This window comes from Eulemur rufifrons, chromosome 28 (assembly GCF_041146395.1).
Source record: "Eulemur rufifrons isolate Redbay chromosome 28, OSU_ERuf_1, whole genome shotgun sequence".
NCBI classification, from domain to species: domain Eukaryota; kingdom Metazoa; phylum Chordata; class Mammalia; order Primates; family Lemuridae; genus Eulemur; species Eulemur rufifrons.
Window position 1 is genome coordinate 2,385,825 of NC_091010.1, and position 72,089 is coordinate 2,457,913.

General features: G+C 39.8%; 1 protein-coding gene and 1 pseudogene across 2 annotated transcripts; both read left to right on the forward strand.

The window, feature by feature from the left end:
* The first annotated feature begins 20,187 nt into the window (after positions 1–20,187).
* Positions 20,188–49,350, forward strand: LOC138376519 (zinc finger protein 248). 2 transcript variants are annotated; one of them, XM_069460909.1, is made up of 6 exons: positions 20,188–20,307; positions 21,219–21,260; positions 35,971–36,097; positions 36,382–36,477; positions 45,154–45,242; positions 48,317–49,350. In XM_069460909.1, exons 2-6 carry the CDS (start codon positions 21,246–21,248, stop codon positions 48,383–48,385), a joined length of 396 nt encoding a protein of 131 aa, XP_069317010.1. In that variant the 5' UTR covers positions 20,188–20,307; positions 21,219–21,245; the 3' UTR covers positions 48,386–49,350. The 2 variants fall into 2 exon arrangements, with proteins under 2 accessions (XP_069317010.1, XP_069317009.1); XM_069460908.1 differs by lacking the exon at positions 48,317–49,350 and having other exon boundaries at positions 45,154–46,656.
* Positions 49,351–49,969: 619 nt separating this feature from the next.
* Positions 49,970–50,088, forward strand: LOC138376689 (5S ribosomal RNA; annotated as a pseudogene).
* Positions 50,089–72,089: the final 22,001 nt, after the last annotated feature.

A 72,089-nucleotide genomic window follows, 5' to 3' on the forward strand; every position in this document is an offset into this window, starting at 1 on the left:
AGAATACAGAACAAAAATCAACAGAAGTATGTAAACAAACATTTCACAGATGAAAACTGAAAGGCCCAACCTTAAAATCAGAGAAATAAAAACAATGAGATTTTATTTACCCATCAGATTGGCCATAATTTCAAAACATGCCAATATCAATTGCTAGTAAGGAGGTAAAGAAAGTTGTACTATCATGTAACAGGTGTTGAGAGTGGTATGGCCACTTAGTAGACAATTTGGCAGGACCAAGTAACTCTAGAAATCCTTCCTCTAGATGATCTAGCAATACTAATCATGTGTACATGCTAAAGAAATACTTGGTCTTTTTGCAGCAACAATGCAAAGGACATTTACTCAAGTATTCTACATAATAATGAAAAATGGAAATGACCTAAAGACTGGTACCTTTTGGAGGCTCTGCAGGGAGAATCCATCTCCCTGCTTTCTTCAGTATACTGGCCTTTCAATGCAGAAATGGATAACCAAAATGTGCAATGGTCTTACAATAGAATATTATATGGCATTAAAAAGAATAAACCAAAAATCAAGCAACTGGGATAGATCTTCAGTGCAATATTAAAATTTTTTAAAAGCTGAAATATATATACCAAATGAGACAGCCTACACAATTCTAAAAAGCACATTAACAAAAATATATACACTTCCATGATACATACATACATTTCTGTATATACTTATACAAATAAAATAAGAAGTCAATGCATGTATACAAATAGAACAGTGAGTCAAGGATGAAAACCCAGGGTAATGGGCTGAACAATGGCCCCAAAGATATCCATGCCCTAATCCCTGGAACCTGTGACTATTACCATATATGGCAAGAAGGACTTTGGAAACATGATTAAGAATCTTAAAAGGGGAGATTATCCCAGATTATCCAGGTGGGCCCTAAACACTGGCACACATGTCCTTATAAGGAGGAGGCACAAGGAGAGCTCACTACAGATAAGAAAGTATTGGAAAGACGGAGGCAGAGATTGAGGTTGTACACTCAGAAAATGGAGGAAGGAGCCACAATAAGCTGAAGACAGCAAAGAGACAAATTCTCCCTGCAGAACCTCCAGAAGGTACCAGTCTGGCCACCACCTTGATTCTAGCCCCATATAACTAATTTCAGACTTCTGATTTCCAGAACTCTAAGATGATAAATTTGTGATGGTTTAAACTGCCATGTTTGTAATAACCCGTTACATTCAGTAATAGGAAACTAATACACAGGGGCTGTGTTATTTGCTAAGAGATTGAAAAGATTCCATGAGTGAGACGTGATTAGCAGGTAAGGAGAGGGGAGTGTGCTGTCACAGGAAACACCAGCAGAGGATCCCCCAAATTCCCCCCGCAGGCTGTACAAGTCTGCTGGGGCTATCGTAATAAAGTACCACAGACTGGGCAGCTTAAACTGCAGAAATGTATTTTCTCACAGTCTGGAGGCTGGAAGTCCAAAATCATGTTGTCAGCAGGACTGGTCCCTTCTGAGGGCTGGGAGGGAAGAGTCTGTTCTAGGCCTCTCTCTTGGCTTGTAGATGGCCACCTTCCCCCATGTCTTCATATCTTCTTCCCTCTGTATGTATCTCTGTGTCCAAATTTCCCTTTTTAAAGGGCACCAGTCATTACTAGATGAGGTCCCTCCCTAATGACCTCTCTTTAACTTGACTTCCTCTGTAAATACCCTGTCTCCATATAAGACCACATTCTGAGGTACTGTGGGTTAGGACTGCAACAAGTGATTCAACCCATGACACCGACTCAGTGGAGTCTTGAAGATGGAATCCCACATTCCTGGTGCAGGTTTCTGGTGCTGGAGCAAGCAGTATGGAGCTGGTTCTCAAACAATGGGGGTTATCTGTTCTGACCTGTCCGGTGGTGGCCCAAAGACTAACTCAGAGCACTTAGAATGCTCTTAACACAGAGAAATGACTATGTTGAGACATCTACTGAAAACATTTAAAGGCAAATAAACCAGCTGCTGCCACCGGGGGTAAAGGATATCAGTTGGGGAAAACCACAGATACATAAAAATAAGCCTGGGAGGAAAAGCTGGGGAGTGAGATGCTGTATGGTTTTGGAAAAGCTTCCATATATTCCTGGGAATCTAGATGATGCCACATACATCTAGGACAAGGCCCATGATCAGAAAAGACCTAAGAAGGCCCCAATCTCTCACCTCTCTCAAGTGGTAAAACTATTTCTATTTGTAGATGACATGATCGTATAAACAGAAAATCGAAAGAATCCACAAAAAAATTATTAGAGCTAATAAACAAACTCAATAAAGTTGTAAGATACAAGATTAACACACAACATCAGCTTTCTATATAACTAGTAACAATCCAAGAAGTAAATTAAGAAAATAATTTTATCTACAATAGCATCAAAAAGAATAAAATATTTAGGAACTGATTCAACCAAGGAAGTCTAAGACTTGTACACTGAAAACTACAAAATTTGCTGAGAAATATTAAAAACCTAAATAAATAGATATTTCTTGTTCCTGAATACTTAATATAGTTAGGAAGGTAAAACTGCCCAAAATGTTCTACAGATCCAATACAATCCTTATGAAAATACAATAGCCTTTTTTGCAGAAATGGACAACATGACCTTCCAATTCATATAGAACTGCAGAGGACCCTGAATAGCCAAAACAACCTTGACAAAGAAGAACAAATTAGAGGACTCACACTTCCTGGCTTCAAAACTTGCTACAAAGGTACAGTAAACAAACAAACAAAAAAAAACTATATGGAACTGACATAAAGATAGACATGTAGATTAACTGAACAGAATTGAGAGTCCAGAAACAAACCCACAGATCTATGGTCAACTGACTCTCAACAAAGGTGCCAAGACTATTCAATGGATAAAGAAAAGTCTCTTGAAAACTGGTGTTGGGACAACTGGATCTCCACATGCAAATGAATGAAGTTGGCTTGCTTCCTTATACTATACAAAAATTAACTCAAAATAGATCCAACACCAAGAGCTAAAGTATAACACTCTTAGGAAAAAACAGGAGTAAACCTTCATAATCTTATATTTGGCAATGGATTCTTAGATATGACATCAAAACCACATGCAACAAAAGAAAATACAAATAAACTAGACTTCATCAAAATTAAAAAACCTTTTGTGAATCAAAGGATACTATCAAGAGAAAGAAAAGATAATTCACAGAATGGGAGGAAATATTTGAAAATTATATATCTGATAAGGGTCTAGTACACACAAAGTACTCTTTAAATAAACTCAATTAAAAAATGGACAAAGGAATTGAATAAACATTTCTACAAAAGAGATCTACAAATGACTAAAGAGCAAATGAAAAGGTGCTCAACATCATTTGGGAAACATTGGCCTAGGCAAAGAATTTATGAAGAAGACCCCTAAGGCAATCACAGCAGCAACAAAAATAAATAAATGGGACATGATTAAATTAAAAAGCTTCTGCACAGCCAAAGAAACAGTCACGAGAATAAACAGACCACCTACAGAATGGGAAAAAATTTTTGCATACTACACATCAGATAAAGGACTGATAACAAGAATCTATTTAGAACTCAGGAAAATCAGCAAGAAAAAATCAAACAACCCTATCAAAAAGTGGGCAAATGACATGAATAGAAATTTCTCAAAAGAAGATATAAGAATGGCTAACAAACATATGAAAAAATGCTCAACATCCCTAATCATCAGAGAAATGCAAATCAAAACCACAGTGAGATATCACTTAACCCCAGTGAGAATGGCCTTTATCAAAAAAACCCAAAACAACACATGTTGGCATGGATGTGGAGAGACAGGAACACTCATACACTGCTGGTGGGACTGCAAACTAGTGCAACCCCTGTGGAAAGCATTATGGAGGTATCTTAAACAGATTCAAGTAGACCTGCCATTCGATCCAGCAATCCCATTATTGGGCATATAACCAAAGGAAAAAAGGTCATTCTATAACAAAGACACATGTACCTGAATGTTTATAGCAGCAAAATTCACAATAGCAAAGATGTGGAAACAACCCAAATGCCCATCAATACGTGATTGGATTAGTAAGCTGTGGTATATGTATACCATGGAGTATTACTCAGCTATAAGGAATAATGAAGATACGACATCTCTATGGTTCTCCTGGAGAGAGTTGGAGCCCATTATATTAAGTGAAGTATCCCAAGAATGGAAAAACAAGCATCACATGTACTCACCAGAAAATTGGTTTCCCTGAACATCACCTAAATACACATCTGGGAACGACACCAATCGGATATCAGACTGAGGTGCGGGGTGGGGGGAAGGGATGGGTGTATGCCTACATAATGAGTGCATTGTGCACCGTTTGGGGAATGGTCACGCTTGAAGGTGCTGACTCGGGAAGGGGGGGTGGGGAGGGGAGGGATATATACCTACATGATGGGTGCAACGCGCACTGTCTGGGGAACGGACACGCCTGGAGCTTTGACTTGGGGGGAAAGGCGGTACATGGGCAATGTATGTAACCTGAAATTCTGTATCCCCCATAATAATAAGATGAAATGAAATAAACAAACAAACAAACAAACAACCACACTGAGACACTATTTCACATACATTAGAATGGCAATAATTTAAAAAATAAACAATAACAAGTGCTATTGAGGACGCAGAGAAACTGGGACCCTCAAACATTGCTGGCAGAAATGCAAAATTGTGCAGCACTGTGAAAAGGTTTGGCAGTTCCTCAATAAGTTAGAGTTACCGTATGATCCGGCAATTCCACTTTTAGGTATATACCCAGAAGAATTGAAAACAGGTGTTCAAACAAAAACTTACATACAAATATTCATAGAAGCACTATTCACAATAGGCATAAGGTGTAAACAACCCAAACATCCATCAAGGGATGAATGAATAAACAAAATGAGGTACATCCATATAATGGAATATTATTCAGCCATAAAAGGGAATAAAGTCTGATATATGCTGAAACATAGATTAACTTTGAAAACATTACATTAAGTGAAAGCAGACACACACAAAAAAACCCATATTGTATATTATGATTGCATTTACATTAAACATCCAGAATAGGTAAGTCCACAGAGACAGAAAGAAGATTTGTGACTGCCAGGGACTAGGGCCAGGGGCGAATGAAAGTGACTTTAGGCCGGGCGTGGTGGCTCACGCCTGTAATCCTAGCACTCTGGGAGGCCGAGGTGGGCGGATCGTTTGAGCTCAGGAGTTCGAGACCAGCCTGAGCAAGAGCGAGACCTCATCTCTACTAAAAAATAGAAAGAAATTATATGGACAGCTAAAAATATATATAGAAAAAAAAAAATTAGCCGGGCATGGTGGTGCATGCCTGTAGTCCCAGCTACTCGGGAGGCTGAGACAGGAGGATCCCTTGAGCTCAGGAGTTTGAGGTTGCTGTGAGCTAGGCTGACGCCACAACACTCACTCTAGCCTGGGCAACAGAGTGAGACTCTGTCTCAAAAAAAAAAAAAAAAAAGAAAGTGACTTTAAAGGGTATGGGTTTCCTTCTGGGATGCTGAAAATGCCCTGGAACTTGACAGTGATGATGACTGTACAATACTGTCAATATACTAAATGCCACTGAATCGTGCAGTTTAAATTGTTAACTTTATGTTATGTGTTTTCTATCACAATAAACAAACACTATTGGTGACTTTTACAGACCAAATTCCAGCAAATGGTGGGGAAGAATCCATTCTGCATGATGCACAGTTGAAATATGATTAAGTGCTAAAACATTTAGCAGAAAATAATCTCTTAACTGAATATTCTACAGACTGAACAAGACAAAGTTCTGGGAAGTTGTTTTAACAATATACAGTCAATTTATTCTCTATATGTTCTAGGTTTTACCCAGAAAAAACAAGACCATCAGAAAGCCACTAAGATGGGCTCTGGTAATACGGTCCCCTGAAAAACTTCATTAACTGAGTGTGGTACCGTACCTTTTGCTTCCACTGAAGAATAATTACAGGCAGTTATTTCATGGCTGTCACTAGAAGACTGTCCATCATTAATATAAAAAGCAACAAAAGATTTTTTTCAGCTTTCAGAATCAGGTCTTTATGCACCAAAAGTAATCAGGTAGTTGTGATCAATGAAAGTCATGTAACAGATAATCTTTTTTTGCCATGGCTACCAGAAAGGTCAGAAATATTTGTAACTCAAGTTTGATAACTAACTTCATATGATCTGTGTGTGTGTGTGTGTATTTCCTGGCCAACTGTGCCCTATTAATTTGCTATTCCAACATTACTGGCCTGTAGACCTCAACACCAGCATCACCTGAAATCTTGTTAAAAATGTAAATTTTCAGGCCCTATTCTATGTTTTAACAAACTTTCCAGATGATTTTTATGTACACTAAAGTAGTTTGAGAACCACTGTGTCACTGCGTTTCAAGTTCACTATATCTATTTCTACTTTTCCATTTTAAATATAAGAGTCATTAAGCTCATAAAATTCATTGTAAAACAAAGTATAGAATGACTTCAACAACTCACATAGGGGCCGGGCGCGGTGGCTCACACCTGTAATCCTAGCACTCTGGGAGGCCGAGGCGGGTGGATCGTTAGAGCTCAGGAGTTCGAGACCAGCCTGAGCAAGAGCCAGATCCCATCTCTACTAAAAAAAAAAAAAAAGAAAGAAAGAAATTAGCTGGACAACTAAAAATATATAGAAAAAATTAGCCGGGCATGGTGCTGCATGCCTGTAGTCCCAGCTACTCGGGAGGCTGAGGCAGGAGGATTTCTTGAGCCCAGGAGTTTGAGGTTGCTGTGAGCTAGGCTGACACCATGGCACTCTAGCCCGGGCAACAGAGCGAGACTCTATCTCAAAAAAAAAAAAAACCAAACAAACAAAACACCACACTCACATAGGATTTCGTCATTTTCTTCCGATCTTGGGAAAATGTAGAAATCTCTGAAGGTATAGCTGGGATAGAAAAAAGGAATGAGGTCACTATAATACAAAATGCCTTCCTAGATTTGCCTACTTAAAAAGCTGCAAACGTCACGTGGGTAAAATGTCTCTCTGTGGGAGAACATCCTTTTCACCCTGGAGAAGAGGCAGGAAAGGACACAGGAAGAAGCACCTACATGTCCATTTGTGACTGTGATATGATCATACAGAGCTTGGAGGTACAATTCTTTACCGAGTGAATATAACCGTTTTCTATCAATTTTTTAGAACAATGTAGGTACCACTTTGTGTTCTCAAATAAAAAAAATTATGAGAAAAACAGTTAAACAAATCAGAACACACTAAATGAAGAAACACTGAGTCTTCATCAAAAGTTGTGTAAGAGTTTTTCCTTGTATACTCGTTGAGTTAGAGAAATCACTCAAAGCTATGAAAAAAAGGATGGAGGCACTTTAAGATAAGGTCACTTTTAAACTGTTTTTCCACAGTGTATGTTTCTCAAAAGATTACCTTTTAGCAAATCTGTTTTAACAGTGATCAGCACTAGCCTGAGTGTCAGAAGACTCAATGTCTATTCTTGGCTCTGTCACTAACCCAAAGCCAGGGAAATACACTCATACTCTTGGGGCCAATTTTTCCCAATACTGAACAAGAAAAACAGAAAATCTTTCCTGTACTGCTGTCCTATAATGTCATAATAAAGCAATTCATCAGCATATTTCCAGATACCAGATTCATGGGGTGAGAAGAGGTCAGAATCTGGAGTGAGTGAGTGAAAAATAGTGTGGGGTTGTATTGGGATTGGTGGAGATGAAACTTATTCAAATCTAGCTGTAAAACCATGTTCCCCACAGCAAAACCCCTCCAGTGAATATATTTCCAGCGTGGCCTAACATTCCTTCATTACTCACAGCCCAGTTCCGCTCTCCTCAAGTCTGGTCCAGACCTTCCTCCCTGGCATGGCTTCTGGATGTGGCAACATCATCCAAATCTGCCTCATTCTGAACAGGCTGCGCAAACCTAGGATCTGCTCCTTTCTGGGAATTTGCCTTGGCTCAGAAACTCACATGTGGAGTGGTTCTTTTCCGTGGGATTCTGTTCCTGGAGATGTCTCCTTCTTAATTCACAAGAGGTGTTTTGCTCCAAGGAAGATGAGAAATGCACCTAAGGGACAAATTTATTTTAACTGGAACCTTCACCCAGGGCCACGACTTAATTCTGAATATTCCCTGTTCCATAGAATGTCAGGGAATCAACTCAAATCAAGGCTGCTGAGAACATAGACAAATTGCGAGTATTCAAACCTAACTAAGAAACAATTATGCCGTCTGACCCAAAGGCTGCAAAGCCACATCTAGAAATCTAAGAAACAGAACTGCTACATGGTAAGACTCAACCCTTCGAGTTATTTTTTTCACACTTAAAATTATTTCTGCTAAGTGCTACGAAGCATGCAATGCTGGCTTTTACAACCAGGATGGTAAATTAGAAAGACCATGACATTTGGAGAAACGTCCGAGTTTGTCTTCTAGAATGTTTATCTGTCAGTGTTGTATATAACTTTCCTCTCAGTCCCCTCTCCCTGTTTGTCAGTGTGGGGGCAGTTGCTGTCCTAACGGCGAGACGGTGAGCATGAATTACTTCAGAAGAGCGTTTCCAGGAACCGCAGCAGCTACTGTTCACTACCAGGCACGGTGCGACTACATACATGATTGACCCCTACCGGCAACCTCACGAGGCAGGTATTACTAATATCCCTATTGTACACGTAAGGAAATCCAGTCTCACCTACGTTATCTTTCAAGGAATAATTCCTTTGCACCCAGTGCTCCCCGGCACCAAAGCGCCCCCTCGACCCGCCACGCGCGGACTCCGCGGCCCGCGCCCCGCGTTCCCATGCCGGACCCCAGCCTGCCCCGCCGAGACACGCCCGGCCCGTCAGGCACCCCCGTCGCAAGCTGCGCTACACCCCCGGCCCTCCCGACGCGCCCGCGGTTCCCAATCCGGACCGGCCCCGAGCGGCGAGCGGACCACGGAGTCCCGAGACAGCCTCCCTCGCCTGCCCAGGACGCTGCCCAGGGAAACTGCACATGCCCAGAAGGCGCCGCTGCGGCCCCGCCCCCAGACCGTGCGTCCCGAGCCCGCGGACTTCCGGACTCCGCCTCCCAGAAGCCTGCAGGCGCGCGGCCTTAGGGAACGTCGGAAAGTTCCTGCGGCTTTAGCGGCTTAGAGGTTGTGCCCCAGGGACAGCACTTCTACCATAGGCCGCCCTGGATTTTTTCGGTACCGCGGGTAGATGGTACCTGCCTGTAGTCAGTGTGCTCTTGGAACACCAAGCTACCGAAGGAACCACAGAGGTGAATCAATGTGAATTATGAATACAAATGAGAAAGTTAATTTAGATACTAAGAAATTAAATTAAAATACTACTAATAAAATAAAAATAGCAGTGTTTAAAAGTAAAGAGTAAAAGAAAAATAATAGCATTTCTCTCAGTGAAAACGGTAGGCAAGCCGGCTCTTCAAATTTCAAATAAAAATAAATCCAGAAGAAACTATTCAAAAAGTCTTGCAGTAGGAAATATGTTCCAACTTCAGGATTTGCAAGCATCTCAAAGTCAAAAGAAAAGGGATGTTCTTTTATAAGGAGGAGTTAGCAAAGGGGGGGAGGAAACTGCATGATGAGAACAGTCTGACAGGAAATGTTTGTCCCTGAACAGCCATTCCTGGGCTGAGCTATTAAGGGGGCGTGGTCTGCATTTGAGTGTTTGCTCACTTTTGGGGACATGCCAAAGTTCAGTGCCCTGTGGGGAGGACAGGAGCCTGACTAAAGTTTGGTCAAGCTACATCAGTGGCTTAGTCATGAGCACTGTGAACACTTGCCCAAAAATCACAAAAGTAATATGTGCAGATTTTAGACAAATCAGAAATACAAATGAAACGAGTACAAGCACCTCACACACTCTCACCTCCTGTGTTCAACCAAGATTAAATGTTAGCTGCAGTCCTTCTGACACTTTTAATACAAAAATAGGATCATGGCCGGGCGTGGTGGCTCACGCCTGTAATCCTAGCACTCTGGGAGGCCGAGGTGGGCGGATTCTTTGAGCTCAGGAGTTCGAGACCAGCCTGAGCAAGAGCGAGACCCCATCTCTACTAAAAATAGAAAGAAATTATATGGACAGCTAAAAATATATATAGAAAAAATTAGCCGGGCATGGTGGCGCATGCCTGTAGTCCCAGCTACTCGGGAGGCTGAGACAGGAGGATCACTTGAGCTCAGGAGTTTGAGGTTGCTGTGAGGTAGGCTGATGCCATGGCACTCACTCTAGCCTGGGCAACAGAGTGAGACTCTGTCTCAAAAAAAAAAAAAAAAAAAAAAAAATAGGATCATTACAACCAAAAATAGGATCATAATAATGTATAACGACTTGTACCAAACAAGGCATACTGAACATTTTTCTTAGTATCATGTTATAAAATCAACTTTCTCACATGCCAATGATATTACTATAGAAAATAGAATCCCATTTACAACAGCAACAAAAACATGTAAAATATTAATGTCAGATTACGTAAGAAATTAGGAAAATCTGTGTGAAGAAAATTATACGGCTTTATATTTGCCATTAAAAGGACTTGAATACCAGTTCATCAGAATTGGTGGGGAGTGATATTAAAAACAAATGGTGGACTAGTGAGCTTCAAAAATTCATCCCTCTACTAAACCAATCATTAAGATGGCAAAAACTGACAGTATCAACTTTTTTGGAACTCTGGAATCAAGTAAGACAATACAGCAAGCAAGGGCATGCTTAATGAAGAAAAAGGCAGTTAAATTTTAGTACATATTGTGGCGTTTTTCTTTACCCACCTACCATTGCCCCAATCCCCACCTTTTTAGTGACTATGGGGACAGTAGCCTGCACTCCTGCTGCAGCTTGCTGGTACTGGGATGGGGAAGACTTTGCTCTTAAAAAATTGTGGTTCTGTGTTTTGACCTGTCTGAAAGTTCTCCAAGGGTCCAGCATAGAGGCCTGCTTTTGTTTTGACCCCCTTGGCTACAGTGATTTCCCAGGTTGAGCCTGTCAAAGGCATTTAAAGACATATACAGGTTGAGCATCCCTAATCCAAAAAACCAAAATTCAAAATTAGAAATGCTCCAAAATCTGAAACTTTTGAGCACCAACATGACACCACAAGTGGAAAATTCCACACATAAGTACTTAACAGAAACTCTGTTTCATGCACAAAATTATTTTAAAATATTGCATAAAATTCACTATGTGTAGAATAGCAGAGACAGCGTAGAAGGCATATAGGAAACATAAATGAATTCCATGTCTAGACGTAGGTCTCATCCCCAAGTTATCTTACATATACGCAAATATTCCAAAATCTGAAAAATTCCAAAATCTGAAACACTTATGTTCTGGTCCCAAGCATTTTGGATAAGGAATACTCAACCTTTTCTACCTGTTGCTGCCTGGGGAAAGGAGCAGCAGGTGGGACAAGTAGCAGGCAGTGCCAAATGCCTGGAAAGGAGGAGGCTGAGGAGCAATATTCTTGGAGGAATAAAGGTCTGAAGTGCTACTATACAAACTGGGGAATCTACAGTGTGATCTGAATGCCCTCGGCAAGACCATGCTCGGAACCTGAGAGACATGAGGCTTGCCTCTCTGGCTGATTTTGAACTCTGCACAAGCAAAAAGAGAAGGAGAAGGTAGAATTATAGGGGCCTAGGTAAGCACTGAAGGACTACAGAGGCTGTCTTAATCCATGATCTTTTGTTATAACAGAATACTTGACACTAGGTAATATATAATGAAAAGGTTTATTTGGCTCACAATTCTGATGGCTGGAAAATCCAGGATTAGGCAGCTGCATGTGATTAGGGTCTCAGGCTGCTTCCACTCGTGGCAGGAAGGAAAATGGGGGCCAGGCATGTGCAAAGAGATCAAATGGTTAGAGAGGAGGCAAGAGAGCTAAACAAAGAAAGCCAAACTCTTTTTAACAACTCCTTCTCCCAGGAACTAATTCATTCTCTCAAAAACTAATCCATTCTTGGCCGGGCGTGGTGGCTCACATCTGTAATCCTAGCACTCTGGGAGGCCGAGGCGGGTGGATAGCTCGAGGTCAGGAGTTCGAGACCAGCCTAAGCAAGAGCGAGACCCCATCTCTACTAAAAAAATAGAAAGAAATTATATGGACAGCTAAAAATATATATGCAGAAAAAATTAGCCGGGCATGGTGGCGCATGCCTGTAGTCCCAGCTACTCGGGAGGCTGAGGCAGTAGGATCACTTAAGCCCAGGAGTTTGAGGTTGCTGTGAGCTAGGCTGACGCCATGGCACTCACTCTAGCCAGGGCAACAAAGCGACACTCTGTCTCAAAAAAAAAAAAAAAAAAAAAAAGAAAACCTAATCCATTCTTGCCAGAGCAAGAACCCACTACAACAAGAATAGCACCAAACCATTGGTGAGGACTACTCTGCCCCCATGATGCAAACACCTCCTCCCAGTCCCCACCACCCAACACTGCTACACTTTGGACCAAATTTCAACATGAGTTTTGGTGGGGACAAATAAACCATAACCAAACCATAGCAGAGGCATTATGCAGAGACCTAAAATATTTTTTGCCTAGCTTCAGACAATTAAGAAAATTTATGTCTACTGAGAAAAAAGGAATAGAAAACCTCAGAGACCTCACACACAAGGCATACAGTCTTTGCAAACTTGTTTGAAAAAATAAATAAACAAACACATGACTACAGACCTCAACAAGCAAGAACAACAAATCCTAGGGAGGTGGGAGAATCTAATTTCCAAAGTGATCACCTTGTAATATTTAAAATACTTAGTACCAAAAAATATGAAAAGACATACAAAGAATCAGGAACATGTGGCCCATTCAAAGAAAAAAAAGAAAGAAATTAACAGAAACCACCCCTGAGAAAGACCATATTGGACTTACTAGACAAAGACTTTAAATTACCTAACTTACATAAGCCCCAAGAGCTAAAGACAACCATAGACAAAGAAAGAAAGAACCAGGGGAATCACATATGAACACATGTGTGATTAGACACACATATAGACAGTATCAATAAAGAGAAATAATAAAGAGGAACCAAACAAATTCTGAAGGTGTAAAGTATAACAGCTGAAATTAAAAATTCATCAGAGGGGTTCAATGGAAGATTTAAGCAGGGAGAAAAAGGATCAGTGAGTACGGAGATAGCATATTATACCCAACAGTGAAAAACTGAAAGAATGACCACTCTTAACACTTCTATTCTACATAGTACTGTAAGTCCTGGCCAGAGAAATTAGTCAAGAAAAAGAAATGAAAAGAATCCAAACTAAACATGAAGAAGTAAAATTGTCGCTGTTTGCAGATGGTATGATCTTATATGTAGAAAACCCTAAAGACTCCGTTAAAATAAGCGTTTAGAGCTAATATATGAGTTCAGTAAAATTCCAGCATATAAAATCAACATACAAAAGTTGGTTGCATTCCTATGCACTAACAAGGAACTAACTGAAAAGGAAATTTTTTAAAAATCTTATTTATAATAGGACTAAGTAGAATAAAATGCCTAGGAATAAACTTAACTGAGGAAGTAAAAGACTCGTATGCTGAAAAATACAAAACATTGATGAAAGAAATTGAGGAAGACACAACAAACAAATGGAAAAACATCCCATGTTCATGGATTAGAAGAAAATATTGTTAAAATGCCCATAATTCCCAAAGTCATCTGAAGATTCAATTTAATTCCTATGAATATCTAAATGGTAGTTTTTACAGACATAGAAAAAACAATTTTAAATTCATACGGACGAACAAAAGACACTCGATAGCCAAAGCAATCTTGAGAAAGAAGAACAAAGCCGAAGGCATTACACTTCCTGATTTCAAAATATATTACAAAGCTATAGTAATCAAAACAGTATAGTACTGGCAGAAAGACAGACATAAAGACCAGTGGAATGGAATAGAGATCCTAGAAATAAATCCATGCATATATAATCAACTGACTTTCACCAAGGGTGCTAAAAATACACAATGAGGAAATAATAGTCTCTTCAACAAGTGGTACTGGGAAAACTGGATATCCATGTGCAAAACAATGAAATTGAACCTTTATCTTACACCATACACAATTCAAAATGGGTTAAAAACGTTAATCTGAAGCTGTAATACCAGAAGAAAACAGTTGAAAAGCTTCATGACATCAGTCTTGGCATGATTTCATGGATATGACACCAAAAGCATAGGCAACAACAGACATAATAAACAAGGTGGACTACACCAAAGCAAAAACTTCTGCCCAGGAGAGGGAACAATGAACTGAGTGAAAAGGCAGTCTATAGAATGGGGGAAAAGTTTTGTAAACCATGTATCTGATAAGGGGTTAATCTCCAAAATATATAAAGAACTCTTCCTACTCAATAGTAAAAAAAAAAAAAAAGAAAGAAAGAAACCAACAAAAAACTAATGATCCAATTAAAAATGGGCTAAAGCTTTGAATAGACATGTCTCCAAAGAAGACATACAATGGCCAACAGGTATATTAAAAAATGGTCAATGTCACTAATCAGAGAAATGTAAATCAAAACAATAATTAGATGTCTCACACCTGTCAGGATGGTTATTACTAAAACAACAACAACAACAGAGACAACAAGTGTTGGTGAGGATGTGGAGAAATTGAAACTCCTGTACATTGTTGGTGGAACTGCAAAATGGTACATTCATTATAGAAAAGAGTACAGAAATTTAAAATTAGAATTACCATGTGATCCACAATCCTGCTTCTGGATATTTATGCAAATGTACTGAAATCAGGATCTTGAAGAAATGTTAGCACTCCTATGCTCATTGATGCATTATCTACAATAGCCAAGATGTGTAAAGAACCTAAATATTCATCAACAGATGAGTGTATAAAGAAAATGTAGCATGCAAATACCATGGAATACTATTCAGCCTTAAAGAAAAGAAGGAAATTCTGCAATATGTGACAACATGGATGAATTGTAAGGACATTATGCTAAGTGAAATATGCTAGTCACAGAAAGACAAATACTACATGGTCCTGCTTATATGAGATATCTAAAATTGTCAAATTCATAGAATCAGAGTAGCATGGTAGGTGCCAGGGGTTGAAGGCAGGGAGAAATGAGGAATTGCTATGCAACAGGTTCCAGTTATGCAAGATGACTAAGTCCTAGAGATCTCCTGTGCAATATCATGCCTACAGTTAACAATACTATGTTGTAATCTTTGTTACAATGGTAGATCTCATGTTAAATGTTCTTTCCACAATAAAAAAGTTGTGTAGGGCTGGGAGCAGTGGCTCATACCTGTAATCCTAGCACTCTGGGAGGCAGAGGTGGGAGAATCACTTGAGGTCAGGGGTTCAAGACCAGCCTAAGCAACAATGAGACCCCGTCTCTACTAAAAATAGAAAAATTAGCTGGGCATGGTGGTGCACACCTATAGTCACAGCTACTTGGGAGGCTGAGGCAGGAGGATCACTTGAGCCCAGGAGTTTGAGGTTGCTAGGCTGACACCACAGCACTCCAGCCCAGGCAACAGAGCAAGACACTGTCTGCAGAAAGAAGAAAAAAGAAGAAAGAAGAAAGATGAAGATATATGGCTGGCATATAAGCATGTGAAAAGATGCACAATAATATTAGTTATTAGGGAAGTACACATTTAAACCACCACAAGACCTTCATACCCCTATTAGAATGGGGGAAAAACAAACAAAAACAACTGAAAATGTGAAATGGGGCTGTGGATGTTGGCCAATGGGAACGCTCATTCATTGCTAGAATGCAAAATAAATACAGGTACTTGGAAAACAGTTTTATAATTTCTTATAAATTGAAACATATACTTACCTACAACCAAGAAATCCCACTCAATCCCATTCCTATGTATTTACCCACATGAATTGAAAACTATGTCAACACAAAAACTTCCACACAAATGTTTATAGTATCTTTATTCATAATCACCAAAACAGGTAACAATTCAAATGTCCTTCAACAGATAAATGGACAACTGTGGAACATCTATAAATGGAATACAACTCAGCAATAAAAATGAATAAACTAATGCCTCACACCACAATATGAATTTTAAGTGACTTTTGCTGAGTCAAAGAAGCTAAACCCCAAAGCTGCATATCACTACAGTTATTTGAGAGTCTGATAAATGTAAAATTATGGGACAGAGAACAGATTAGTGGATGCCAAGGGCTGGGGGAGAAAGGAGGAGTTGAGTAACCATGAGTCGCTAAGGGAATTTCTATGGTAGTAGACCTATTGTGGGTGGTACTGTTGTGATGGACAATTGCCTGTGAATTCATCAAAAGCCAGAGACCTTGGCTTGGTGTGGTGGCTTACGACTGTGATCCCAGCACTCTGGGAGGCTGAGGTGGGAAGACTGTATGAGACCAGGAGTTTGAGACCAGCTTGGACAACACAGCCAGACCTGGTCTCTGCAAAAAAAAAAAAAAAAAAAACCACAAAAATTAGCCGGACGTGGTGGCACATGCCTATAGTCCCAGCTACTCAGGAGGCTGAGGTGGGAGGGTTGCTTGAGCCCAGGCATTCAAGGTTACAGTGAGCTATGATCATGCCGCTGTACTCCAGCCTGTGCAACAGAGGGAGATCACTGTCTCAAAAACAAAATAAAACAAAACACACACCAAAAAAAAAAAAAAACAAAAACAACAAAACCAAACCCCCAAAAAACCAAACACACACACACACACACACAGAACTGCACACCACCAAGAATGAACTTAACTCTATTAAAATGAAAAGGTCAAACAAGGTGTGGGTGGTATGCTACTGTGACAAATGACTGTATTACAGATAAATGTATCACACAATCTGAATGAAAAGAGTGGAGGAAAGGACGTTTTCAGTGGATACTTTGACAATAAAAAGAACTGTACATTGACACTATAGCCTAGTTGGTAAATTCTCACAGGGGTTAGCAATTTTAACCTACTCTACATGTATACTACTCAGTGTCTAAGTAAGAAGTTAAAAATAAGAAAGGAGTTGGGGAGAAGGCTAGAATGAAGCCTGGGTTAGAGTAAAAGATATCAGGGTGAATTCATATTAACTTTAATATATACAGATAGATACAAAAACATAGACATAGTAATATAAATTACTAGCATGGGCTAGTAAGCATATATTTATCTCTTAGCTCTGTCTGCTTAGTCTAGAAACAGGTATGCCACCAATGCAGTGATCACACCTGGAGCTCAGATCTTGAATTCTCTGTGAAAGGTGCCAGAGTTCCTTGGAAAAATGGCTAAATCTCAGGCTAGCACAGTGAAACATAAAGTGAGTCTGGAGTACCTTGTGGTGTCAGAAAGTAAGGAGTGCTGTAATATAATGATAAGCGTATATTATTAAAAGGACCCAAAAACTAACCTATGATAGCTCTCAATGCCCCAAACTGAAACAATTCGAGCAAAGTAGTAACAGAATAGCCCTGGATGAAATGAAAAGGGTAGGGGGAAAGGACCAACAACATGGATGAATCTTAAATGAATTCTGGTACGTGAAAGAAGACAAGCCCAGAAGCTGCACATTATATAATTCCATTTATTTGACACTCTCAAAAAGTTAAATGTATAAGACATAATAAATCAGTGGGTGCCAGGGGCTGGAGGAGAAAACAGGGGTTGTCTAAAAATGGTTAACAACAAAATAAATGCCCACATGTCCATACTGATATAAATAAATGATTGAATAAATACATGTGGAAAATAAAATTTGTTCCTTACAGAAGGAACTTAATAAACATAGAAGAAACAAGTAAAAAAGGAAATCACCATTTAGAACACCACAGTAATAATTGTTGTACGATCTACCAAAGAAGGCTAAAATTAGTTGAAAAATAAAAACAGGCCTGTACCTTACTGGTTTACAAATTGATATTGCCAATAAAGCTCTCCTTTCTACTATTTAGCCACCCTGATAGTCTTTTGGACATTATAAAATAATATGCCCATATGATCATAGTGTGCTAACAATGTCAGGAAGACATACATAGAAGAATTTATGTTTGCTTTTGGGTAAAGTATGGCTGGTTTCAGGAGATGAGAGTGTGCTTTAAATTTGGTATATAAACAGCTTTTTAACATATAAACAATTCTCTTTTATTATCATTTAGCACTGAATTGCTAGCTTATCTTTTTCCTTATTCCATGCTGGTCATAGAGAGTTAGTTTAGATTACTTTATTTTTTGTATTTCAGGTAATAATAGTTTGCATCTAAAAGTCACAGTGGTTTGATCACAACCTCTGGGTCACCGCCAGAATGCTGGTTCCAGGCAGGAGTAACTGAGATAATAACTGTTAGGTCCAGAGAAGAGAGGGAGACACAGGAAGCCTCATGTGTAGCAAAATGCTATTTATTTGAGCATCTGGGTGCATATGAGTGGAGGCCAAAAAGAACCCCCACTGGAGAAAAGGGGAGAGCTGGCGGGTTTTATGGGTTTGGATGGAAGTTTGGGGAGGGTGAAGTTTTTTGTTCTGAACATTGAGCGGTTTGTAGCCGCCTGCGGTCAGAGTTAGATTTACAACCTCTGGACTCTCCAGACCCCTGTGGCTATTGTTTCACAGGCTTTATGATCATTCTCTAAGTTTTCCATTAACCGCATTCCGTCCTATACATTCTTTCCGGGTTCCCACCCAAAGCAAACCTAACAGTAACCTCCCAGCCCACTGCACAAGGCTGATTTTAGAAGATTGAGCCTGGTGTATGTTAGGTTTTTTCCAGGTGGCAACTCGAAATGTATGGGACAAAATGCCGTTAATGCAAAACCGCGGTTTGTTAAACAATAGCTGCAGGAATCTGGAGATTCCCTGGAGCTTATAAACCTAACAAACAGCTACAGCCAACATTCCTATCCCCTCCTGATAAGGACGGAACTACCCTCCTCCATTATCTCTACAGGATGAGACTGACCCAGGGGACCCAGAAATTGGTTATTAAAAAATTTTTTTATTACGCGACTATTCTGGCCCAGGTACTCACTCCCCGCTGAAAAACCCTCTACAAAACCCAAGGCGCTCCCCTTTTCTCTCGTGTATACTCTTTGGCCTCCACCCATCCACACCCAGATGCCCAAAATAAACAGCATTTCACTACACATGAGACTTGGTGGGGGGGGAGGTGTCTCTCTGCTCCGGACCTAACAGTGTAAACTGGGAAGGGGACTCTCCAGAGACACACTAAACAATTTATGTGCCAGATACCGTTTGGAGTTTACGACGGAAACGCCTTTAATATCCATCAAAACCTTGCCACTGAGGTACTACCACTAGTCCTAGGGCACCACTGACGGAGGAGTGCGGCTAGAGCAGGCCGGTACCCGCCCCAGGCCCTGCGGCCAGCAGCTCGGCCCCCTCCCGCGGCGCATGCGCACCCGCCTTCCCTCCCGGCTCGGCCTTCCGTCCCCCGTAGGGAAGAATCCCCGGCCTCCGGGTCCGCGAGGCGAGGGGGGTCGGGTAGGCGCTGGAGCGCGGGACGAGGCCGACGCGGACTAGCGCGGCCCGGGGTGTGGGCGGCCAAGGGACCCCGTGGGGCGGGACCCCGACGTCCTCGGAGTTGAAGGGGCGGCGGGCCGGGGGCGTCTCAGTCAGAAAGGACGCGAGTCCAGCGTTGGGAACACGAACGACATGCTTGCCGGGCCCGCACGCGTCCAGCCCCTAAGCCTGGCAGGCGGCGCCGAGGCGTGGGCGCGGGTAGGGAGTGCGCGTGCGCTGGGCCCCGGGGGAGGTAGGGCCGCGCGCGTGCATAGCGTGTGTGACGTGTATGCGACGTGCGCGTGCGCATGGAGTTGTGGCGTGTGCGCTTTTTGTGCGCTGGGCCCCGGGGGGGAGAGGGGGAGGGGGAGGGGGAGGGGGAGGGGGCGGGGCTGCCGTGAGAACGTCTGCGCCAGGTCCGCTGTGAATGAATTAATGAGACAAAACAGCCGCCGCGAGACGCGCGTTCCTGCTGTATAAAATACGGACATCGGGAAGACTTGCCGCCTTGGGCTGCTTTGAGCACTTTCGTGTTTTTAGCTACTCCGGTGTTTATTTGGTGTGTATAGTGCACGGAGCCCTGGGAGGGCCCCGGAAGACCGCCCTTGCTGCCGGCTCTTAGGCCGGTCCCTGGGGCCTCAGTGTTCGTGCGGCGGGAGAGGGAAGGGGCTGGCCTGTTTAGCCACCTATCTCCTTTCCTGGCTCCAGAGTTAGTGTTTGTAATCATGACACAGTATCCTGAAGCCATCGAAGTCTGTGTGCCGGTGGACGGTCTGGGACAAGTTTAAGAAGAGAGAGGTGAGCTGGAGCTGAGAGGGGTGGGCACGCAGGCTGCACAGGAAATGTCACCTGTTTGGAGAGTTTCTGAGGGCGTGGTGGGGGTGAAAGGCTCACCGGTGACGGCTAAGGAAATGCTGTCATCAGTCCTCCCTCAAATGCCCTACACCGTTCATATCCCGTTCGCTTTTCAGCGAGGCGAGCTGCTGTCAGTGGCTCATAATAGAAAATGCTGAGGTTCCTGCTCTCCTGGCCTGCACAGGATGGTAATGCAGGCAGGTCCTCTTCGGATTATCTGTTTTGACATTGTTTGGAATATGGGGAGAAAAAAAGTCTGAGAATGTGACTGGTTCAGATCACCTAATTTGTTAGTGGCAGAACCAAGATTAGAAGTCAGGTATGCACATTCCTGGGCCACTGCTGTCCATTTTGTTACTCTTTGATCAAAGTTAGTTTCTCATTAAAAGATCCTTTTTTGAGAAATTGTAAGCAAGTTAGAACAAACTTTTTAAACATTTTATCTTGCCTTAAACACCCCCATCCCTTTTTCCAGAGGTTTCTTGGGTTATCGAACCTCAAGGGATGAAGGGTGTTAGCTGGCAAATAGGTAAACAATATGGCCTGAGGGTTTTTCCTACAGTAAATTTTGACAAGTCCATAGTGTTTCCTCTTTTAGATCATTGTCATTTATTAAATTCATCTTTTCATTTTTTTAAATTTTTCTGTGTCACAGAACCTAAATTGGTAATAAATCAGTAAGAAACAAATGTTTACATTCACTCAGTGAAAAGTATCACGTCTAAGCTCAACATATATCGGAGCCACACATGGACACGTAAGTATCTTGTGTGTGGACCTATATAGGCAGGTGAATCCAGAAACTGCAAGGCAGGCCAAGTCTCTCCTGACATTCTTCATTCCTTCTCCCTCAGCTCTCCCTCCTCTACTAAGAGCAGAAAATGAACAAATCCCAGGTGAGTTTTTTTGTTTATTTATTTCCACTTTGTTTTAAATGGATTTTCTGAACTTTACAGGATTTATATTGTTTAAAATGGAAAAATAGAGACAGGCAAAAATTTACATTAAGGGAAATAAAGCTAGAGTAGCAGATCCAAAGTGGGGCATTTGGCAAATTAGATGCAGGATTTTTAATGTTACAGAATTATCCAAGTCATTTAAAGTTTTCTCTGATTTTTCTAATAACACCCCCGAAATAAATGCAGTAAGTTGTCTATAATCATTTCTTGGTAGAAACAAAAAGCACAGTGCCCGAGAACTCGGTGTGTATACTTTTCAGGGGACCAAACATTGAAGTTTGAGAGGCAAGTTCTCTGGCCCTGTTTGATCTGGGAATAAAACCTTGAAGATGTGGAGAAATGGAGGGACTGCATGTCCTCAGAGCAACTCTCCCTAAGTATTTGTGTCAGCTCGTTTGTATTTCTAGGTTGAGTCACAGACAGTTCTGGCTTGTTTCTGCATTTCTCATTTACATTTCAACCTGATGAATGCAGCCTTGGTCCCTCACCACCACTCGCGTGAATCAGTTCTGGAAAAAGCCACTAAACTGTAGTCAAGGCCAGTGGATGTTTTGTCTTTCTGTTACTCAACTGTTTGGCAGCTTTTGATATTATTAACCACGATCTCTGTTTTGAAAGTCTCCTCTATTAGTGTCCGAGATACCAGCCCGCAGAGCGATCCTTTCCTAACTTTGATTTCCTCTCTAGTTTTCAAGGAGGTGTCTTTTCCTTTTGACCCCAGCCACTACTTATCCCTGAGTTTCCATCCTTAGCCTGCTGCTCTTCTCAGTCCGGTTTTCCTGACTGGTTTCATGTGTTTTTTCTTAATGAAATGCTTTTGAATTGGTAATATGTTAACATGTTTAAGAAGTGGTACAAAAGATCTAAGTAAAAATTTGCACTCCTGTCCTCTGTTCCTGTTGCTCCTCTAGATAGGGTGACATTTATTTATGATCCAAACTGAGACATTTTCACTAAGTGAAAGAGGTTCCATAAATAATTGTGCTGGGACAAGTGGCATATATTGGGACAGTTCCAAACAAACAGGAATGGTCTCCCTACTTACTACAGACACCTGTTTCTTTTTCTAGTTTCTTGTTTATCTTCCTGGTGTTTCTTTATCCAGGTAAAAGAAAATATATATGTTTATTCTTGCTGGCCCCTGCCCTTTACTTAAAAGTGAACATTATCCTTAGGGCTTCTCAACTTAGATGCATCTTGACATCTTGTTAACATGCAGATTCTGATTTAGTAAGTATGAATAGGGCCCTCAGTTCTGAATGTCTGATAAAAGTCCCCCTGAGGCCTATTCTGCAGCTCGGGGGACCATCCTTGGAGTAGCAAGCTTCCACACTATTTTCCATTCTTCCTTTTTCATTTAAGCAGCATGTTCCAGAGATTTCTATGGCAAAACGTGGATTACCTCTTCTCTCTTTGGTCACAACTGCATGGTAATTTAAGCGTGGATGTCCATAGTTTATTAAACTACTTCTAACCTTTTGATTTTACAAAGCATGTAGTAATGAATAAGCTGGTAAATTTATAATTTTGTATGTACAGGTTTATATTTTTGAATTCCCAGAACTTGATCAGCATAGTTGTACTGCCTGTCCTAGTGTCATTTTGTTTTCCCTTTGGCAATGTGTGAGAGTGCTTGTTTCTCCACAGCTTCTCCTATAAAATATGTGGTTCAACTTTTGGATTTTGGGCAACTGATAGGTAAAAAGTGGTATTTCATAAAATTTGCATCTACAGTTTTCCTCACTATGAGTGAGGTTGGATATCTTTTCATGTGTCTAAGGGTGTCTTATATTTATTTTTCTTTGAACTGTTAATATCTTTTGCCCATTTTTCTCTTAGGTTTCTGGTCTTTTCCCCCCAGTGTCTGGTTACCTCTGTGTATATTAGCGATAACACTGCTTGTTTATTATGTGACTACAAACCATTATTTTCTGATATATTGTTTGTCTTTTGATAATTGCTCATGGTGCTTTTTTCCCCCTGCCCAAATATTTGATTGTTTTTGTTGTCTAGTTTATCAATATTTTCTTTATGGCTTTGGAGTTATTTTATAATAGCATTTGGAGGCATAGTATGAAAGTCCTTCCCACTTCGTGACTATAAGGAATCTGCCCATGTATTCTAGTACTTTTATACATTTTAATTTTTAATCCATTTGGAGTTTACCTTGGTATGCAAGAACCTAACAATTAAATTATCACAATATCATTCTATTTACCACCTCCTACCCTGTGTGTTGAAAAATTTTTTTCTCCTCCCTGTGTTCTAAACCCCACAAGACATCTTTAGTATTGTGGCTTTAGACAGTTGGTAGACTTTTATATTTATTGAAATATTTGCCTTTTCCTGTGCTCTCATTCCTTCTTGCAGTTTCATGCTTCATTTCTAACCTGCAGTGTAGACAGGGTACTCTAATAGTACTTCATGAAACTGTAAAATCATTTGGAAACATCCAAAAATGTAAATTCCAAGTAGAAACAATATACAAATTTGTGTTCTTTTATTTTAAATATTATAATTTTCTACTTGGAATGAATTATTTTTTCTCAAAGTAGAGTCACAAAGAAAGCAGTGACCTCAACAAGAAACTGCATCTTGATATCAGAGAAACTAGAACAAAATCATTAGAATACAACCAGGAAGTCAGAATAAAATACCTGTTTCTGACACAGGGAAATTAAAATTCTTCACGCTTCATGTCTCAGTTTCTTAAATATGTTGAGTACTGATATTTTTTAATAATAAAAAATTTTTACTTCATAAAAATTACATACATACATGTTACCAGATGTGGTAGCTCATGCCTGTTAATCCCAGCACTTTGGGAGGCTGAGGTAGGAGGTTCACATGAGGCCAGAAGTTGGAGACCAGTCCTGGGCAGCATAATGAGACTCCGGCTGTACAAAAAAATAAAAATTAGCCAGGTGTAGTGGCACACACCTGCAGTCCTAGCTACTTAGGAGGCTGCAGTGAACTGTGATAGTGACATTGCACTCCAGTGTGGGTGGCAAAGCAGGCCCTGTCTCTAAAAAAAAAGGAAGAAAAATTATATACATATATTTGTATATATATGTAAATGCAAAGATTCCATGATACAAGTGTAAGATGCAAATGAAAAATTGAGAGAATTATGTAACAATTTTTAAAAATTTCAATCCATTGGGGGATGGGGGGAAATGGGTGTATACCTACATAATGAGTACGATGCTCACTGTCTGGGGAATGGACACGCTTGAAGCTCTGACTTGGGGGGGAGGGAGGCATGGGCAATATACATAACTTAAACTTTTGTACCCCCATAATAAGCTGAAATAAAAAAAAATTTCAATCCATATTAAATGTCATACAAATAAAAAGGGTAAATTGAAATACATTAAAAAGAAGAAAGTCGAATAGTAGGCAAAGAATATGAGCAGGCAACTGACTGAAGAATAAATGAAAATGGCTATCTTAATAATCCTTAACTGAGGGTTTTTTTAAATTAAACTTTTTATTGTGAGATAATTGTAGATCCACATTCGTGTGTAAGAAATAATATAGGGACATCCTATGTACCCTTTACACAGTTTTTCCCAGTGATAACATGCAAAACTGTGGTACTGCCACCAATCTTACTCATATTTCCCCAGTTTTATTCGTTTGTATATATACACAGGTGTGTATTGTTGGTTATATGTGGTTTTTACCATGTGTGTAGTTTCATGTATCCACCACCACAGTCAAGATACAGAACAGTCCATCACCACAAAGATCCCTCCTGTTGCCCTTTTATAGCCACACCCACGTCCATCCTGGCCTTGTCATTCCGCCACCCCCACCCCTACAAACTCATCCCTAAACTCTAGCAACTACTAATCTGTTTCTGTTCTTTCAAAAATATTATAGAAGAGGAATCATGCAGTATGTAACATTTTGGGATTAGCTTTTATCACTCCTCTGGTGATTCATCCAGGTTGTATGTGTATCAATAGTTCATTCCTTTTTGTTACTTACTAGTATTCCATGGTGTGAATGTACCACAGTTTAACCATTCATCTGTTCAAGAGCATCCAGGTTATTTCCAGTTGTTGACTATTAAAAATAAAGCTGCTGTGAATATACCATCTTACCTTTCCACCAGCCAATGTGTGCATGATCCAGTTTCTCTCCATTTTTGCCATCATTTGGTGTTATCACTGTTTTTTTGTTTTAGCCATTGATAGATATGTAGTGGTATCTCATTGTGGTATTAATTTGCATCAAAATCATTTAGTGTATATTTGCCGTGTGTATATTTTCTTCATTGAAATAGTTCTTCGTGTCTTTGAACTGTAGGGAAGAATATTAATTTTTTATTGAACTCCCCCATAGGCTTTTAGTTGGAGTGGTCTCCTATAACAAGAGATAGATTAACAAGAGGAAAACAAACAAGTTTATTAACATATATTTTCATAATTACATGAGAGACCCCAGAGAATAAGTAGTTCTTAAAGAGGTAGCTTTGAATTCCAGCTTATACAGCATCTTCAACAAAGAACAGTCAATTTTTGGAGAAATGCTAAGACAAAGGAAAAGAACTTTGAGTATCTAGGGATGGCAACTTGTGGGAAGGCAAATAAATGACAGATAAAGGTTCATTAGTAAAGCTCATTAATGTAGTTTCCTCTGGTGCCAATCCAGGATGATAGGGTCTCCTGTTGTCTTCAGTGGTTAACCTCTGTTCTTCCTGGTAGACAGGGAGGCAGGATACCTCTTGTCTTAATAAACCTATGTCCTCCTTTTAGGCAAATGGAGGGCAGAGAGCTTTCTTGTACCTGCTTCTTAATTGCCTTCAGCTCAACAATCCTTCATATTTTGGGGTGGCATATTTCTTTCTGATCTCCTACACCATTTTCTAATTGGATTGTTTTTTTTCACTTGTTGAGTTTTAAGAGTTCTTTATATATTTAGATAATAGTCCTTTGTCAGATATGTGATTTGAAAATATTTTCTCCTGGTCTGTAGCTTGTCTTTTTATCTTTTTGGGTATTTTACCAGAGCGAAAGTTTTTCATTTTGATGAGGTCCAGTTTATCAATATTTCCTGTTATAGATCATGCCTAACCCTATGTCCAAAGATTTTCTCCCTTCCCCCCCCCCAAATTTTTATAGGTTTATGTTTAAGTACTTCATCCATTTAATTATTATTATTATTATTTTTTTTGGAGACAGAGTCTTACTCTGTCACCCAGGCTAGAGTGCAGTGGTGTCATCATAGCTCACTGCAGCCTCAAACTCCTGGGCTCAAGTGATCCTCCTGCCTCAGCCTCCTGAGTAACTGGGACTGCAGGTACATACCACAATGCCTGGCTAATTCTTCTATTTTAGTAGAGATGGGGTGTCACTCTTGCTCAGGCTGGTCTCAAATTCCTGACTTCAAGCGATCCTCCCGCCTTGGCCTCCCAGAGTGCTAGGATTATAGGTGTGAGCTACCTCGCCTGGCCATTTAGATGAATTTTTGTGTAAGGTATGTGGTTTAGGTTGAGGTTCAGTTTTTGCCTATGGATGTACAATTACTCCAGCACCATTTGCTGAAAATGTTTTTTCACAAGTTTGTGAAAATTCCATTGAATTTTTCATTGAAATTTGTGAAAATGCCATTGAGCTGCTTTTGCACCTTTGTCAGAAATCATTTGGGCATATGGGTCTATTTCTGGTTCTCTTTTGTGTTCCACTGGTGTGTGTGTCTATCCCTCTGCTGATACCACACGTCTTGATTGCTGTAACTATATAGTGAGCCTTAATATTGTGTAGAGAGATTCCTTTCACTCTATTTTTCTTTTTGAAAATTGCTTTAGGTATTCTTGTGGCCTGTGCCTTCCATTGTAAGTTTCAGGATAAGCCAGCCTTTGTTTATAAAAGTGTTTGTTGGGATATTGATGGAAATTTCATCAAGATACTCATGTTAAGGGTAAGATATTTATTGACTGACTCAATTAGTTGTCTTTGTCAGCTAATATCTTCCTTTCCCTGAATTTAGTGTTCCTTGGAATCTTACTTAATCCAGTCATTCATTCATTCATTTAGCAACTATTAATGATTGTTCTATGTCTTAATATGTGTTGTTGAATTACAAACTCTGTTCTAAGAGAGTTGCTATATTTTAAATTGTCCACTTGGAATAAGAGAGCTATTTGGTACATAAGAAGTTTAAGGTTCCCCTTGCTGAGCATTTGGGACAGAAGAAAATGACCCTGAAGTGCTTTATTACCCATTGCTTGTTGTATTACCTCATTTCAGCTTGATTGTTGGTAAACTACAATGTCCTGCCATAACTTCTCAGTTGGAGTAGTAGTGCCACGTGGTATTTTAGCATTAGCTATAATTGGACGTTAAAAACTTGGTTTATATATCCCTTAAAACTAACATAAGGCCTTCTAACTTATGTTTTGAGTTACATAAGCACTTTCCTTTCCCAGTTTTTAAAAGAAACTCCCAGAATCATCTGCTGTAGCTTCTCCAAAAGCTATTTTATGCTGGTCTCTTACATTTGTTCACCACTATTATTTGTGTGGTGTTGTCCACTTTTGAATTCCTTTTTTTAAAAAACGTAGATGTTATTTTTTGTTATTTTGATGGAGTATAAGGGTGATATCCTCTCTAGGGCTTGGCCTGCCTGAATGTCTTTGGGCTTCTTGCAAATGAGACTTTGCCTCTAGAAAACTCTGTCCAGATCCTTGCCCAGACTTTTCTCTGTTGTTGTTTCTCTTGGAGCTGCAGATTCAAAGTCAGGTTCTGACATTTGCATCGACTTGCATTCCTTTAGGGCCATTGTTTTTTATTTTGTTTGTATTGGTATTTTGAAGGATATATTCTTATTTTTGGAGTTTAGAAATTTCTTCTGCTGAGAGACATTTTGGTAAATATATATAGTTATTATCATTTTTTCCTGTTTCTTTTTCTTCAGCCTCTGTGTTTTCCCTGGAATTTCTTCTGGTATAATATTACATCTCCAGAATCCATCATCTGTGTTCTTGTTTATCTTCATTTCCATTTCTCTTTTTGTACTGTCTTCCATGTTCATTCTATTTCCAAGCCTTCTTTTAAGGTCCTTTAGAATTTCTTCCCTTTTTTTTTTTTTTTTTTTTTTTTTTTTTACGTTTTCACAATTTGGGAACCATGTTTTTAATTTCTTAGTACTCTTTGTTTCTCTCTGATGGCTTCTTATCATTATAGGCTGTTCTCAGTTTAGATGTAATAGTCTTAAAAATATGTTTGAGGATGTTAGAATTAATTTTTCTTTTCTTTTCCTTATATTGATTTTGGTTTCATAGCATTTACTTCTAGTCATCTTGGTACTTATGCTTTATGCTGTTGATTTTCCTCAAATATCTGGTGTTTGTTTTCTGTTCATATATAAAAGTGAAGAAATGGTTTGATCAGCACAGGTAGCTAATGTGAATTTACTCAGCTGATGGGAAACCTGTCCCCTATTATTCTTTCTCACAATGGAAAGGCTCATTCAAGGACAGTAGGTGAATTGGTAAGGAAACATAAATAGATGAGAAATATCACCAGCTTCCCACCGGAACCCAGGAAGATTTCCCTGCTCACTGCTGTGCTTGAAATGGTCATCATGCCTCTGACTTCTGTTTGTTCTTGCTGATTCTGTATCTTTCAGAAATTGCTCAAAATTTTTCTTCTGCTGAGGGGCCTCTTTCCAGGAGTATTCTGCTGTCATTATATATTTATACCTTTATGTTTCTTCACTGATATTTTGGAGTTACGGGAGATACATATTTACTTCAGACTAGAAATGTCAATTCTTTTAGCTTTTTATTTTGGAAAATTGCAGACTCACACAAAAGTAAGAAAATAGTATATTAACCCCCATATACCCATTCTCAGCTTCACCAGTTATCAACTCAGAGCCAGTACTGCTTCCTTTTTACTTTTACCCATTCCTGCTGACATTATTTTGAAACAAATTCAATTAAATTATTTTCTTTGTAAATATGTTGATATGGATCTCTGAAAGATATGGCCTCCTTTTCTTAACCTTTAGTATGAAAATTTTCAAACAAAATAAACACCAATATAATTTTTACCTAGATTTATCAGTTAACATTTTTGCCTTATTTGTTTTATCTCCCCTCTGTATATACATTTTATTTTTGTGAAATGTATTTGAAAATAAGTTATACACATTATAACACTTTCCCCTAATTACATTTCTGCTGAATAAGGACATTTACTCATCTAACCACAATACCATTATCATGCTAAAAAAATTTATAGTTATCCATAATATCTAAATCCACTGTACTTTAAACTTTCTCAAACTTTCTCAAAATGAGACAATATTTTTAAATAAGAAATAGCTAGCCAGGTGCTGTGGCTCACTGGCTCCACAGTGCTTGAGGAGGCTCAGGCAAGAGGATCACTTGAGCCCAGGAGTAAGCAATATAGTGAAACCCTGTCTCTTAAAAAAAAAAAAAAAAGAAAGAAAGAAAAAAAAATTAGCCAGGCATGGTGGAGTGTACCTGTATTCCCTGCTACTCAGGAGGCTGAGGTGAAAGAATCACTTGAGCCCAGGAATTTGAGGCTGCAGTAAGCTATTGATGGTGCCACTGCACTCCAGCCTGGGCAACAGAGCAAGACCCTATCTCTTTAAAAAAAAGAAAGAAAGAAAGAACAAACGAACGAATGAACTAAGTTATTATTGGAGGAAGTTGTGGTAAGGAACCATATCCACAAAATATGTACATGTAAATAGTAATCATTTAAAAATATCTCCCCCTAATTTTTTATTTAAAACAGTCTCAAACCTGCAGAAAAGTTGAAAATATAATATAGTGAAAACTTCTCTTTATACTTCACCTAGATTAACCTCTTATTAACTAATTACCACATTCGCTTTCTCTACTGACTTATCTATTCTATACCCTTTTGCTGAACCTTTTGAAAATAAGTTGTGTAAGCATCATGACACTTCGGCATGTTTTTCCTAAGAGCAAAGTTTTCCTTATATTGAGATGATATTATTTAGTGTACTCTCCAAATTGAAATTTCTCCAGATGTTAAATGTATTTTTTTCCAAGTCAGTATCCAGTGAATGGTGTCACATTATGTTCAGTTCTAATGCTCTTTTACTTTTTTCTAATCTAGAGCAGATTCCTGCTTTTTTTTTCTTTCCTGAAATTGGCATTTTTAGTCTTGAGAATCTGAAATTGTCTGATTACATCATCATGGTTGTTTCATGTTAAACATTATTGGCTAGAATACTACAAAGGTGATGATATTGTGTTTTCATTTCAAAGGTATTCTTCCCAACAACTTCACTCACCCAGTGTTTTTAGCATCTATTGATGATACTTGTCTCAATTAGTTCTTATACTGGTGGTTGCAAAATGATGATTTTCACATTTTTCTCATTCCTTCTACATTTATTAGCTGGCTTTCTCATACAAAAATGCTGCTATACAGCTGCATTCATCCCCTTATGTTGTTTTTGTCATAAGTTACATCTTTGTACATTGTATGCCCAATAACATAGATTTATAATTACCATTTATGCATTTGTCTTAAATTCCTTTAGGAAGAAAAAACTGGAGTTACAAACCCAAATACAAAATGCTGGCTTTTGTGCTTATATAGTTAACATTTACCAGAGATCTTTATTTCTTCATACATCTTTGAGGTACTAAGATCTTTTCATTTCAACCTGAAGGATTCTATTTAGTATAATATTTATTTCCTGTAGGGGAGGACTTGTAATAATGAACTCTCTCAACTTTTGTTTATCTGGAATGATGTCTTAATTTCTCCTTCATTTTTGAAGGATTGATTTGCCAGTTTTACAATTCTCACTTGGTAGTTTTTTTGGTTTTGTTTTTCCCTCTTATGGTAATTTAAAGATGTCATCCCACTGCTTTCTGGCCTCCATGGTATGTTTGACATTCATTGTTTTTATTTGGCTTTTGACAGTTTGACTATAGTGTGCCTTAGTGAAATCTCTTTGAGTTTTCTTCCTTGGAGTTTGTTGAGCTTTCTGGAGATAAGATTTGTGTCTTTAATAAAGTCTGGATAGTTTTTAGCCGTTATTTCTTTAAATATCTTTCTGCCTCTTTCCGTCTTCTTCTCGGACTCCTGTAATGTATGTTATAGCCCACTCAAAGGTCCACTAGGGTCTATTCATCTTTCTTCTTTTTTTTTCTGTTCTGCTCTTCATACTGGATTGTTTCAATTATTCTGTTATCCAGTTCATGATTCTTGCTGCTGCCTGCTCAAATGGGCTGTTAAATCCTCTAGTGAATTTTTTACTTCACTCATTTTACTTTTCAGCCTTAGAATTTCTATTTTTTTAATATGTAACTTCTAAGTTAGTTTATACATTGTTTTTCTCATTTCTTTTAGTTTTTTGTCCATGATTTTCTTTACCTTTTTGAGCATATTTAAGACAGTTTATTTAAGGTCTTTGTCTAATCCAATGTCTGGGCTTCCTCAAGGAAGGGTCTTTATTTTTCCTTTGAGTGGGCTATATGTTCTCGTGTCTTTGTATACCTTTTTTTTGTTGTTGAAAACTGGATATTTGAATAATTTAATGTAGTAACTGGAAATCAGATTCTTACCCTTCCCCAAGGTTTGCCGTTTTTCAATTTTGAAGGCTGCAGTTGTCTATCTGTTTAATCACCTTTCCATATTATTTTCGTAAAGACTGGTTTACTTGTTGTGTGTGGTCTAAAGTCTCTGTTCCTGGGCTTGTATTGGGCTAATGTTTTTACAGAGATTTCGTTGAATACCAGTTGCTAAAAACAACAACAACCAAACAAAAAACCCCACTTCTCCCCATGTTGGCAGCTTGGCTCTAAGCTGAGGTGTTCTTCAATGCTTAGCCAGGCTGTTTACAGCCCTCTTTAGCCTTCACATCCTGATCACGCTGAACATGGAGGTCAGCCAGAGGTGAGAGCTTAGGGTCTTATTAAGGCTTGTGGGTTTGCATCCTGCCCTGAGTATGTCATTGCTTTCCACATTCCCCAGTATCTGTGGGGTTTTTTGAAAGCTCTGATTTTCCAAAGAACCTTTTCTTCCCCAGGTTTTCTTCCCAGGCTTTAGGTAACATACTGTATATCTCAACCATAATCTTTTGCCCCAGGTGGCTGCACGTATTTTGTTCCCCTTACAGTGTTTTCAAGCAATGCCCGTTTCTTTTCTGCCCTAAGTGAGTTCTGAGTTAGGTGAAACAGAGGCGAGCATCTTACATCAGTCCTTCAGGTAGTTCCCACACAGGTTAGAATTGACAAACAATTCTTTGTGAATAAGGTCTGCTGTGATCCCTCCAGAATCAAGCACCAGGGTCCCACACTTGGAGCATGGGCTTCCATCTCAAGGCTGCCACCAACCAAGGAGGGTTGTAGGAAGTGGAAATGCCACAAAGCTTTCCTACCATTTTGAAGCTGTCTTTTTCTTGATTCAGCATTCACTTGGTTGCAATGAGCCTTTGACCTTCTCGGAGTTGTGACAGAGTTTATTCTGACAGTTCCTGCTTGTTGTTTGATGTCTCCGTGAAGGCCGTGAGCTTCATACTGCCCACTTCTCCATTTTGCTGGCATCACTGCACTTCATTAATCTTGTCCTCTTATTTGTTCCGTATTTTTTACCAATAAACTTTTTTGCTTTAGAAGAGTTTTAGATTTATGGAAAAGTTGTGAAAATAGTACAGAGAGTTCCCATCCACATCCCCACAGACATAGTTTCTTCTGTTATTAACATCTTAATATAGTATATTTGTCACAACTAATGTGACAGTATTGATTTATTTTTAAGTAATGACTACTTTATTGAGATTTTCTTAATTTTTCCCTACTACAATTTTTCTATCTCAGGATATCCACATTCTACTTAGTTATCTTGTCTCCTTAGACTCCTTGACTGGAACAGGTTCTCAGACTTTCCTTGTTTTGATGACCTTGACAGTTTTGAGAAGTACAAATCCAGTGTTTTGTAGAATGTCCCTCAGTTGATATTTGTCTGCTGTTTTTCTCAGGATTAGACCGGGGTTAGAGTTTCTTAGAGGAAGACTACAGAGGTAAAGTGCCATTTGGTTACATCATATCAAAGGAAAATGCTATCAACATGACTTGTCACCGTTGATGTATTACTGTTAGTTACCTGGTTGAGGTAGTGTGGTCACATTTCTTCACTGGAAAGTTACCCTTTCTTCCTCTGTTTTCATACTATACTCTTTGGAAGGAAATGGAGAGTTATGCTTCCTTGATGGCAGAGTATCCACATAAATTGTTAGTGATTCTGCACAGGAGATTTGTCTGTTCTCTCCCATTTATATAATCATTTATTTATATTAGTATGAACTCATGGGTAGTTTACATTTAACCTTTCTAATAAATGTCATTATCTCATTTTGGTATCGATAATGACAAATGATGTTGAATGTTTATTCATTTGTTTATTTGCTATATGTATATTTTTCAAGGGGGTTGCTTGTATTTTTATTATTTAGTTTTGAGAGTTCTTTTGTATATTTTGGATGTAACTCCTTTATTAGACATGTGTTTTGCAAATATTTTCTTCCAGTCTATGGCTCGTCTTTTCATTTTTGTAGAAGGGTCTTTTGAGAACAAAATATACATTTGATGCTATACATTTCCCTATATGTGCTTTCTCAGCATCCCACAAATTTTGGTATTTTCATTTTTATTTCATTTAAAATATTTAAAAATTTGAGACTTCTTCTTTGGCCTATAGATTATTTATAAGTATATTGTTTAGCTTTCAAGTTTTAGAGGGATTTTCTAGCTATCTCTTGCTTTATTGGTTTCTGTTCAATTCCATTGTGGTCTGAAAACATACTTTGTATGACAGCTATTGCTTCAAGTTCATTAAGGTGTGTTTTATAGGCCAGAATATGGTCTATGTTGGTGAATGTTCCATGTAGTATAAATAAAATGATAGAATGTGTATGTTATTGTTTAGGGTGGGGAGTATTTTATAAATGTCAGTTAGATCAAGTTGATTGATGTTGCTGTCGGGGTTACCTATATACTTACTGATTTTCAGCTTGCTGATCTATTAGTACTGACAGAGGGGAGTTGAAGTCTCCAACTGTGATATAGATTTCTAAGCTTTCCTTTCACTTCTATCAGTTTTTACCTTATGTATTTTGACAGTCTTTTGTTAGATGCATACATGTTTCAGATTTTGTTTTCTTTTTCTAATATGATTTTGAACCCATCTAATTAGCTCTTAATTTCAGATATTTTATTTTTCAGCTCTAGAATGCCCATTTTATGCCTGTATGTATATATGTATGGTCTATGTTGGTGAATGTTCCATGTGAGTACCAATAAAATGATAGAATGTGTATTTTATTGTTTAGGGTGTGTGTCTGTGTATACATGTATAATAGGTCCTCAAGACCATACCCAGGTTTAATGATTCCCTAGGATGACTCAGCATATAGTGAAAGGAGACAAAGCAAAATCAGCAAGATTCTAAGAGTCTTCTCCCAGTGGAGTCTCACAGAACACACTTAAGTCCTCTAACTATGACATATGACAACACATGTGAAATGTATACCAGGGAAGCTCAGTAGACACTTGGTGCCCAGAATTTTGATCAGGGGCTGGTCACATAGGTACTCTTGGCCTGGCACATACCAAAATTCTAGACTCCCAGAAGGAATGCACATATTTTGCATAAACCATATTGTTTATACAAACAGTTTAGGCTCAGTGAGCCACTCGTATCAGAAAATTTTATAAGAACCCCCCTGAAATCTAAGTTTCCAGATGCCAGTCAAGCATGATCCCTTGCAACAGACCTTTCAAAGGATAGCAGTTTCAGGCCTCCTCTATTAACCCTTTTTCTGTACAACAGACATACCATACACTGTTGAACTTCTCCCATCTTCTTGTTTATTTTCATATTTTCCTTTGTTTTATGGAACATATTAATTCATTTTGAAGTTCTTGTTTGTTAATTACAATGTCTGGGTCACCTATGTGTCTGCTTTTATAATCTATTTTTTTTCTTGGTCCCTGTCTCTTTACATACCACGAAATTTTTTACTGGATGCCAAATATTGTGTTTAAAAACAAACAAAAAAAAATTGTTAAAGGCTCCAGAAGATGATCTCTTGAGGCAGAGAAGATTCATTCTTTTCTCAGATGGGCAGGTAGACTGCAGGGCAGTCACTTTAATCAGTCAGGTGTTGAGTGTGGTCAGAGCCTGTGCCATATTCATTTCAATCCCATTATTTAACAACCGAAAGTATTAACTTCCTTGATGAAACTTGATAATGTAAAAGATAATGTGAAAGAACTGACTTTTCCGCTGCAACTCCAGTCTACCATGTACACACTGCTAGCTCCTACAATGTCAAATTTAATAACTGTGAATATGTATTTCTTCTTAATCAGGTCATAAGCACTTCGAAAACAGGAACCATTTTGTTTTCATCAGTAGCATTCACAGCAGAGAGGACAATTCTAAGCCCTTAGTGGAAACTCAATTTGTACAAAACATTTTGTATTATTCTATATAGTATAGCACAAAAGGAGGTATCCTATATGTCATATTTCAGTAAACTGTAAAGAGATTAGTTCTCTTAAATCTTTTCTACATTATTTAGTTCTGACTACTTCATATAGAAAAGGAATATGCTGTTACAGGAACAAGTGTCATTCACGGATGTATGTGTGGACTTCACCCAGGAAGAGTGGTCTCTTCTGGACCCTGCTCAGAAGATATTATACAGAGATGTCATCCTGGAAAATTACAGCAACCTTGTCTCAGTAGGTAAGGATTTTTTTTTCCACGTGACTGCCAATAGCATGCATTTCTTAGTTGCTCAAACATAGGAACGCCCTGTAGTTTTCTGGTTTGAAGCTTGAGATTCGAGGCTCTGAGATGACTAATACCTTTTGGCCACCATAAAGAATGTCCTCTTCCCTCCTCAGGGATTGGTTCACTTGGGTACCTTCCTTGAGCTCCTGGAGCTGTACCTTTCTTCCCTATCATTTTCTCAGTGTGCCTGAAGCCAAGCTCTTTAGCCCCAGTCCTGTGTTATTTTCTCTTAACAGGGCATTGTGTTACTAAGCCGGAAGTGATCTTCAAGATAGAGCAAGGAGAAGAGCCCTGGATCTTAGAGAAAGGATTCCCAAGACAGTGCTACCCAGGTGAGTCAGTGAGTTTAAGGCAGATGAAAGCCAGAGGAAATTAGAACTTAGATCATTGGTTTAGGGTTTGTCATCTTTGCAATATTTTAAAGAAATTTCTACTTTTAGCCTCAGACCTTTGGAAATTGGCCCACATCCCTGTTACCTTGTCATTCCTCCATACGTTACTCTCACTATAATCCTTTTCCTTTTTCTCCAACATTTTCAGAGTGATTTACCTCTTAGGCTTAGTGGACCACATATGGTCTTGGTTGCTGTTGCTGTTCATTTTTCTTCCTCTTCCTCCTTCCTCTCTCTTTCCTTCCTCTTCCCTACTGCTACTTCCATCTTTTTCCCTTTAAAAACGTAAAAAATGTTCTTAGCTCAAGGGCCATTGCCTTGTGGTCATAGTTCGCCAATCCCTTTTCTAGAGTATGGTTGTATATAGGTGAGAGTAGTCCTGGGACAGTATCACCTTTAGAAGGCATTAAATTCGTCCATTAGAGGAGATTGAGGAGGAACAATCTGTGCTACACAAAAACCAGAGAGCCTTATTCCCAGGAGTCAAGTAAGGTGCATCCTGCTATCCTACTGCTACCTTAAATGGCAGCAGTGGGGTCACTGTACAAAATCTCTTACTGATTTCTTCATGCTCTCATTGTTATTTTCCATTCAAAACCATCTTCTCCATCCCTTTATATTCTCATTCTTCGCTGATATCACTCAAAAGCAGAATTACGTGTTTTCTCATTCCTAACTTGAACTACTTCTTCATTGGTTGTTTTTCTTTTTAACTAAAGCATTCAATTTATCTTCACTAGCCTGACAGAATAACCTATAGTTGCTACTTAATGAATGAAAGTCCCCTTTCATTGACTATTACATTGTGGTCCTGTTCTGCCTGTCTTAAAATTTCTTTCTTTCTGCTCTCCAGAATTTATATGAAACCCTATCCTATATATTAAATTTTGTTTATGTTTTCTCATTTATCGAAAACTTTCATTCTTGTTTCTTTGCCTTTTTTCAGATAATTAATATTGCATATAAAGTGTTTATACATTGCATGATGCATGGTAATGTCTTATTGGTGGTATTTCACTTGTTTTAAGTTAGAGCTCAATGTTTTACTGTAAGTTAAATACTTCACATTGTATGACTGAATTACTGGTGGCTGTATGCCAAGAACTCAGGCCTGAACATATGGCTGCTGATCAGGGGTTTTCTATTGAAATTTTGTCTCTCCAAGAAAAGATCCTTTCTTACTTTGCCTAAATCTGATATTTTGATAATTACTTTGTTGATTACCTGTGGAGCTAGGTTTAGGAGAGGCCATTCTTTTTCATTCGTTCAGAAAATATTCTGTGGTACTCTTTCTAAGTGCACATTCCTATTTTTGTCCTCCTGTATAATAGCTCATCAGGTGCAGGTTGGAAATGATTTGCATGCACATTACTGTGAAGAACCATTAATGTGCTGCCTCCTCGGTGGGGGCAGAGGAGACAAGACTGTAGTAACGTCTGCCAAGAACCAGGCTCTGGTCACAACAGAGGCTGTAACATTGAGCAAGGGATTTATTTTATGTTACAATGAATGATATGGACAGTAACTTCTTCTAAAGGACAGAGCAAGTAGAGCCATGAAGTGGTAGAGATGCTGTAGATATTTTATATCTTATTACTATTACTGTTTTTTTTTATTTCAGCATATTACGGGGGTACAAATGTTTAGGTTACATATATTGCCCTTGCTCCACCTGAGTGAGAGCTTCAAGCATGTCCATCCCCCAGATGGTGCTCACCGCACCCATTATGTGTCTATATACCCATACCCTCCTCCCCCACCCATCTGCCTGCCACCCGATGAATATTGTTATATATGTAGACTTAAGTGTTGATCAGTTAATACCAATTTGATGGTGAGTACGTGTGGTGCTTGTTTTTCCATTCTTGGGATACTTCGCTTAGTAGAATGGGTTCCAACTCTGTCCAGGATAATACAAGAGGTGCTATATCACCATTGTTTTTTATGGCTGAGTAGTACTCCATGGTATACATATACCACATTTTATTAATCCCCTCATGTATTGATGGGCACTTGGGTTGTTTCCACATCTTTGCAGTTATGAATTGTGCTGCTTTAAACATTTGAGTGCAGATGTCTTTTTTATAGAATGTCTTTTGTTCTTTTGGGTAGATGCCCAGTAATGGGATTACTGGATTAAATGGGAGTTCTACTTGCATCTCTTTAAGATATCTCCTTATTGCTTTCCACAGAGGTTGTACTAGTTTGCAGTCCCACCAGCAGTGTATGAGTGTTCCCGTCTCTCTGCATCCACACCAACATTTGTTGTTTTGGGACTTTTTGATAAAGGCCATTCTCACTGGGGATAAGTGATATCTCACTGTGGTTTTGATTTGCATTTCCCTGATGATTAGAGATGTTGAGCATGTTTTCGTATGTTTGTTAGCCATAAGTCTATCTTCTTTTGAAAAGTTTCTGTTCATGTCCTTTGCCCACTTTTTGATAGGGTTGTTTGATTTTTTCTTGCTGATTTTCCTGAGTTCTGCATAGATTCTAGTTATCAGCCCTTTATCGGATGTGTAACATGTGAATATTTTCTTCCATTATGTAGGTTGTCTGTTTGCTCTCCTAATAGTTTCCTTGGCTGTGCAGAAGCTTCTTAATTTGATCAGATCCCATTTATTTATTTGTATTGTTGGTGTGATTGCCTTTAGGGTCTTCTTCATGAATTCTTTGCCTAGGCCAATGTCTATAAGAGTTTTTCCAACATTTTCTTCTAGAATTCTTATAGTTTCACACCTTAGGTTTATGTCTGTTATCCACCGTGAGTTGATTTTGGTAAGAGGTGAGAGGTGCGGATCCTGTTTCAGTCTTCTGCATGTGGCTATCCAGTTTTCCCAGCACCATTTATTGAATAAGGATTGTTTTCCCCAGTGTATGCTTTTGTCTGCTTTGTCAACGGTTAGGTGGCTATATGAGGATGGTTTTATATCTGGGTTCTCAGTTCTATTCCATTGGTCTATGTCTCTGTTTTTGTGCCAGTACCATACTGTTTTAGTTACTATAGCCTGTAGTATATCTTGAAGTCTGGTAAATTGATGCCTCCCAATTTGTTCTTTTTGTTTAAGATTGTTTTTGCTATACAGAGTCTTCTCTGGTTCCATAAAAAGTGTAGAATTCTTTTTTCTGTGTCTGTGAAAAATGATGTTGGTATTTTAATAGGGATTGCATTGAATCTGTAGATGACTTTGGGTAGTATAGACATTTTAACAACGTTGATACTGCTGACCCATGAGTATGGTATGGTTTTCCACCTGTTTAAGTCCTCTGCTGTTTCCTTCCTCACTGTCTCGTAGTTCTCCTTGTAGAGGTCTTTTACGTCCTTAGTTGAATATATTCCTAGGTATTTTACTTTCTTTGTTGCTATTGTGAAAGGTACTGAGTCTTTGATTTGGTTCTCAGTTTGACTGTTGTTGGCCTATAGGAATGCTACTGATTTCTGTACATTGATTTTGTAACCTGAGACTTTGTTGCAGCCTGCTTCTCCCAGCAATCGCCACCTACTGACAGGTAGGTCCTTCTGCACACCCTTTAAGTGCGTCTACTGCCTCATTATACAGGGTGTGGTCGAATCTCACCCACAAACACCACCTGCTGGCTCAGAGACTAAACAGGGTGTATCATTAGTCAAACAAAAATCTAAGGGTAAGAAGCAACAGCTGATCCAGATGGGAAGAAATCAGTGAAAGAACTCTGGAAGTGTGAAGAATCAAATACAAAGCATACTCCCAAAGGGGAACACCAGCTCTAGCAATGGACATTAACCAAATTCAAAAGACTAAACTGACAGAAGAATTTCGAACATGGATTGTAAGAAAACTGAATGATATGCAAGAAAAAATGGATAAACCACAAAAAAAAAAAAATCCAGGACTTGGAAGAAAAACTCACTAAAGTAATTGAAATATTAAAGAATAATCAAACTGAACTCCTGGAAATGAAGAATTTATTCAAGGAATTACAAAACACAGTGGAAAGCCTCAAGAACAGGGTAGATCAAACAAAAGAAAGAATCTCAGGGATTGAAGATAACACCTTTAAATTAAATAAGTCAGTCACAGAGATAGAGAAGAGAAATAAGAGAAAAGAGTAAAGAAATGTGGCATTATATGAAGAGGCCTAATGTGAGAATCATAGGCATCCCTGGGGGTGAAGAAGAAAATACACAAGGCTTAGATAAGCTATTTGAGGATATAACAGAGGAAAATTTCCTAGGCCTTGCTAAAATCTAGCTATCCAGGTACAAGAAGCTCAAAGGACTCCCAGGAGATTCATCACAAACAGGAAGACATCATGACACACAGTCATCAAACTGACCAAAATAACCATCAAAGAGGCCCTCCTACAAGCTGTAAGGCAAAAGAAGCAGATAACCTACAAAGGAAAACCCATCAGAGTAACATCAGTCCTCTCAACTGAAACTTTACAAGCAAGAAGAGACTGGGGCCCCATTCTCATGCTTCTCAAACAGAATAATGCCCAGCCTAGAATCTTGTACCCAGCTAAGCTAAGTATTGTATACGAAGGAGAAATTAAGACATCCTCAGACAAGCAAAGACTGAGGGAATTCATCAAGACAAGACCTGCCCTCCAGGAAGTACTCAAAACAGTGTTATACATGGATGAGCACAATAAACATTCATCAATGTAAAATCATCCAAAAGCTAAACATCAAAGGCCAGATACCACAATGGCTCAAGAGTGCAAAGCAACAAAGTTCAACTCAACAGGATGAACAGAAATCTACCCCACTTATCAGTTCTCTCAATAAATGTGAATGGCTTGAACTGCCCACTAAAGAGACATAGGCTGGGCAAATGGATAAATACACACAAACCAAATATCTGCTGTCTTCAGGAAACACATCTAAACCACAAGGATGCATTCAGACTCAAGGTGAAGGGAGACAAACAGTATTTCAAGCAAACAGAAGCCAAAAGAAAGTTGGCGTGGCAGTTCTGATTTCAGATAACTTAGTCTTCAAATCAACCAAAGTGATGAAAGACAAAGAGGGTCACTATATAATTGTGAAGGGTACAATGCAACAAGAAGACATAACAATTCTAAATATTTATGCATGTAACTCAGGTGCATCCAGATTCATAAAACAAATCCTACTTGATCTAAACAAAATGATATACAGGAACACCACAATAGCCAGAGACTTCAACAGTCCTCTGACAGAACAGGACAGATCCTCCAAACAGAAAATAAACAAAGAAACAATGGACTTAAACAGAACTCTAGAACAAATGGGCCTGACTGACATTTACAGAACATTCTACCCCCAAACCACTGAATGTACGTTTTTCTCATCAGCTCATGGGACATTCTCTAAGATTGACCATATCCTGGGCCACAAAGCATGTCTCAAAAAATTTTAAAAGGCCGGGCGCGGTGGCTCACGCCTGTAATCCTAGCACTCTGGGAGGCCGAGGTGGGCGGATCGTTTGAGCTCAGGAGTTCGAGACCAGCCTGAGCAAGAGCGAGACCCCATCTCTACTAAAAATAGAAAGAAATTATATGGACAGCTAAAAATATATATAGAAAAAATTAGCCGGGCATGGTGGTGCATGCCTGTAGTCCCAACTACTCGGGAGGCTGAGACAGGAGGATCCCTTGAGCTCAGGAGTTTGAGGTTGCTGTGAGCTAGGCTGATGCCACGGCACTCACTCTAGCCTGGGCAACAAAGTGAGACTCTGTCTCAAAAAAAAAAAAAATTTAAAAAATAGAAATTATACCATGCATCCTCTCAGATCACAGTGGAATAAAATTAGAAATCAACTCCAACAGAAGCTCTCTTCTCTACACAAAGTCATGGAAACTAAACACCTTCTGCTGAACAATTATTGCACTAAGGAGGAAATCAAGTTGGAAATCAAAAGATTCTTTGAACTAAATGACAAAGGAGACACAAGTTATGAAAATCTGTGGGACACAGCTAAAGCATTCCTGAGAGGAAAATTTATATCCATAAGACAGCAAGATCACACATAAATAATCTAATCATCTCAAAGGACTGGAAGAGGAAGAGCAGACTGACACCAAGCCCAGCAGAAGAAAAGAAATAAAAAATATCAGAGCAGAACTAAATGAAATTGATAACAAAAAAAACTATATGGAAAATTAATAAAACAAAAAAATTGGTTCTTTGAAAAAATAAAATTGACACGCCTCTGGCTAGATTAATGAGAAGCAGAAAAGAAAGAACTCTAATAAGCTCCATCAGGAATAAAAAAGGAGAAATTACAACTGATGCCACGGAAATACAAAATACCTATGAATACTATAAAAGTCTATACGCACATAAACTGGAAAATGTGGAGGAAATGGACAAATTCTTAGAAACACACAACCTCTCTAGGCTCAATCAGGAAGAAATAGAATTCCTGAACAGACCAATATCAAGTACCGAAATTAAAACAGCAATATAAACCCTTTCTAAAAAGAAAAGTCCTGGGCCAGGCAGTTTCACGCTCGAATTTTACCAGATGTACAAAGAAGAACTGGTGCCTATCCTGCAGAAATTATTCCATAACCTCGGGAAGGAAGGAATCCTCCCCAACACATTTTATGAAGCCAATATCACCCTGACACCAAAACAATCAAAGGACGCAACAAAAAAAGAAAACTACAGACCAATATCCCTTATGAATATAGATGCAAAAATTCTCAACAAAATCCTAACAAAGTGAATTCAGGTGCTTATCAAAAAAATAATCTATCATGACCAAGTGGGCTTCATCTCAGAGATGCAGGGATGGTTCAACATACACAAATCTATAAATGTAATTCACCACATAAATAGAAGCAAAAACAAAGACCATAGGATCTTTTCAATAGACACAGAAAAAGCATTCAACAAAATTTAACACTGTTTTATCATAAGAACGCTTATTAACAAAATAGGCATAGATGGGACTTACCTAAAAATGATACAAGCCATATATGACAAACCCACAGCCAACATTATGCTGAATGGGGAAAAATTGAACGCATTCCCACTTAGAACTGGAACAGACAAGGTTGTCCCTTATCACTGCTTCTATTCAACATAGTGCTGGAAGTCCTAGCCAGAGCATTCAGATGAGAGAAAGAAACCAAGGGCATCCAAAGGGGGCACAAGAGGTCAAACTATCTCTCTTTGCTGATGATATGATCTTATATCTAGAAAACTCCAAAGATTCTCCTATGACCCTACTGGAACTGATTTTTTTTTTTCATTAAAGGAAGTAGCAGTTCACTGAAGAATGTCCAGGTTCTAAGGAGAGCCAAGGGTGGAATGCTTCTAGTTGACTGAAAGGTGTTTTGTTGGGAATGAGCAATTTACAACAAAGAGTCTCATACCTGGCCAGAGTTGCACATACTTTTAATGGACTTGTGGAATATTGGCTTGAACACTTAATGAGAATCAGTTGGTGTAAAGTTTTGTTTATCTTGTTTTGATGTGTTTTTGCCAGGACAATAACTTTAATCTGTTGGTCTTTGGGGCAGTGAGCTCAGGGCTATCATAGATTTTTTTTTTTTTTTTTTTAGCGTGATTAACATCCCTTGGGGTAGCTACAATGAAGTGTACCCAAGAAATTTTATGATAAAGTTTACTGAACATCTTAGTACCGTATAGAGAAATATGATCCTTATGGGCCTCACAAGTCCGTAAAGCCCCAGATGAGGCTAAATGTTAATGCAAAAAAAAACCTAGATATGAGAGAAAAACCTAGATATAAAAGCAGATTTAAAACCCAAATGTAGAAGCAGACATAGATAGTAGTGAGGCTTCTACTACAGTAATCAGTCTCTGAGAGGATGAAGATGTAAACCATGCTTTGCCTCTGCCAAACCTTATATTTCTCAAACATTTTTTTTTCTATTTTCATTTAAAAAATAACTCCCTTGTTGAACTCATTCTCTGTGAATTTTCTGTTCTTTGAATGAACAACTCAGAAAATCTCTATCCCCTGTTCATGATGTCTTGAATTTATTTCCTACAGTGTTAAAAAAAAATATTCCTTGTCAACAAAATTAAAGAAAATGCTAGATCCTGGGCATAGGACATTTCTTTTGAACATAAGAAGTTGATATTTTCAGGACGTTAATTTGATGTTGATGCATAGAATAAAAAAGAAGCTTGTACTCTGGTGGGAATCCTACCCCAGTAATTGTGTGAGAGGATTAGAACTAACATCTGTTTTGTCTCTACCAAACATAATTCAACTTCTGAAACCCTTTGTCTAGTAATCTTTACTATCACTTTATTCATTGTTTATTGTCTCTGCTGGGCTCACCCCATTCTCTCTGAGTTTTCCTATTTCTGAATCAGCCACTCTGGTTCGCTGTGTTATGAATTTTATTTCACCTATTTCTTTCCAGTTTTGAAGGTTATTATAAAGTGTTAAATATCATTGCTAATTTCCCCTCCTGTTTGTATTGCAGCATGTTTGTATTTTCCACTTAAACCAGGAAGATAAAGGAAATGTATACTTGAATTCAGTTCATACCAGGAAATTGAGCCTAAAATAAAAGAACTGACTGTGTACTGGGGCATCTGTGTGAAAGTCCAATTCCATCAGAAATGTATTAAGAGTCATAAGATGTGGTTATTTTTCTCATTTCTAGAAAGGAAATGGAAAGTTGATGACCTGCTAGAGAGCAACCAGGAAAATCAAGATGAACATTTTTGGGAGCTTATATTCACCAACAACAAGGTAGGAAGTGTACAAAGTGGTGATAGAGGAAGGAAAACTTTCGATCTCAGCACAGACCCAGTTTCTTCAAGAAATTTCCCCTATAAAATATGTGACTCATGTGAAATGAGTTTGAAAAATATTTCAAGCTTAATTATTAGTAAAAAGAACTGTTTCAGAAAGAAGCCTGATAGATGTAATGTATATGAAAAATTGCTCCTTGATATTAGGCATGAGAAAATTCCTGTTGGTGAGAAATCTTATAAATATGATCAAAAAAGGAATGTCCTTAATCATTGCCAGGCTCTCAGTCAGCCACTTTTTGACCAACCTTTTCAGTATAATGAAAATGGGCAAAGCCTCCATGAGCAGGCAGCCTTTTTTACAAATAAGAGATCTCAGCTAGGAGAGACACTCTGTAAATATAATGAATGTGGAAGAACCTTCGTTGAAAGTTTAAAGTTCAACATATCTCAGAGAGCTCATTTGGAAATGGAACCTTATGAATGTGGTATTTGTGGGAAGTCCTTCTGTATGGATTTAAGATTTGGACATCAGAGAGCTCTTACAGGGGGCAATCCTTATGAATATAATGAATACGGGGAAATCTTCTGTGACAATTCAACTTTCATTTTCCATCAGGGAGCTTACACAAAAAAGATTCCCCGTGAATATAAAGTGAGTGACAAAACTTGGGAAAAGTCAGCTCTCTTTAAACATCAGATAGTACATATGGGGAAAAAACCCTATGGTTACAATGAAAATGGGACTAATTTTAGTAAGAAATCACATCTTACCCAACTTCGGAGAGCTCACTCAGGAGAAAAAACATTTGAATGTGGTGAATGTGGGAAAACCTTCTGGGAGAAGTCAAACCTCACTCAACATCAGAGAACACACACAGGAGAGAAGCCCTATGAATGTACTGAATGTGGGAAAGCCTTTTGCCAGAAACCACACCTTACCAACCATCAGCGAACACATACAGGAGAAAAACCCTATGAATGTAAGCAGTGTGGAAAAACGTTCTGTGTGAAATCAAACCTTACTGAACACCAGAGAACACACACAGGAGAGAAACCCTACGAATGTAATACATGTGGAAAATCCTTCTGCCACAGGTCAGCCCTAACTGTCCATCAGAGAACGCACACAGGGGAGAAACCCTTTATATGTAATGAATGTGGAAAATCCTTCTGTGTGAAATCAAACCTCATTGTACATCAAAGAACTCACACAGGAGAGAAACCCTATAAGTGTAATGAATGTGGGAAAACCTTCTGTGAAAAATCAGCTCTCACTAAACATCAGAGAACTCACACAGGGGAGAAGCCCTATGAGTGTGATGCATGTGGGAAGACCTTTAGTCAGAGGTCAGTACTCACCAAACATCAGAGAATTCATACAAGGGCAAAAGCTCTTTCCACATCCTGAATGTTCAGAAGCCTTCATACACCTGTCAAATTTGTTGTACAATTTAAAAAAATGAAATGAGAGAAAGCCAAAGAATACCACAAATTATAAGAAAATGGTTATCTCATTTGAATAGTGCAAGCTTTCAAGAAAAATTAAAACCTTTCATTAGAAAATTTGTATTGAGGGGAAATGTATTCATTTAAGTAATATGGCTAAATCTGTATCTAGAATTTATGTTGTTTAGTGTCATTCCAGATGTGATACCAAAATTTTATTGTAAATATAATGGGCAGTTTTCATTTATACCCATATTTACAGTGGAATCTAAAGCTTAAAGTGAATGACAGCAGCATTAAGCACATGTGTGAGGAGTCACTCATGTTTGTAGACCATATGTGAGTGTGCTTATGTAACAGAAATTTGGAGTGCGCTTGATTTGTATATTGTGGCCCAACATGGTTGTGAGGAGAAAATACACTTAGTTTAGTAACTATTATGGTATATATTAATATTTTCCACACTAAATGCCATTGGTGTCTTTATAAGTTGGTATAATTGTATGTGTACATATGTATGTGTATATATGTATATGTAAATATATTTGTACACACTTACTATAGTGATATGCTAGCTTCACCTCATACTGACCTAAAAATGCTGCTGACTGTTAAATTTTCAGGAGTTTTGTGAGCCAGTTATTAAACAGTCATTATTTAAAATTATATAAACTTATAATTTATTTATATTAAAAACAAAGTTATTAAATATTCAACACTCATCACTTCCAAATTATTTTGCTACATTTCACTTTTATCTTTGTGGGTTAGGTTACTCATATTATTGAATTTGTATGGTGAAAATACTATATCCTGGAGTGTCACTGCACATCTCTTCCTGACTCCACATTCAGTGCCACCCTATTGGTAGTTTAATGGGAGTATTTACACTATGGAAATTGGCAAAGTCTATAAATCAAGGTCTTCATTTACTCAGAGAACCTGTTGTGAAATATTTACCAGCATACCACTGTGTATATATAAAGAAATATATAGCAGATTTAAAGTACAAATCACATACCCGTTTTTCTATTTCTGACATAAATAAATGGCTACAGCCATTATTGCTGAGTTGCCTCTTCAGGAAAGAAGCCAAAAAATGTTTTTATGAGGTTTTTAACTACCTCTGAATCAGTCCTATTCTAAATGATACCAGAGTCTTTTTTAGCTTGGCCAGTATATGTCTTAAGTGAAATATTATTTCACAAAGAACCGTATCACATAACCTTTCCTCTGTTTCCTGGCATATATGAATGCATATGGCCATTATTACTGAACTACCACTTCAATAAACAAGTCAAACAGTATTTTTTCTGAGGTTTTTGAGCTACCTCTGGGTCAATCGATAATGTAAATGCTGTTAATAAGAATGATATTTACATAAATTATGCAAAGGTTAACGTCAGTTATAAACAGTAATAGTTTGCACTCTGCATATAAAAAGTGATGGTATGTAATGAAATGTTCTTTTCATACTTGATACTTCAATGTGCATCTATTTAGGCATGATATATGTAACTCTAGGTCTATGTAACCCAGAAACTATGTATTTGTATTTAGTATTGTAGAATGTCATATAGTGTTTCTACCTCCTTTGTCCTCTTGTTTCCTACACTTCCTTAGAACACGTTGGTCAGCAGTTCTGAGAGACACTGCCCACCCAATGGCCATTCACTACGTCTTCCTTGCTGAGCTAAGTTTTATATCTTTGTCCATCCTTCTCCCAGATGATTTAGGGGGTAAGTCCAGATTAGTCACAGCTAATCATGGAAATTCCATTCTAATGCTTTTTTGTTGGAGTGAACATGTGAGCAATGAGGTGTTGGGAAATATTCTACAATACTTCTGGGAAAGATCTCCCTGATAATACATTGTTAGGAAATGAGAAGATTTGAGAGACATGAGAATAGATTGTCTATCTTCTGCTGGACTTTTTCATGTCTGTGTGTGATACTAGCTTATAGTTGGTAGCTCTGAAGGAGCACAGTAGCCTGAAGATGGCAGTGCACAAGGTGGAAAAGCCAGCTCAGAGGTGATGTTGCTGAGCTTCTCAGATCTCCACACTTGCTCTCTACTGGGACTTTGTATTACCTATGATAATAACTGTCTCTTATTTATTCTTAGGGTTGTCTGATACTTAGAGCTGAAGGCATTCCAGCTGACCCAGAGGAAAATTTTTCTAAGTGTTAATGATTGATTTTGGGGGAAGAATTGTTTCTTTTGACAAGTTGATATAGGGATTGCTGTTTGTGTCAGCCATGGATCTTTCTGGTGGACAACAGACTTCTCCAACTAAACATTTTAATGGCAGACTTACCACAGTGGTGTCTGCCGGAAACAAGGGATATTGAAACACCTAGAGACCAGCGTGAGCAGGAATCCATCACCATTCTGAGGCCTCAAGGGGCAAGGATGGAAGCAGTGTTACCAGAGCCCAGCAAGAGCTGCTGTCATGAAGGAGGGGCCACTGTGTCGGAGACGTTGTCACCACCAGAACTGTGGCACCAAATTGCCAGTGCCTCCCTTTTTGTGAACCCAACTAGATGCATCTTCAGGAGAGCCCAGGTGGGTTCAGAGAAAGGTGGAGAGAATCTGGATAGAGTACATGGAGAATAAGTAGCACAGTGTTTTTCATTTCTGTAAATTCCTATGTAGAATGCTCAGAATTAGAAATAAAGTTATTCTGCTAGCTGAAAATTAAGTGTTTCTCCTTCATTGTGCTTTTGTATTAGCATAAGGAAATTCTCTTTGGAACCAAACATTGTGGCAGGTATGTCTCCTTTGACATGATAAAGTAGACATTATTTGAAATTGCACTATTCTTATCTCTTTCTGGTGTTCCTTGTCATATGTGGTAGAGGTAAGCAGCTTTATTCTCCCACATAGCCAGTTTTCCCTGCACTGTTTGAATAATTCAGCCCTTTCCTTGATTTAATATGGCATTTTTATTATGTACTTAAACATGCATTGGAACTATTTGTTTGCTCAATGCAACTTTCTATATTATTCTATTAATGGAAACTGTCCTTAGGATAACAGGGTTGGCATTTACCTCAGCCCTGGCCCTACATTTTGTATTGATCCAGGAATGATCATTTGTTACAAATAGGCCATTGGGAGGTTGTCATAGATCAGATAGTTTGTGGCTTTGTTGCTGCCATCAGTCATATTGAGAAAATACACTTGCAGTGTGATCTATTGAAAGTCGGTCCTCAGCACAAAATTTTTTTTTGCAAAGGAGATAATAGTAAAAAGTGCTATAAAGAAAAATGAAAAATCTACAGCCATACCACCCTGAATGTGCCCAATCTCATCTGATCTCGGAAGCTAAGCAGGGTTAGGCCTGGTTAGTACTTGGATGGGAGACTGCCTGGAAATACCGGGTGCTGTAGGCTTTTTTTTTAATTTTAAAAAGAAAAAGAAAAATGAAAATAGGAAAAGTTGTCAGAGGGATGATGTCCTAGTCTGTGTGCATCACTATAAAGAAGTACCTGAGACGGGGTAATTTACAAAGAAGAGATTTATTTGGCTCATGGCTCTACAGGCTGTACAGGAAGCATGGCGCCAGCATCTGCTTCTGGTGAGGGCTTCAGGGAACTTCCACTCGTGGTTGAAGGCAAAGGGGGAGCAAGCATCACATGGAGAGAAAGAGACAGACCCTTCAACAGAATGGCACCAAGCCATTCCTGAAGGAACTGGCTCTGTGACCCAAACACCTCCCATCAGGCACCACCTCCAACATTGGGGATCCAGTTTCAACAATGAAGTTTGGAGGGGACAAATATCCAAACTATATCAGGTGGATACAAAAAGAGCTCAACGAGGAGGCCACACTGAGGGAGGAGCTGTGTGGATGTTTGGAGAAGTGTGCCTGCACGTGTATATCCAGCACACATGCATGTGTAACCAACACCTTCACGTGAGATTCTGTTGCGTGAAACAACATTTACTGTAAGTGCCTGCAATATACATTGATATTTTCTTCTGTATAATACTACGTTCCATTTAAAGAAATACTTTTTCACATATACTAAACTGATTTCACTATCAAACATATCCCGAAGGGCACTAGTGTTTAAACCAGGATGGGAATTGCTGGGTCATCGGTTTGTACTCTGTGAAATGACTAAGTAATCACATCTAGTGCCTGCAAATTGTTTTCTGATTAACTCTCTCAAGCCTGTTCCTGGAATTTTTCTCAAGCCTCTTCCTGGAATTGGACCTATTTTCTGTCTTCAGCTCATCCTCCCCTGCTCTGGTGTGCCCTGTCACTTCATACCCAGCTTGTCGTTGGAAAGGAAGTGTGGAGCTGTTGCTTCCAAGAGGGTTCAGCCCCTGGGTATCCTTGATACCCTCAACCAGACACTGCAGCTGCAATTGCCCTGGACCTCTCCACTGCATCTCTGTCTGCCTGAGGAAGACTTACTTATTCCAAGTCCTGCATTTCCACTGAATCCTCATCTGCCACTCAATGACTGCACACTGCAGAATCTCAGCTTCTTTTATCTCAGGAACTTCATCTCGCTTTTCCTAGCCTGCCCCTCCTCTCAGATCTTGCATTCCCAGGCTTCTCTTTCAGATGAGGAACCAAATTCTCTTAGATACCACTTCTTAAGAGAAGGATCTTCTCAGATTCTTTGGGAGGTGAGAAGAGATTACTATCAAGCTCTCTCATGTCTCGAGTTCATACTTTGGGAGGGTCAACTTTCTGTAAGATTGGTTTCCTCATCTAAAAAATGGGGGTAGTTATCCCATCTACAAGAGTGGGCCTTACCTCTAAGCTTGCTTCCAGTAACACACAGCCAAAAATTCTCTCCCTGTTATCTGTACGTGGGTTGTGGTAGTTTTGTCTGAGGTTTTTGGTTTGATTTGGCTTCTTATCTTTCAGTATTCTTTTAGGATATACACACACACTCTTACACAATGGTAGGATAATATATATTGTAAACTCCAGTTTTCATTTACAATATGTGATTAACCGTCTTCCATGTTAGTTTTCCTGCCCTTAACCTGATCATTTTTAATGACTGCTTAGAATATCATGTTATGGTTCAAGACCATTCATTGCCTCCCTTGACTCCCAGCTCCTATTCAAGGGTTATGGCATCTACTTAGGAGGAGCAAGCGGCCAGTATTTCTCATACTCCTCTAGCAAACAGTTTTAGAGGCTGAATTGCCAGCCAGTACAGCTGAGGAGAAATCTAGGGCTTCCTTCCACCAAGACCCCAGTCACATGATGGAGGCTCTGTCTTACACATGCTGTCTTGAGAATATTAGGGCCCCAACCACCCTTACTTTGTCTTGGTAGGGTGGAGATTCCAAGCCAGAAGAGGAAAGCTGAGAATACTAGCACCCAGCTATCGCTCTCACCCAGCACTCTTCTCCTAAAGCCTAGGTGTTAGAGAGAAGCATGCCACTGTCTCCAACCCAGGCTCTGGGGCATGGCTTCAAGATTTTGCCAAGGGTGAGAAGCTCTTCCAATTAACTGACTTTATTTGAAAGAGTGTGCAGGAAAGTTCAAGTCTAAGGGCACTCAAAAACAATGAATATTTTGGTGGAAAGCAATTAAGAGGAGGCTGGTAGCTTCATTAGACATCCAGGCTAAACCATAAGCCAGGTGGTTTTCCAGAGGTGAACCAAGGAAAGAGGCAGTAAAAGCCCCTTCTCCCCTCATCAGAACACACCTCAAATACTTCAAAAGCCATCCCTGTAGAAGACTTATGTGGTAATTGTAATTAATTTTGGTCAGTTTCAACTCTTAGTGTGGTAGTGGCTACCCATCACCCACCCCAGGCCCATGAGAAGCAGCTCTGCACAAGTTTCTGGAACAGAAGCTAGGATGAGCAATAAGGATTTTGTCTTGTAAATATCAGGAAATTTTTCTCTGATTGCCCTTTCTGGTCACGGAGGTACAAACACATGGAGAGTTATTGTTGGAACCCCCGCTGCCATTATTGGAAGCCCTTCCCCTTCCAGGTGAAGTGAATTCCTGGGAATCTAAAGGGCTGGTGCTTTTTCCCTTCTTCATTTTTCTTTCTTTTCCTTTCCGAAAGCCAGACATTTAAGGACGAGGACATTCAAAAGCAACCACATATACAGGGGAGTTCAGAAAATTACCATGAATGCCCAGGGAAAGGTCCAGGCTCAAAAGACCTGAGAAGATCTTAAATTTACTCCTCAGGCCAATCTCTGGCACAGAAACACCATATAACAATTTAACAAATAAAAACTCAGCAAACCATGGGGAAGGGGGAGAATCTGATCTCGAGAGGTATCACATTATAAATTTCAAATGTCCAGTTTTCAACAACAAAAAATATCACAAGGTATATGAGAAAACAGGAAATTATGGCCCATTGAAAGGAAAAAAGAAACTGTCCCTGAGAAAGACTAGATGGTGGACTTACTAGACAAAGACTAAAACACTGTCTTACATATGCTCAAAGAGCTAAAAGATGATATGAACAGTCAAAAAATTATGAACAAAATGGAAATATCAAATGTATAGAAAACAACAAATTATTGAGCTGAAAGTACAATAACTTAAATCAATTTGCTGGAGAGATTTAAAAGCATATTTGAGCAGGCAGAAGAATCAGTGAATCTGAAGATAGTATCATTGAAGTCAAATATGAGGAACAGAAAGGAAAAAGACTGAAGAAAAGTGAACCAAGCCTAAGAGACTTGTGGGATCCATCAAGCGGACCAACATGCACTGTTGAGACTGCCAGAGAGAGAGAAAAGGTAGAATGATTATTTAAAGAAATAATTGCTGAAAACTTTGCAAGTTTCATGAGACATATGAATGTACATGGAGGAAGCTCAATAAACTACAAGTAGCATAAAATCAAAGAGATCCACATTGAGACACATTATAATCAAATTGTCAAAGGACAAAGAGAATCTTAAAAGCAGCAAGAGAGAAGCAACTCACTACATACAAGGGATCTCAATAATGTTATCAGCAGATTTCTCATTAGAGACCTTGGAAGCCAGAAGGCAGTGGGTTAATATACTCAAAATATATATACAGATTTTAAAAACTGTCAACAAACAATCCTATATCTGGCAAAACTGTCTTTAAAAAGTGAGGTAGAAATTAAGACATTTCTGGGTAAACAAAAGCTGAGGGAGTTTGTTGTACTACGAGACCTGCCCTCCCAGAAGTACTAGAGAATCCTTCAGGTTCGAATGAAAAGATGCTAGACTGAAAGTTGATCCTGCAAAAGAAGATCTCTGGTAAGGGTAAATACATGGGCAATGATAAAAAAACAAACAAACAACAACAACAACAAAAACACAACACCTAGCAGTAGTTTAACTTTGATTTGGAATTCCACTTTTTGTTTCTTATGTGATTTAAGAGAGTAATACATAAAAACCCAATTATTAGTCTATGTTTTGGGACACAATGTATAAAGAAGTAATTTTGTGACATCAATAACTAAAAGGGTGGGGACACAGATGTATAGGAGCAGAGTTTTTGTATGTTATTGAAGTAAAGCTAGCATAAACTTAGAGTGTTATGACTAGGATGTTAAATGTAACAACAAAAAATAGCTATAGAGAATACACAAAAAGAAATGATAAGAGAATTACATTTTCCTACCCCAAAAATCAACTAAAAACAGAAGAGCTATAATGCAGGAAATGAGGGACAAGAAAGCTTTAAGGCATATAGCAAACAAATAGCACAGTAACAGACATAACTCCCTCATCAGTAATTACTTTAAATGGATTAAACTCTTCAATCAAAAGAGATTGGCAAAATGGAATTTAAAAAACAAACGGGAACCAACTATATACTGTCTATAAGAGACTCAGGTTAGATCCAAATGCTAAAAGGGTGAATAAAGATATTTCATACAAATTGTTACAAGAGAGCAGAGGTGATTAAAATACAGTTGACCCTTTAACAACACAGGTGTTAGGGACCAATCCCCCACATAGCTGAAAATCTGCATATAATTTTTGACTCCTCCAAAACTTTACTAATAGCCTACTCTCGACCAGAGCCTTACCCATAACATAAACAGTTGATTAACGCATATTTTATACAGTATTCTTAAAATAAAGTGAGCTACAGAATAGAAAATGTTATTAAGAAAATCATAAAGAGAAAAATATATTTTCTATTCATTAAGTAGAAAGGGATCATCATAAAAGTCTTCCTCCTCATCATTGCCATTGAGTAGGCTGAAAAGGAGGAAGAGAAAGGGTTGGTCTTGCTGTCTTGGGTGGCAGGGGTGGCAGAGGTGGAAGAGGAGGCAGGAGAAACAGTAAGACTCAGTGCAACTTGATGGAAATATGTTGTCATTTCTGTCTGACTTTTTTGCTTTTTCATTTCTCTAAAAATGTTTCTATATAGTACCAATCCTACCACCATCTGCTTTAGTTTCAGTTCCCCTAGCATAGAAGTGTCCATGTCGTAAAGGAAGCCAGAGCAGTCTTGAATGATCAGAACCCTTCTGCCAGATTGTCCAACATCTGTTGGTTTTCTGGCACTGCTTCTATGTCTTCTGTCCCACCGTCTGGCACTGGTTCCGAAGCACTCATCTCTACCAGGTCATCTTCTGTTAATTCCTCTGGTGTGGTGTCTATTAGTTCTCAAGTTTGTCCTGGATCCTATCTTGAAACCCTCTACTTCCCACCTTTTTTTTTTGCCACATCCACAATCTCTTTCATGATTTCTTTGATCGGCTCTGTCATAAATCCTGTGAAGTCATGCACAACATCCTTTTCGGGAGTGAGACAAAGAATTTGAAACAATATGATTCATTCTAAATTAAAATAAAATTATAACAAATCAGAATATATTAGCTGATATACAAAATGAATTATAGTGTTTATTATCATTACTCAATAATTCTTCTCCCATTAAAAAAGAATTAACTTCATTATTTTAGTACCTGTGAGTGAACCATTTTATGGGCTTAGAAACTGTGAATGACTTGATGACCTGTGCTTTATATTAAGATTTACTGTTGTTATAATTCAAAATCATTTTATAACATATAACAAACAGTGTTCTCTGTAGTAACACTAGTTTTAGGGCTGAAAAATATTCCTGAAAATCCTCAACTTGGGAACTGAAATTTGATGTTATAACAATGTATTCAAACCACCACCATCATGTACAGTTAATGTAGCAGACTGCACTCTGTTAAATATCCAAATTAATGCCAAAAATAAAAAGCAACATTAAAGAATAAATATGCTATATCGGTTGTAGATATATATTAAGGATGTATTAACATATACCTTTTTAAGGTATAATTATTCTTATGGAGAAAACTAGTCTAAAAATGTATTACTGGTTGTAGGTAGAAACCAGGTTTGTTTGTTTTTTTAAGGGGAGAAATATTACGTAAATCTTAAAAATTGGTAAAGTAGAAATAATAGTAAAATGAGTATGTTTATTCATTACCTAGATTTAACACTAGATTTAGCTGTTACTTTTTGTACAAAACATTTTAAATACTTCAGTATTGTGTTGCTAAGAATTTAGTACGTTTTCTACAGAACCACAATGCATGCTATTATCGCAGTTAGCAAACATAATGATTTTGTAATATCACTAATAAACGGTTCAATCTAATAAAGAAAAAGGACCTATTTGTTCCCAAAATGTTTTTCATAGCTGATTTGTTTAAAACAGATCCAATCAAAAACCACGCATCCTGTTTGGTTGCTCTGTCAGTGGAGTCGCATTAACAACGCGGCAGCGGTTACAAAGCCGGGCCGGTAAGGGGCACCTTTGCAGAAAACCAGACGGTGGGGCTTTTCCGTGGGAGCCAGCGCTGGCCTCCGCGAAATGGGGCGTTGCTCGGGAGTCAGCCCGCGTGCGCTCTCGCCCCTCTTTGGTAGGTTACCTTTCCCGTCTACACGTTTCTGTGGGGGTGGCCTTGGGGTCTGGACAAGACCAGGGAGCGCAGGTGAGCTCTGGAGGGTGGAGCGAGGTGTGGGGGCCCCCAGCGGGCGTGGGGACGTGGGGGCCCGGCGCTCACTGGATAACGAGAATATTTATCCCGGACCCCTGGGATTCTGAGCTGCAAATGTAGTGTGTAGAGTATATTTATACTTGGATTTTTTTTTTCCACCAGAGATCTTTAGTGTTACCGAACCCACAAGAAGGTTCGATGTTGCCAGAGGCACAGAAAGCCAATTACTGGGACAGTGACGATTGCCAGGAGGAAAGGATTTATTTCCGGGGACCCGTCAAGGGAGGCATCAACCGGCTGGAATCCGTCTCCCCACTAATAGGCCGGGGTTCTTCTGCAGGCCAAATGAATAACGCAGGATGGGCGAGAGCATCCTTGCTTGTTTAGGCGGAGTGCAGGGTGCAAGAGCAGTGAGATATCATGCCAGTACATACATCCCATGATCAAAAAGTGGCGGGTAAGTCCCTCCCAGGGCGGAGATTTTAGTGTTATAATGAGCCAGGGTTAGTATTGGTTGTTAGTTCAGCCTTGTGTGCAGGCTCAGTGAGTCTTCCGGCACAGTCTGTGGTGGAATATGGCTTACCTTGTCTTCTCCAGACAAGCAGGTGGTGTGAGGCTTTGTAGGAGGGTCTGCTGTTCCTGAGAAAGAAACTCAAAAAAGAATGCATCAGTACAATAGAAAGTTACAAAGTTGTGGTCAGCAAATTTTGCTAAAGAGTTCTCTATTTTCTGTCTAATTGAGACTGCAGCTGCTAAGTTACCAAGGCTGAGATAAATCTTGTCAAGGTCATTTAGAGCTGCCAGCTCCAGCTGTAATGTGAACACTGAAAACTTATTTGACATATGAGGGAACCAAAAACATTATGAGAAAACATTTTTTGGTTATAGAACTGATTGAAAGGAAACCTATAAACTAACAACTTTTATAAACAGAGAAGCAAAATCCTTAACAAAATATTTGCAAATTGAATGCAACATTGTATAAAAAGAATTATGCATCACTGCAAGCGAGATTTAGTCCAGGTATGCAAGGCTAGTTGAACATTTGAAAATCAATTAATGTAATCCATCATATCAAAAAGAAAAGTCAAGTGATCATATAAATAAATGCAGAAAAAGCACGTGATAAAATCCAGCAGCCATTCATGATGAAAACTCTTAGGAAACTTGGAACAGAAGGGGACTTCAAGTTGATAAAGAACATCTAAAACAACCCTGACGCTAATATCATACTTCACAGTGAGGAGCTAGATGATTTTACCCTAAGATTTAAAACAAGGCAAGGATGTCACCCCCACCCCTTCCATTCATTATCATACTGGAAGTCTTAGCAAATGTTATAAGACAAGAAGAGGAAATAAAAGATGTATAAATTAGGAAGGAAATAAAACTGTTTCTGTTCACAGATGACATGATTCGCTATGCAGAAAATCCCAAAGAATAAAAAAAAAACCCTCCTGGAACTAATAAGTGATTATAGCAAGGTTGTAGCTTATAAAGTTAACATAGTTCATTGCTTTCTTATATATCAGCAATGAAAAATTTGAATTTGAAATTAAAAATGCAGTACTATTTACATTAGTACCCCCAAAATGAAATACTCAGGCATAAAGTTAATAAAATATGTACAGGATCTATATGAGGAAAACTTCAAAACTTTTATGAAAGAAATCAAAGAAGATCTAAATAAATTGACAGATATTTCATGTTCAAGGATAGCAAGACTCAATATTGTTAATACGTTCACATTCCCTATCTTGACCTATAGATTCAACTCAATTCCAATCAAAATCCTAGCAAGTTATTTTGTGGATATCAACACATTTATTCTAAAGTTTATATCAAAAGGCAAAAGACTCAGAATAGTCAACACAGTAGTGAAGGAAGACAACTCAGAAGACTGATGTTACCCAACTTTAAGACTTACTATACAGCTATAGTAAACAAGACAACATGACATTAATAAAAAAGTAGACAAATTGATCAATGAAAACAGAGCCCAGAAATAGACCCATGCAAATATAGTCAGCTGAGCTTTGGCAAAGAAGTGAAGGCAATTCAATGAAGGAAGTATAGTCTTTTCAACAAGTGGTACTTAAACAACTGGACACCTACACATACACACACACACACACACACACACACAAATACAGAATTTAGGTTCAGACCTTACTCTATTCACAAAAAATTAAAATGGATCGAAGATCTAAATGTAGAATGTGGAAGCATATAACTTCTAGAAGATAACATAGAAGAACATCTAGGTGATGTTGAGTTTGGTGATGAGTTTTTAGATACAACACCAAAAATACAATGCATGAAAGAAAAAAATTGGTAATTTGGACTTTATTAAAATCAAAAACTTCTGCTAAAGAAACTGTTAAGAGAATGAAGATCAAAGCCAAAGATAAGGAAAATATTTCCAAAATATATATTCAATAAAGGACTATGTTCAAAATACACAAAGGACCCTTAAAACTCAACAATGAAAATGAGCAAGATGATTAAAAAATGGCAAAAGATCTGAACAGCCACCTCACTGAAGAAGATATACAGATAGTAAGTTAAGCAGATGAAAAGATGCTCAAAATCTTATGTTGTTAGGGAACTGCAAATTAAAACAACAATGAGACGCCACTATGTACCCATTAGAATGGCCAAAAACAACAACTACAACTACAACAACAAAACACCAGAAATGCCAAATTCTGGGCAAGATGCAGAGCAACAGGAACACTCATTGATTGCTGGTGGAAATGGAAAATTGTACTTTGAAAGACAGTTTAGCAGTTTACAAAGCTAAACACACTCTTACCATCCATACAAACCAGCAGTTGTACTCCTAGTTATTTACTTAACTGAGTTGGAAATTTGTGTCTGCACAAAAACAGGACATGAATATTTATGTCAGCTTTAATCATCATTGCCCCAAACCAGAAGAAATGAAGATGTACTTCAATAGCTGGCTGGATAAACAAGCTATTACATCCATACAATGGAATATTATTCAGGGATAAAAAGAAATGAGCTATCAAGCCATGAAAAGACATAGAGGAGCCTCAAATGAATATTGCTAAGTGAAAGAAGCCAATCTGAAAAGGTTACATACTATATGGGTCCAACATATGACAAAGTGGAAAAGGTAAAACTATACAGATGGTAAAAAGATCAGTGGTTGCCAGAAATTTGGGAGGAAAGGAGGAGAGGAGAGCTATAAATGATTGAAGCACAGGGGGTTTTCAGGGTGGTAAAATTAACTGTAAAGGTGGATACATTTATTCATTTGTCAAAATCCAGAGAATTGTACAACACAGAGTGAACCTTAACGTAGACTATGGACTATAGTTAATGTGTCAGTAGTAGTTCATTAATTGCAACAAATGTACCACCACAATGCCAGAGTTAACAATAGGGGAAACTGGCAGGGAAGTGGCATGGGTGTATGGAACTCTATGTGCTTATGTGCTCAGTTATTCTGTAAATCTAAAACTGTACTAAAATATAAATTAAAATACTCAACTGATAGGCTCAACAATAGAATGGAGGTGACAAGAAAAGAACTGGTGAACTTGAAGATAGAACAATATGAACAACAGAGAGAAAATAGGGTGAAAAAAATGAACAGAGCTTCAGGGCCAGGTGAGACTGTATCTAATATTCCTGCCATTGGAGTCACAGAAGGAGAGCAGGTGGTTCTGAAAAAAGTATTTGAAGAAATAATGATGGAAAACTTACCAAATTGGCAAAAGACAAAACCTTAAACCTATGGATTTAAGAAGCTTAGCTTAGAAAACACCAAACAAGATAAACACAAAGACACTCCAAGAGACATCCCAGTCAAACTTCTGAAAGCTGTGAGAAAGAAATGACACCTATGGGGAACGTTGCAAATGAGGATAGGTTTCTCATAAGAAACTATGATGGCCAAGAGGAAGTAGCACATTTTTCCACTACTGAGAGAAAAGAACCATCAACCAGAAAAAGTACCCTTCAAGAATGAAGGACAAAAGAGACATCGTCAGAGGAAGGAAAACTAAGAGAATTTGTTGCTAAGAAACCTACTCTTAAGAATGGCCCAGACCAGAGAATAAGGCTCCTCCGGCGGGCGCTCGGGTTACCTGGTGCCGTCGGGCGAGGGCGCCCCTCGCCTTGGGCGGGCAGCTGCGTTCGTCCCCTGCCTACGGCGCTTGGCCTCCGTCCTCCAAAGCTGGGAAGACAGCCTAGAAGTAAAAGCAGCCTTGGCCTGCACATTTATAACAATGCGCCGAGAACGAGTAGCGTTGGTGGTTTTGCTGCTGCTGTCGCCGTGGCCTCTCTTCTGCCCAGCAGCCAGCCCTGTGGCCTGCGGCCGGCGACGGACAGCTGCTAAGCAATGGGGTCCCCACCGTGGACTGGAACCAGCCCCCGCTCCTCTGGGACCCCATGGAAACCCCCCCCAAACATGGCTGGGCTTGACTTAGATTTTGAACATAAAGTTGCATGAGATTTCTGAACGTGAGGGTCATGGAGCAAATTTCAGACCCGATGTCTGTGTGTCCGCACATGTCACATTTAAGAGACAAATGACAAGGCTGGACACTGAGGCCCTTACCTGCCTGCTGTCCAGCCTCGCAGCAGTGGGCGTGGCCGGGCCTCCAGGGGCGTGGTCTGTGCTGTGGGCGTGGCCGGGCAGCACAGCTCGCTCCACAGGGGCGTGGACTCAGGGAAGAGCAGATCTTGTTCTACTGCTGCTAGCTCTGTGGCCTTGGGAAGTCAGCACCTACTCCCAGGGCTGCTGAGGAGGTGGTGTGACTTATTCACCGCAAATGATGCAAGTAGTGGTTTATTTTTTTCTTTAGTGTTTGCACTTTTGACTATCACTTTCTGCTGTATTCATTCCCAGGCCGAGGGCTGGCTTCCTTCTCACTTCTTGGTGTTACACCCTGAGGAACCAGCTCTGAATTGTGGATCTGTGGGGTCCCGCACAGAGCCCCCTCCTGAAGTGTCCCACGACGTCCCTCCCCACAGGATAGGCACACCCACATGGCTGGAGAACAGGGCAACACAGAGAACAGGCTGAGAGAAAACGGGTCACCAGGTTCTGGGATTCGAAGGCAAATTTGACCCAAACAGTTCTTCAGTCCACGAGGCATTAGGCTGAAACTCCTGCCCATCCTTCCCTGCTGATTTCAGGACCCAACCCTCACCTCTCATGGGGTCTGACCACTCCCCAGGGCACAGCCTCTACCACACCAGGTCACGTCTCCTGGCCTTCCTCCCTAACACAGTCTCGCCCCACTTCCAGGCAGCCCCCTAGCGCCTCCCTCCTGCTCCTCACCAAGTCCCCAGCATCTCCCAAACTGGCTGTTCCTGGTGCAAACAGACAAAGTCTTAAATCAAGGCAGAAGACATATTAAGAGTTTTCCTTTGTTATGACCTCTTTATCACAGAAAAATATAAATTTTTAACTGGGTTTTCCTTATTCCTTGTGACAGCCTGTCAGCCCAAAGAGATTGATAGAAGATTGGTTCAAAGTTCCATCGACAGTGGAAATGAAAGGCCCTCCCCAAGATCCCTGTGAATTCTCAGGGGACTAATGTGCTCATGGTCACTTCTGTGTGAAATGTTGGCCTGGCAAATTCCCTTACGAGATGGAGAGTCTCTAGCCCTCCACTGCACCCCACTATCCCCGCCCTTGGTGGAGCCTGGCCTGAGCACCAGCCAGGGTGTGCTGACCCAGAGGGAACGCTGGAGACTGGCCAGGCCCTGGGTGTTTACAGCAGCCTGGCCCTGAGGGCCTCAGTTTCTCAAGCACAGCATGGGGCTAAGAGGGGTAGCTGAGTGCAGGCCTGGCCTGGCTGCTCCATGCTATAGGGCTTGTATTCCTCAACTCAGGCTGCCATGGAAAATGCCACAGACTTGATGGCATAAACAACAGAAATTTATTTCCTCACAGTCTGGTGGCTGGGAATCTGAGATCAGGGTGTCTGCAGGGTCAGTTTCTTCCCAGGCCTCTCTCCTGAACTCAGAGGTGGCCACTTTATCCCTGTGTCTTCACGTGATCTTCCCTCTGTGTGAGTCTGTGTCCTAACCTCTTCTTATAGGAACACCAGTCATATTGGATTAGGACCCGCTTTAATGACCTTATTTTAACTTAATTAACTCTTTAAAGACCCTGTCTCCAAATACAGTCTCATTCTGAGGTACTGGGGGTTAGAACGTCAACATATGACTTTTGGGGGGACACACTCCAGAACACACCAGGGCTAAAGTGAGAAGGCCTTGGCTTTTAACCACACCCTTCATTAATTTCTAAGGCTCTGAGTCCAAAGTTGAAGATAAAGATTCCCAAGTAGAAGGCAGACATTCCAGACCATGTTAAAATCCTGTGTCCTTCAGGCTTCCTGCCTGTGTCAGGGATGGCTGGGAGCAGCTGACATAAATGCTGGCTGAGGGACTATTTAAATGTGAAATCAAGAACATCAATAAGCCGTACAGCCATTTCAGCTGTACAATTCACAGCTGAACATCATTGGTGGGGATGGTGGGATTGCTGTCCTCTGTCCTGGCCAGACCAGAAAATGTATGCAGCCTGCCAGAGAGAAAACAGCACAGGCTCTGCAGAAGCAGTGTGGGGTGAGGCTAAGGCACGTTTTGGGGCCACAGCACCTGGTGGGCTGTTCCTGGGAGCCGCTGTGGCCAAGTGGTCTCTTCATTGGGAAGTCAGAGCAGGGACCCCGACTGGAGCCTCCAACGTGAGACTGGGCAGGCGATGGGTGCCCTGGACGGGGATGGCAGCCATCATCACAGCTCTACACATCTCTACAGCTCTGTGACCTCCATCTCCCCCGAGAGTGACAGCTTTGGCCCGTGCCTGGGGCTCCTGCCCAGGAAATGTTACGAGTGAAGAGTAGGACTGAGAGAGCCCAGGACTCTGAGGGAAATGGCCCCACAATCTATGGACTTCAGAAGTGTGTGGCTGCATAGCCATGACATCCTCTTGTGTTATAGAGGGAAGCTGTGGCCTTGAGAGGGAAAGTGACATAAAATCCAGTGGATCTGCAGCTCTACCAGAGCTACAATCTGCGTGCACAACTTCGTGCCTTTGAGCACTGCCCAGCCCCTGGTGGGGAGGCCAGGTCAGAAGTGTGTGCTGCCCACATGCTGGGGACTGAAGGAGGCCTCTGTGATGAAGTGGGTGGCTTCAGGAGAGACATCCAGGATGCTGTGAGGCACAAGAGCAGAGAACAGCCCCAATGGCTCAGAGGTGAGAAATCCAGTAAATGTGGGCTGATCCTTCTAGAACTTTCCAGGGACAACCACCAGTGTGTCATTTACACAAGTCAGGGGTCATTCTGGGCTCTTCTCCTTCTCTGATATCACATTCGATGATTTCAGGAGACATCTTGAAAGGAAAAGAAATTACATTTCTAAAATGAGTCATAATGATTGCATATCTAATGCTTTATGTACAATGACCAAGTGTCTGCGGCATAAGATGCTCCAAGGCTTCCCTGTACCAGAAAGTATTACTCTGGGTCTCTAGTCAGGCCTTTCCTCCATCCATTCCCTTCCTGTTCTTCGTAAGAAACCTCTTCCACCATCATGCACCAACCTCTAGGGCTGTGGCACTCAGCCTCTGCTCCCATAGAATGCTGCGTCTTCTTCTAAATAACAGAAAATAACAACAGGGATAGTATGTTATTTCATTTTTTCATCTGTGCAATTTTAAAACCAATGTTATGAGCTGACAGCAGTAAGAAGGGAAGTTAGAAAGCAGCCACTATATCTGATTGAATGGACTTCGGTGCTACATGCCAATGATTTTCCACACAACCTGCAACCTAAGATTGTTACTTGCTCTGAAAGCCTCTCCTAGTCCATGGGAAAGAATTGCATCTGCAGGATAGTGAAGAGCACTTGGCTTCAGACTCACCCAGATTCTAACTGTTACGTGTTGAGTCACTGGCACAAGTTTCTCTGATTTTTAATTTTCTTATCTGCAAAATATGAATGGTAACACTTTACTCATAGGGCTTTGGTGAGAATTACTTGAGATAATATAAAGTTCTTACCAGACTCCCTGGAAGATGGAAAGTAAGATATTGGCAGCTATTATTTTTATTTTTAATGGCTTTACTGAGGTATAATTGGTATACAAAACCCCAGCACATTATAAATGCATACAATTTGATGAGTTTGTACAGAGGTGTACACCTGTGGAACCATTGCCACAGTCATGGCAGCAGACATAGCAGTCGTCTCCAAAAGTGGTTTCCTTGTGCCTCTTTGGGTTTGAATGTGTGTGAGAACACTTAATATGAGACCTTGTTGAGCCTAAGAAATATTGATTTATAGAAATGCACCATATATTTTCAGAGACAGAAATGATTTCAGGAGTCTTGCAAGACTTTGCCCTAAAGGAAAATGTAAACGTGTTAGTTCACATATCAAAAGCTGCCTCGCCTCAGGAGGGCATTTCAATGGTCAGTAGCAGCTGCATTCCAAGCCTGTGGCTCTCACCTGCTTGGAAAGACAAAGAAGGTCTTGCCTAGAGCCACGGAGACTTCCCAGCCTCCAAATATGTGAGAATAAATTTCTGTTGTTTACAAGCCACCTGGTCTGTGGCATTTTGCTACAGCAGCCCGAATGGAGTAGGACACAGGTGAGTGGAGTTTGGTTCTTTTTTTTTTTTTTTTTTTTTTTTTTTTTTGAGACAGAGTGTCACTCTGTTGCCCGGGCTAGAGTGCTGTGGCGTCAGCCTAGCTCATAGAAACCTCAAACTCCTGGGCTCAAGCAATCCTTTTGCCTCAGCCTCCCAAGTAGCTGGGGCTACAGGCATGTGCCACCATGCCCAGCTAATTTTTCTATATATATTTTTAGCTGTCCATATAATTTCTTTCTATTTTTAGTAGAGACAGGGTCTTGCTCTTGCTCAGGCTGGTCTCAAACTCCTGAGCTCAAACGATCCGCCTGCCTCGGCCTCCCAGAGTGCTAGGATTACAGGTGTGAGCCACCTCGCCCGGCCTGGTTCACACATTTCTTGACACAGCCTTTGGATGAGGCCCATGACCTGTCTCACCTGAATCAATCCCTCCTCAATGGACAGCATTTTACCTGACACCTCAAATTAGCCCCCAGGTGATTCTCACACCTTGTGGAAAGCCCTTACCTGGTTTCTAATTAGTCCTTTCCTCCCCAGAGACAGAACTTCCTCAGCAGCCTGGCCAGCCCCCCACCTATCATCAAAGGGCCCACATCCATTCACTAATCAGAGTTCCCTTTACAAGATCCTTTGGCCCCTCTCTGTCTTGCAGAGACCATGAGAATGAACCCCAACACTTTGCCCAGCAATCTGCCTTTTTGATCCTTCACAAACCGCACGTGCTTGCAAACTCTCCTTTCTGGCCCCTCACTTGGCTCTAGTTTGAGGTGGCTATCTCTCCCCAACACCTGTCCCCACCCCCAGCTCTCAGAAAGCCTCTCGTCATCTGCTCGCCACTTCTGTTGCCACGGACCAGTACCTTACCCGTTCATTTTTCCTCTCAAAGAGTAAATGTCCACCCTATGTGTGCTTCTCCTACACATTTCACCAATTTCTTGTTTCTGCCCCCTCACTCCCATTCTACAGATTCCCCTGGTCAATCACATGATGCCCTCAGCTCCCACTACACCTCCCATCCAGACCCTGCCTCCCACCAGCTCAGACTGTTCCGGCATGGCTATTGGGAGCTCTTTCAGTTGGCATCTGGTCCCTTTGACACATCCCCATCCTTTGGTTTGTAGCATTCCCTTACTGCTTGGTGCTACAAGATGCTCCAGGCTCTTATATATTTCCTGCCCCAGCACTAGAGTCAGCCATGTATCCAAGGAGCCCTGGTCCCTTTTATTGGAGAATGGTATGAGAAATAAAGATCTGGAAGCTGGGTGTGCTCACTGCTGCTGCTGTGTGATTGCTTATAGGCCCTCTAGGAAGAGAGAGCTAGGATATACACCACACACACACACACACACACACACACACATACACACACACATCTTTACTCTAATCCAGTACCACAGTGTTCATTCTAATGATCTTCTCCCTTGCTCATCTGTGACATCTCTCTCCATCAGTGAGAAATCTCGTTCTCACCATCCACTGTCCATCCACTCAAACTCAATAAACAAGTAAAGCCATTTCTGAATTGTTAGTGCATACCCCTTTGAGAAACAAATTTACCAACTGGAGTACAGTGTTTATGTGCAGTTCCTTCTGTCTTTAGTTTTTCAGTTTCCAGTCAAAAGCTCACTGTTCAAAGTTACTTAGGTCAGCTCCTTTTTCCTCTACCCGTTCAGTGATGTCACATCTTTTTTTTTTGGGTTATTTATAGTTGTTAGGTCATTTGTCAGTCTGCATTCCGTCCTGGGATCCCCAGACATCCTGGTTGATTTTTAAATTTTTCATACATTAAAGTTCACCTTCATGATGTGCAGGTCTATGGGTTTGACAGGGATAGAGTCACATATCCACTACCTCAGTGTGATACAGAACAGTGTCATCTTTTTAGAAATTCCTCTGTGTATACCATTTGTAGTTAATCATTCCTTTCCCTCAGCCTCTAGCAACTACCAATCTGTTTTCCATCCCTATTGTTTTTTTCTTTTCTTGAATGTCATATGACTAGAATCTTTTTGGGGCTAGCTTTTTTACTTAGCAAAATACATTTAAAATTTGACCAGGCAGGGCGCGGTGGCCCATGCCTATAATCCTAGCACTTGGGAGGCCAAGGCGGGAGGATCGTTTGAGCTCAGGAGTTCGAGACCAGCCTGAGCAAGAGCAAGACCCCGTCTCTACTAAAAAAACAGAAAGACATTAGCTGGACAACTAAAAATATATAGAAAAAATTAGCCAGGCATGGTGGCGCATGCCCGTAGTCTCAGCTACTCAAGAGGCTGAGGCAGGAGGATTGCTTAAGGCCAGGAGTTTTAGGTTGCTGTGAGCTAGGCTGATGCCACGGCACTCTAGCCCGGGCAACAGAGCGAGACTCTGTCTCAAAAATAAGTAAATGGGGGGTGGGGAAGATGGCAGAGTGGAGGTAACCTCCTGGATTCGTGCTCCTGGAGAGGAAGGCATAGATCTCGGCCTGCCACAATGGTAGTGGATCGCTCCCCTGCAAGAGCAGCGGTGTGAATCCACGGAGAATCAGCATGGGACACAAAAAGTGAGAAAAAATTAAGGTGAAAGGGAGATAAGATTGCGAAAATCTGGAGAGTGTGGGACAAACAATAGAGAGTGGAGCATGAGATGGCTGTACCCACCTCACCAATGAGTCAGGTGGGTTCAGCCCCACAGGAAAGTGGCTTGTTTCCCCACTGATCTCCACACCCACTCAATTAGGGATCTGCCTGAAGTTGGTACAGAATCACCGCAGGAGACATGGGGCTCTGTGGAGAGGAGACATTAGTGGGAAGCATCTTGGACTCCCGAGCTCTGTGCCAGGACTGCGCTTGGTAGGGGAGGGACTGATCAGGGCTGCAGCTAGAAACAGCTGCCTCTATCACTCGGCGGGTCTCTAGCCTGGAAACTGCTGCGGGCTACTGGGCTCACTCAGTCCCCAGTTCTGGCACCTGCCAGACCCTGAATATTCACCCCTAGTGCTGGTGATCTGCGGGCTGGCAGTTGCCATTGTTGGGGTCCACAGCCCAGCCACTGTGGTGTGATAGGGTGCTGGGTGGCTCCCTCCCCTAGTCCGTGGACCCTCACTAGGAGCTCCGCCCTTGTGTGAACACTGAGTGCTTCCCCAGTCATTAGAGAATAAAGCATGGACCTTGCAGACATTGGGGCAGGGCAGACCATTGCCCACGGGAGCTGCAGCAGCTGGGGCACTGGGCGAGTCAGGGCACCATCCCCTCCCCCTAGCCAGTGTCTTTCACACAGAAAGAGGCAGAAACCACCTCTGGAGAGGGAGAGGCAAGAAAAAGACACTTTCTGTCTGCAACCAGTGTGAATCCTGGCTGCTAACCAAAAGTTGACAGCCCAGTAACTTAACTCATCAAACCGGTTTTAGGTCAAATCAATTTTCTGGGGCTGGACCCACCAGGAGCAGCCCTTCAACTGAGGAAGAAAAACCCTAAACAATACATAACTGGCTCCCGCTAGTGACAAAGGAAGCAACACACCTAGGCTGCTACACAGCCTAAGAACAGAGCACAAGGCGTGCTGCTATCCAGACTAAAGCTAAAAGAAGAGATCTAACGATTGATCCAGATGGGAAGAACTCAGCAAAAGAACTCTGGGAGTATAAAGAATCAAACGGAAATCATGCCCCCAAAGAGGAATACCAGCTCTCTACCAGTTGACACAAACCAAATTCAAAATAGCAAAATGTCACAGGAAGAATTTCAAACATGGATTATAAAGAAGCTGATATGCAAGAAAAAATGGATAACCAACACAAAGAAACCACAAAAAAAATCCAGGACTTGGAAGAAAAATTCACTAAAGAAATTGAAATACTGAAGAAAAATCAAACTGAACTCATGGAAATGAAGAATTTATTCAGGGAGCTACAAAACATGGTGGAAAGTCTCAAGAGCAGGGTAGATCAAACAGAAGAAAGAATCTCAGAGATCGAAGATAACACTTTCCAATTAAATAAGTCAGTCACAGAGATAGAGCAAAGAAATAAGAGAAAAGACCACAGTCTACAAGAAATGTGGGATTATGTGAAGAAGCCTAACGTGAGAGTTATGGGCATTCCTGAGGGTGAAGAAGACAATAAGCAAGGGTTGGATAAGCTATTTGAAGATATAATTGAGGAAAATTTCCTAGGTCTTGCTAGAACTCTAGATATACAGGTTCAAGAAGCTCAAAGGACCCCTGGGAAATTCATAGCAAATAGGAAGAAACTATGTCACGCAGTCATCAGACTGACCAAAATATCCACTAAAGAGGCCCTTCTTCAAGCTGTAAGGAGAAAGAAACAAGTAACATACAAAGGAAAGCCCATCTGAATAATGCTAGATTTCTCAACTGAAATCTTACAAGCAAGAAGAGACTAGGGCCCCATTCTCACTCTTCTGAAACAGAATAATGGCCAGCCTAGAATCTTGTACCCAACTAAGCTAAGTGATGTATACGAAGGAGAAATTAAGAAATTCTCAGATAAACAAAGACTGAGGGAATTCACCAAGACAAGACCAGTCCTCCAAGAAGTACTCAAAACAGAGTTACACATGGACCAGCACAAGAAAGACCCATGAATGTAAAACTACTCAAGAGCTAAAGATCAAAACCCAGTTACCACAATGGCTCAAGAGAGAAAACATAGCAATGAAGTTCTACCCAACAGGATGAACAGAAATCTGTCCCACTTATCAGTTCTGTCAATAAACGTGAATGGCTTGAATTCCCCACTCAAGAGACATAGGCTGGCCCAATGGATAAAAAAATACAAACCAAGTATCTGCTGTCTTCAGGAAACTCATCTACCCTGCAAAGATACATTTAGACTGAAAACAAAAGGGTGGAAATTGATATTTCAAGCAAATGGAAGCCAAAAGAAAGCTGGCATGGCGGTTTTAATCTCCAATAACTTAGTTTTTAAATCAACAAAAGTAATGAAAGACAAATATGGTTACTAATACTGCTGAAGGGTACATTTCAACAAAAAGACATAACTATACTTAATATATATGCACCCAACTTAGGTGCACCCAGATTCATAAAGCAAACCCTACTTGATCTGAACCAAATGATAGATAACAATACTATAATAGCCGGAGAATTTAACACCCCACTGACAGTACAGGACAGATCCTCCAAACAGAAAATAAACAAAGAAATAATGGACTTAAATAGAATGCTAGAATAAATTGGCTTGACTGACATGTACAGGACATTCTACCCAAAATCCACTGAATATACATTCTTCTCATCAGCTCATGGGACATTCTCTAAGATTGACCATATCCTAGGACATAAAGCATGTCTTAAAAAATTTAAAAAAATAGAAATTATACCATGCATCTTCCCAGATCACAGAGGAATAAAAGTAGAAATTAACCATAACAGAAATTCTCATTCCTACTCAAAGTCATGGAAACTAAACAAACTTCTCCTGAACGATTATTTTATAAATGAAGAAATCAAGATGGAAATCAAAAGATTCTTTGAATTAAACGACAAAGGAGACACAAGTTAAGAAAATCTGTGGGACACAGCTAAAGCAGTCCTGAGAGGAAAATTTATTTCCATAAATGCCTATATCAAAAAGACAGAAAACTTACAAATAGACAACCTAATGAATAGACTCAAAGAGCTGGAGAAAGAAGAACAGACCGACTCCAAACCCAGCAGAAGAAGAGAAATTATTAAGATCAAATCAGAATTAAATGAAAAGGACAACAAAAAAACCATATGGGAGATTAATAAAACAAAAAGTTGGTTCTTTGAAAAGGTAAACAAAATAGACAAACCTCTGGCTAGAGCAGAAAAGAGCAGAAAACCAAGAGCAGAAAATAAAAATCTCTAATAACCTCCATCAGGAATACGAAAGGAGAAATCACAACCAATGCCACAGAGATACATGATATCATCTATGAATTCTACAAAAATCTTTATGCACATAAACTTGAAAATGTGGAGGAAATGGACAAATTTTTAGAAACACACAGCCTTCCCAGGCTCAACCAGGAAGAAATAGAATTCCTGAATAGACCAATATCAAGAACTGAAATCGAAATAGTAATAAAAAACCTTCCCAAAAAGAAAAGCCCTGGACCAGGTGGGTTCACACTCGAATTTTACCACACCTACAAAGAAGAACTGGTGCCCTTCCTACAGAAATTATTCTCTAACATCAAGAAGTATAGAATTCTCCCCAATACATTTTACCAAGCTAACATAACATTGATACCAAAACCAGGAAAGGATGCAACATAAAAAGAATACTATAGACCAATATCCCTTATGAATATAGATGCAAAAATTCTCAATAAAATCCTAGCAAATCGAATTCAAGTGCTTATCAAAAAAATAATCCATTATGACCAACTGGGCTTCATCCCAGAGATGCAGGGATGGTTTAACACACGCAAATCTATAAATGTAATTCACCACATAAACAGAAGCAAAAATAAAGACCATATGATCCTCTCAATAGATGCAGAAAAAAGCATTTGACAAAATTCAACATCCTTTTATGATAAGAACGCATAACAAAATAGGCATAGATGGGGCCTATCTAAAAATGATACAAGCCATATATGACAAACCCACAGCCAACATCATACTGAATGGGGAAAAATTGAAAGCATTCCCACTTAGAACTGGAACCAGACAAGGCTGCCCACTGTCCCCATTACTTTTCAACATAGTATTGGAAGTCCTTGCAAGAGCTATCAGGCAAGCGAGCAGAATCAAGGGTGTCCAAATAGGAACAGAAGAGATCAAACTCTCACTCTTTGCTGATGATATGATATTATATCTAGAA

Bases quoted from the DNA above. Each gene is read 5' to 3' on its own strand.
- LOC138376519 (XM_069460908.1), top strand. The intron at 36,098-36,381 runs GTAAGGATTTTT...TTCTCTTAACAG, and splicing joins CAGCAACCTTGTCTCAGTAG to GGCATTGTGTTACTAAGCCG. The intron at 36,478-45,153 runs GTGAGTCAGTGA...TCTCATTTCTAG, and splicing joins CCCAAGACAGTGCTACCCAG to AAAGGAAATGGAAAGTTGAT.